This window comes from Delphinapterus leucas, chromosome 10 (genome assembly GCF_059928025.1).
Source record: "Delphinapterus leucas isolate spDelLeu-1000000601 "Yukka" chromosome 10, BTC_Dleu_Yukka2, whole genome shotgun sequence".
Classification (NCBI taxonomy): Eukaryota; Metazoa; Chordata; class Mammalia; order Artiodactyla; family Monodontidae; genus Delphinapterus; species Delphinapterus leucas.
The window spans coordinates 7,439,882-7,511,970 of NC_143138.1; the positions used below are offsets into that span (position 1 = coordinate 7,439,882).

General features: G+C 40.4%; 1 long non-coding RNA gene across 4 annotated transcripts; it reads left to right on the forward strand.

Annotated features, from left to right (window-relative positions):
• The first annotated feature begins 9,350 nt into the window (after nt 1-9,350).
• On the forward strand, nt 9,351-36,848 carry LOC149748128 (uncharacterized). Of its 4 annotated transcripts, none has more exons than XR_016394533.1 (4): nt 9,351-17,403; nt 21,060-27,051; nt 27,674-28,032; nt 31,012-36,056. It is a non-coding gene; the product is annotated as an uncharacterized LOC149748128 (long non-coding RNA). The 4 variants fall into 4 exon arrangements; XR_016394532.1 differs by having other exon boundaries at nt 9,351-12,551; XR_016394534.1 differs by having other exon boundaries at nt 9,353-21,241; nt 26,918-27,051; nt 31,012-36,847.
• The last annotated feature ends 35,241 nt before the right edge of the window (nt 36,849-72,089 follow it).

The following is a 72,089-nucleotide window of genomic DNA, read 5'->3' on the forward strand; positions in this document are numbered from 1 at the left end:
TATTAATCATATTAGGTAATAGAATGGTGCTTATTTAAAAGAAGTAGAAGCCACCCTGTTAATCCAATATATTAATGATAAAGGGCATCTGAGTTAATTTATTGTAGAGGAGCAAAGTCATCCACAGGATACTTCATCATTGGGTCAATTTAAGAAAAATGTGGTGTAAGAAAAATATGTAGGTCATTTCCCATTGTATTCTTGATTTTCAGTATTCTGATTCAATATTAGAATGTGCCAAAACATCTTCAGGGCATATATACATTCCAATTATATGCAGGGAACTGCATGAACCTCCTCCCAAAGTATAAAAAGAGCTTCAGTCTTAACACAAATAAAAATGAAGTAGACTTAGATGAAACTGGTATATATTGATAGTTAATTGATAATTCCATTTGGTCTCGAAGGCTGCTAAGCATTCTTTTTCATACAAGACCCAAGAAATAAATGTTATGTCAATTTTTTTTTTTTACTATTTCAAACCTCATTCTCACCCAGGCAGTCCTTTAAAACTTCAGGCTTTCTTGAGAGTAGGTAACTTTAGAACAAATTAAACATGAAACATTTGGAAAATTGACTTACTGACATCTAAGAATAGCAAATTAATTTTCAAGAAGAAAAGATGCTTACTGAGATTGACCAAAGAAAGGGTAGAAAGCTAAAGTAAGAGAATGTCAGAAGTAGATTCTACTTTCAAACAATTTCAATTTCAATAAGGGCTCTATTCCAAGTATATTTCTAAAGGACAAAGCCAATTATAAACGTTTGCATGATTAACACTTATGGTATAAGGACATAAGCAATGAAAATAAAGTTAATTCCACCGTCCCTACCCCCCAAAAAGTAAGCTTAACTGAGTGCTCTACATATGAGAACATATGTTTTCAGAGCTTTGGTTTGTTTTTTGTTTTGAATTCAGGAGTACAAAATTCTTTCAGTGAATCACAAGTTGGACTATGTGTCATCCTCACCTATTTAGAATGTATTGTATTATCTATCACAAATAAATCCACTTGGATGTAAACAGGGCCAGGCGAAGTTCTACAGGCTTTCTTGCTCAGCTGAGGATCTTTGCTGATCTCTATCTAATAAAAATATATTTCTTCCTGATCTGTAAATTATTTCTAAAGAAGGAAATTTACTCCTCTTTCCATGCTTTTTAGCTGTACATGTTGCTGTCTATAGAGTAGAGCAGGGATCAGCAAACCTTTTCTATAAAGAGTCAGAGAGCAAATATTTTAGGAGTTTTGGACCATAGGGTCACCGTTGCGACTACTCAACTCTGCCAATTGTAGTGCAAAAGTAGCCGCAGACAATGCATAAATGGATGGGCATAACCATAGCCCAGCTAAACTTTATTCATAAAAACGTGCAACAGCCTCGATTTGGTCCATGAAACGTAGTTTGTTGAGTCCTATGAAGGAAAACTTGTATTAAAAGCATTCATTTACACACAGTGCTGTTATAATTACTTGAAACCACTCACTAAAACTACCAGTAAGAACAGAATTATACTGCTTTCATCATTTGTGATGAAGTCATATCAAACCTGAGTCTTCAAGCACATAAAAGACTCACCAGGCAAATGAATGTATTTAGAAACACCACATAAATCAACCCAATATCTGATGATCAACTGGACGCTTGACCTTACTTACTAAAACCCAACCTTGACATTAAAAATTTTTAGAGATGGCTTCCCTGGTGGCGCAGTGGTTGAGAGTCCGCCTGCCGATGCAGGGGACACGGGTTCGTGCCCCGGTCCGGGAGGATCCCACGTGCTAACTGGGGAAAAATATATCTGAGTCCTAACCCCGTGAATGTGACCTTCTCTGGAAACAGGGTCTTTGCAGGTGTAATTAAGTTAAGGATCTCAATATGAAAACATCTTGGATTTAGGGTAGGTCTTAAATCAAATGACTGCTGTCCTTATGTGAGAAAGGAGAGGAGATCTGAGACACAGAGGAAAAGACCATGTGAAGACAGAGGCAGAGATTGGAAGCATATGGCCACAAGCCAAGGGACAGCAGAGCCACCAGAAGCCGCAAGAGGCAAGGAAGGATTCTCCCCCAGCGTCTTGAGAGGGATGGTAGCCTACCTTATAGGTTTCAGACTTCTGGCCTCTAGAACAATAAAAGAATAACTTTTTGCTGTTGTAAGTCCCCCAGTTTGTGGTAGTTTGTTACGGCAGCACTAGGAAACTAATACACTCCCCAGAAAGTTAAGACCCAAAGTCACACCAGAAGCCCAATAAGTGTTACAAAAGTGTCCTAAGGACTTCCCCGGTGGTCCAGTGGTTAAGACTCTGCGCTTCCGCTGCAGGGGGACGCAAGTTCGATCCCTGGTCAGGGAAGTTCTGCGTGCTGCGTGGTACGGCCAAAAAAAAGTAACTTAGCAGCTCAGAGACAGAACAATGGCCTAGAAATTGGGTCTATTTACTCCAAGTTAAGTGCTCAATCTTCTACTATCCAATAATGTCATGTGCTGACTTCTGTGTGTTAGATCATGTAGAAAAGCTAAACAGTGTAAGTTATGATTCCTGTACTCAGAGCTCTAGCAATCCAGTCATGGATAAAATACAAAGATGTGTTCATTATTCAACAAGAAGTGTAGCAGTTACAAGCACAGACTCTGAATCCAGACTGCCTGGGTTCAAACACCAGCGCTGCCCCTTGCACACTGAGTTACTGAACCTGCTGGCACCTCAGGAGCCTGATCCGTGTATTTGGTTGGTCACAGTAGCTACTCAGAGGGTAGCTGTGAACATGAAGTGAGCTGACACGTGGCCATGACAGTAACTGGCCCAGAGTATAGTTACTATTTGCAAGGCTCTCTGTGTTTGGTGCTGAGGATCAAAACGATACAGATACAGTCCTTGACTTCAAAGAGCTTCCCTTGGGAAGTTCAGGCAAAATGTCATTTTTCCAGCAAGTAACTGATGTGCTATAAGAGTCAGGCAATTTTAAGGAAACAAATAGGAGAAGTAATAGAATAGGTCTACTCTTGGAAGCATATGCTCGTGGGATCAGTGAGGATGCCCTAAAGGAGTAGTTATTACTCCCAAATTTGGGATCGTATTTAGCCAAAACATTGTGAGTAATAAATACAAAAGAGTATACAATCCAATCTGAATTATAAATAATGGCCTATAAGTACTTGCAGGATTTCAGAGATGGACAGATTGGAACAAGCTTGGGATCATAAAATCCAAGGTTCAGAAGGCCTCTGAAAAGTTTTCTGGCCCAACTTCCAACCTGTGCTTAAATGGTTTCTATATCTCTCAAGCAGTCACATAGCTGAACTTAAATATTTCTATTGACAGGGATCTCACTACCATGCAAAAGAGTCTATTCCACTTTTAAGGATCTCTGGTTATTAGAAAGCTCTTATTTATATGAAGCTGAAACTCACCTGCCTGTACTTTTTACCCATTAGTTACCCACTAACCTATTAGTTTATTCATTAGTTCTCATTAAGTTCTTGGGGCAAACAGAACAAGTCTGTTTCCTCTTTTATATGACAACTTTCAACTATTGCAGGGATTAGCAAACCTTTTCTGTAAAAGTCCAGGGATTAAATATTTGAGGGTTTTTAGGCAACACTGTCTCTGTCAACTCAGCATAGATAATATGTGAATGTTTAGGGTAACTGTTCCAATAAAACTTTACTTGTGACGCTGAAATTTGAATTTCATGTTATCTTCTTCTGAGTTTTTTTTCAACCATTTAAAAAGTGGAAGGCCATTTTTAACCACAGACCATACAAAAACAGGTAGTGAACCAGATTCAGCCCCCGGGCTGTCCTTTGCCAGCCCCTGAACTATTTTGATAGGGGATTTCATACTTTCCCCCAGCTGAGCTTTTCCCTTTTCCAAATTAAATATTCCTCGGTATCTTATCTACTTCATGTAAAACATGGTAATACTTTTCATTATTCCAACCTAAAATTGCTTTTTTTTTTTTTGGTTTGGTTTTGTCTTTTTCTCTGTGTGTGGCCATTACTCACATGTATTGAATTATTTGCTTTGACCGTATTCTAATCCATTTAAGATTCATTATCTCTTTTAACCCTCAAGCCAATCCTTAAAAGGAAGTATTATTAATTCATTTCTTACCTTGTTCTAGAAGCTAATATTATCCCTGTTTTATAAATGAGACAACTAAGGCTCAGAGGAGACAAGTGACTTGTCCCAAATCACTTGGTTAGAAAGTGACAAGAAGGATTTGAAGATGGATCTTCTAACTACTAGTTCAGACCACTTCACACCACACCATGTCCTCTGCAGCTAGAGGTCTTGTAACCCTGTAGAAAGGGAATGAGGTTGATCCAACGTGATTCATGGTTGGTGAGCCCATGAGGTTTCTAAAGATCACCACTTCTCTTTATATATTTTGAACCATCTTTTCAATAGAGAGATCTAGCATCTTACCCAGAATTAGAATCAAGGTCTTCAGTTTGTAGGTTGCAGAATCATACTCTTGCCTCTCCTGAGAGCTCTCAACATCTTGAAAAAACGGTAATCTGAGCTAAATCAGGATTTAAAGAGAAAAAAAAGGATGTTGGTAGAAGGCAGGATGGGATTAACAAAGCAGCTTGTCTGCTATGTGCCAAACCCTATGTAAGCAAACTAGCCACTGATTGGTTTCAGGCAGTGAAATCAAGCACTGATTTAATGAGAAAAAAAATGAATCTGTTTAGTTAACATACTCAATGCTGTTCCCCCAGCTCAAATCCAGACATGGAAATTTATTTCACCTGTATTCCAAAAGTAAGACAAAACACTTAGAAAGAGGGGTGGGTAAGCACCAACCTCCAGTAGTTTTGAAGACAGGGGGCTGGTTCTCACTTACTAGCATCATCTTGGTACAACTAAGGTATAATTCCAAGCTTTAGAAAGTGAATTGTTTTTCTTACAACTGAGAAACTATCTTTGGAAGCAATCATAAAGGAGATGTTTCAGAAATGTTTTGCACAACTGCACCTTTGAAAGAATAACAGTATATCCTCCTCTTCACAAAGTGATCACTGTGTAGGAAAGAACTTCATTCAGATACAAAGTTCTGAGGGACTTGTATGAAAATCAGTACTGTTACTTGACAGTCTTTGCAATATCTTATCAAGGATACTTTCCATCCCCTTTTTAAGCAGATTTCAACTCTAAACAAAAATTTTAAGGTGAGCTACTGTCTTGATGACCCAATGAGTTTTAAAAGATTATCTTGGCCCTTTTCTGTTTTAATATTGTTTTTAACACTGTTGGCATTTCCTTTCAGGAGTTAAAAGGCCACCTTTCAATGTGGGATTCAAGTACTAATCAAAAATACTTTGCGGTTTAATAGAGCCTACCAAGAACTCTGCTTTTTCTAAATTGATACTTTATGATTTAGGGATGGCTGCCTTCACTGATGTTGTCCATTTTCCAACAGAAAGCTCTCTCTAAGGAGACCTGCTGGAGGAGCATTGGTTTATATCCACTGGCCTGGTTCACGTAAATGCCAATCTACGCTTTGTATGCCTGAACAATATGCCTGAACCTGGTGTCCGACTGGTCCCAGCTCTGTTCATAAACACCAAGTCTGAACCCCCCAAACCCTGGCAAATAATGTTCTGGCACCCAACTCTCATGGCTTGATTTATAATAACACAGCCCAGTCAACACAGTTGTAAAAAAGTTTTTTAAAAATGTGATGGTCTTAGTGTACTTCCTCTTTATAGAAAGAATCAATATACTCTGTCTACAAGGTTTTAACAGAATATGAAATGTTGCAAATTTTAAATGCCACACTAAGGGCCTACATACTTTGAATCTCTTCTGTCAATCCTATGAAGACACTGCCCCTTCCATCATAATACATGTTACATTGTCTCATGATCAACTTTTCACCTACTTGTATTATTTATTACTGGCCTCTCTCAGCAAGAGTAAAAGCTCCAGGAAGGCAGGAATTTTTTTTTCTTTTGTTCACTGATGTATCCTAGACACCTGAAACAGTTTCTGGTATGTACTAGGCACTTAATATGTATTTATTTAATAGATGGACGGAAGGAAGGATAAACAGATGGATGGAACAATATCTTCTAGTAGATTGTCAACATCTAGTAGTATAACTATGAAAAGTAATACATGCACACTCTTAAATAAAATTCAAACAAACAACCTGTAAAAACATTATGACACTAATTAGGGAGATGTGGACACTGGGTATTTCATATTAATAAATCATTGTTTATTTGTTGAGGTATGAAATGTATTATAGTTATGGTTTACATGTTGAAATACTTAAAAATATAATGATGGCTAGGATTTGTTTCAGAAGAATCTGGAGGAGAAGCAGGGCAGTGAGGGGAGATATATACAAAACAAGATTGGCCATGAGGTGATCATTATTTTGGGGTGATGGATATATGGAAGTTTATACTACTGTATTTGCATTTGCATATATTTGAATTTTTTCAGAGTAAAAAGTTAAATATTCAAGCCATAAAAAAATGGCAAACGGGTAAAAGTAAGACTCCCTCCCGTCTCTGAACACCAAGCTCATTTTCGCTTAAAAGGAAAAGCAAAACCACTAAGCATCTAAAATATACCAGGCACTATTCCAGTTAATGGAGATACAGCTGTTAAGAAGCATTTGCATGCTAGTGAGAAAAACAGACAATAAATAAGTTAGAAAATAAATAAATACATGAGACAATTTCAGAGAGTGACAGGTGCTGTTAGAAAGCAAAACCAGCTCTTCTCCCCAAAATCAACGAGTGTTCCCAGATATTCCAGGCATTTACCAGCACACACTCAAGTGTGCGTATATGCATGTGTGTGCATCGTGCACTCTTTTACTGTACACACCCTTTTTTACCCAGGAGCATCCATGTCATTCTGTACTTTGCTTCTTCCCCTGAACAATACATCCTAAAGGTCTATGTCCAGACTGGGACCTCTTGAGAGCAAGGACCTTCTAGAATTTACTTTGCATCCCCAGGTTGTGACACAGCACCTGGCAGCTGTCAGACCTTCAGCAAGTGTTTCATGCATTGAAGACTTAAAATTCTTCAATTTCTTTAAAACCATCAAAAGTGGTTGAACACTGGGCACACCAGCTTCTCATCCTTTCTGCACTTTTGTCTCTCTTACTCCAAAGGTAGATCTCGGGGGGCGGTTTGCAGAGCTGCATGGTGCCCGGCACGTGGAGGGCCTTTAACAAATGTTTACCAGAGGAATTTGGAAAGGGATGAGAATCACAGAAAGGCAAAGCCTGTCAGACAAACTTCTCATTAACGACAGCTGTGCACCTGGTGGCCCCGCCGGGAAGTAAATGATGCCGAGTCGCTGGTGTGGACAGGTGCTCTGAAACAGAAAAGCTAGGCTTACTGTGCCTACCCATGGCCTGGACTGGTTTTGGTCTGGGTTGTTGGGGGGGGCAGAGAGGGCGTTGGGGTGTTTTTTTGTTTCTTTAACCTGCTCAAACTGTTTTAAACTCCAGAGGCTTTCAATAATATGTTTGTTCCAAGAATCACCTTTAATCCTCACCAGACCTCGTAGGGCTGCTCATGAAATCAGTGGGAGGCCATTTACATTGCTGTGTCTTTCCTGAAGGGCTTGGGTCTTGTAGGGTCCAATGTGCTGTGTTAATTTTGAAGAATGTGTTATTAGCAGTCTTACCGATTCTGTCGTTATTTCGCTGGATGGCGTTAACAGCAGAAAAGCTGCATGAGTGCAGTGGCCACCAGATAATGTGGGCCTTGAATTTTACTTCATTTTTAATGGCTTGAGAGAGGTTAGATATGTCCTGAAAAAAATAACTGAGTTACTGATTGGATTTTTAAAAATTGGAGTGAAAAGGAAAAACAAGCTACTGTAAATTGGAATTTATTTACATAGCTCTAGCATTACTCAAAGTTGAGTTAACGCCCTGTATGTGTACACAGAGCAGAGGGATGTGATGATATTCTTACCAATAATGCATCAAGATCATTACATTAAGCTTCCCTGGCAGATTACACTATTTGAAAGATGGGGAGACCAGTCCAAAAATAGACCTAGAGACCCCTTCTTCAACCTGAGATCTTGTTGAATTCTCCCTTTTAAAAGTCACTTAAAGGACCCACTTGAAGCAACAGGAGGGTTTAGATTGGGTAGGAGCTCAGACCTTTCCATGAATGCTATGTGTGCTGAGTGAGTTGAATATGTTGGAGTGTGTATAAATGTAAAGAAGAAAAGAAGCTAGAGAAAGTATGCAAGTTTGAAATTGGACAGGAAGATACCAAATAAATGTTAGACACCAAAATTACCATAGAAACCAAGACTGGCTGAAGTACTCAAGGCTCACACAGGCAGCTCGCCGTTGTCTATAACAAAATACTGACTGGGGGACTTAAACAACAGACGGTTACTTTCTCACAGTTCTAGAGGCTGGAAGTCGATCAAGGTGCCAACATGGTCAGTTCTGGTGAGAGCCCTCTTCCTGTTTTGCCGATGGCCGAGTTCTCCCTGTTTCCCCTGGTGACTTTTCCCCTGTGTGTGTGTGTGTGTGTGTGTGTGTGCCGGGGGGCATCTTTGTCTCTTCTTTTAAGGGCACTAATCCTATCATGGAGACCCTACTCTGATGACCTCATCTGAACCTAATCACCTCCCAAAGGCCCCACTGCTGAATACCATCATATTGGGAGTCAGGGCTGCAACATATGAATTTTGGGGAGATACAAACATTCAGTTCACAGCCACACCCAAAGCAATTTTAGCACTTTATAACTGTATTTTATTTGGTTATTATGAAGATATCTATATTTATAGAAGTCCTCTAATTTAAAAACATGACACAAATGAACCTTTTTACAAAACAGAAACAGACTTACAGATATTGAAAATAAACTTGTGGTTATGAAACGGGCAACGTGGAGGGGAAGGGATAAATCAGGAGCCTGGGATTAATATATACACACTACTATACATAAGAAAGATAACTAATAAGGACCTACTGTAGAGCACAGGGAACTCTTCTCAGTATCCTGTGATAACCTATATGAGAAAACAATCTGAAAAAGAATGACTATATGTATATGTATAACAATTACTTTGCTGTACACCTGAAACTAACACAACATTGTAAATCAACTATACTCCAATAAATTTTTTAAAAAATAAATTGTCAGGGCTTCCCTGGTGGTGCAGTGGTTGAGAGTCCGCCTGCCGATGCAGGGGACGCGTGTTCGTGCCCCGGTCCGGGAAGATCCCACGTGCCGCGGAGCAGCTGGGCCCGTAAGCCATGGCCGCTGAGCCTGCGCATCCAGAGCCTGTGCTCCGCAACGGGAGAGGCCACAGCAGTGAGAGGCCCACGTACCACAAAAAAAAAAAAAAAAAAAAAAAGTGTCACTAAATTAATAGTAAAAAAATAAAGAATAAAACATTTAAGAAAAACTAAAGAAGTCCTTTTACAGGCTTGCTTTAGGATGATCATTCTTTTGACATTCAAGAAATATTTATCATCATTTACTCTGTGCCAGGTGCAGTTGTGGGCCTCGGGAGATAAAAAAAGGGATAAAAATAGTTGCGGTCCCCTGTCCTCATGGGGCTCACAGTTTAATGAGAGAAGGAGAAAGACAATGAAGCAGTAAACAAACAAATAAATAAACAAGTAAATGAAATAAATTGGTTGCCGCTTGTGATTCTGCTTTGAAGGACAGAAAAGGGTACAGTCCTAGAAAAAGGGGGGGGGATTCAAGGGATCCACTTTAGGTGAGGAGTTTAGGGAAGGAGACTTTGAGGCGGTAACATTTAAGCTTAGACTTGAAAGATAAGGAAGAGCGTTCCAGCAGACGGAACAGCGGATGTGAAGCCCTCCAGGTAGAAGACAGTTTGGCCTGTTGTAGGAACCCAGTGAGGTCCTCGTGTCTAGAACTCAGTGAGTGAGGGGGAGAGTGGCGCAGTATGAAGTTGAGGTGGCTGACAGAGCAAGATCCCATGGGGCCTTGCAAGCCAACGTAAGGCATTATTTTATTCTAAGGATGATGGAAGTCATCATAGGTGTCTAAGCCAGAAAAGAGGTGGTTTGCTTTGTGTGACTTGTACTCTCTTAGCTCAGGTGAAGCAGTCAGTAGATGGAAATACAGGAGGCAGGAGGAGACAGAGACAAGAGTCATGGGTGATGGAGAGAGAAGCGCCTTGGATATATTTGGTCCACAAGGATTCTTGCAGCCTTAGTGGTCATAGAAAACTCTTTGTAGATCTAGTGGTGCTTGACAACCATTGTTCAGGTGATGAAGGGACTACGCATTCAGCAGACATTCGTTGGACATCCACCCAGGTGGGCCATATGGCGGCCACACGAAGATGAATAAGACCAAGAGCCCTCGGGCTAGTCAAGGACGCCGGCAAAGACGCAGAAGACATTCAGAGAACCTGTTAAATGCTCTGAGAGGGTTCATCCCGCAGGAGGAGGGCGCAGAAGGTTGAGCCTCTTCTCTGGGCAGGTAGCAGGGAAAGTCTTGTACACGAAAGAGATGGCGCCTGAGCAGACTGCTTGAGGAACAAGGAGGACATGCCCCAAGTGGAGAGACAATGCAGGCAGCAGAGACGTGGGAGCAGGGCCTGTGTGGGCCACCACGCTGGTGAATGTGGCCAGAGCACTGGGTCCCTGTGTGGAGGGGCAGTGAAGGATCTATGTGCCACTAAGAGGTGAGGGAAACACTAAGACGGATGTCTTTAGAAAGAAGTGGGAAGAACGGTTTGCGAAGAGAATAAAGACAGAGGTAGACTCTGATTCAACAGCCCAGGCAACAATAATAAGTCAATCTGAGGCAAGATGATGATATTCATAAGACTGCGTTAAAGCCTTTTATTGTATTCCCTAGACCACCAGGCACGACACCCAACACGTGGTATTTTAAAAATTATTGTTAAACTGTATCAAGTAAATATAACTGTATACGCTAATACACAAAATGTCCAGTTCTACATTCAGCAAAAGATAGCATACCTCCACAGAGCGGCAAAGAGCTAGATGTTATTTTTACATATTTATAAGGTCCAAACAGGTTAATGTATATTCTTGACATCACAGATTTATTTCTATGTTAATTCACTTTCAGAAAGCATGTATAACCATAATATACATGGTGAGAAAGTAATTTTATTCATATGTTTGGACATAAAAAATATCATTATGCAGTCTAATAATCCCAGTTGACAGTCAGAATCATTTTTTTAAAAAAGAAAACATATATTAAGAAAGAATTCAAGAAAAGCAACAACCAAGCCCTGATCTGGCTCCTCTGTTTTGCCGGGTGGCACTGATTTATACCAGCAAGTACAGTCATTTGCGAGTTCATTTCATGATCAATGCCTGGCCGAGTTTGCCTTTATACATTATGAAAAGTCATCTCAACATTTGCATTTGTGTAAGCAGGTCTGCTAAAGAACTCTGCCTATGCTTTGCAGGCAACTGGGGAAGCAGTTCATCTTTTTTTTTCTTTCCCTGTTTTATTTACATACTGAATTTTTTTTTACCCTGTGATGACTGCACAGGTATTGATCTCTGGAGAGACACCGAAGTTCTACTATACACCATTTCAAAAGCTTAAATGAGGTTGTTTTAGATGTCAGTGCAAATCTTTTCCAAAAACAAGAAAGGACAATTTTATTCTGTTTGGATAACCTTGACATTTTTCCGAAGAGATTTAACCTAGAAGATGTGAAGGTCAATCAGGAAATGCGGTCCTCCCTATCTTCGCCAAGATTGGGGCCCCAAGCTCAGGCCACTTCCAGCCAGCCAGCTGTGGGTAAATCCTCAGCTCCAGACGAGCTGAGCACCCACACTTCCCTCCACCCACGCTGGACAGAGAGAGAAAATGGCTCCATTCTTTAGGACCACAGATCACTGAGAGAGCTGCGTAAGATGGCTTTTTTTCTTCCTTTTTTCGCCCTCGCTTCTCTTTACACCCGCAGTTTAGACGAATGACACATCGCTGGCTTTCCACGCAGCCTCTCAGGGGCCCCTCCTTCTGGATAAGCCTCAGCCTCCTGGCTGGCCTGCCGGGGAAACTGGTTCGACACACCCAGGGGAAAAATGACAGCTTTTCACAGCAAGCTGCTCGGCTCATAAATAGCACCGGGAAGCGTCCTCACAGGTCCCGACCTGCCTCTTTCAAAACGTCAGTGCAGCCAGCCTGGTAGACATCTTCAGGGAACAGCAGCAACTCTTTACAGAACTTTCTGGGAAGTGTTTACAAACGAAACAGATCGCAGCTGACATCCTACCATTCTGAGGCCTGCAAGTGAATGACAGCCCACCTCCCTGCTGAAGGCTGGGGGGTTCTTTCTTCTTTCTGAATGACCCTGGGAGGCAGGGAAAGGGAGGGAAGGACAGAGCTAAACAGGAGGGAAGTTAGCTTCGTAAAGAATGAGGTGTCCAAAACCCTGGCAAAAGGCCTATTTTTTTATGCCTTCAGGTAAGAAAGCCAAGTGCTTTTACTGGAACTTGCTCTACATTTCACACCCCTTTTTGCAAATTTCTGCTATATATGCTGAGCTGAGTGATCTGGACAGGAGTGACAAAGTAAGTACACACTAGATATAATTTATTTATAAGCGCTGGAAGAAGTTAAATTCATTCAGGGTTTATTTAACTGCGGTGGTAATCACGGAAAGCTCACGGCATTCCAGCAAAACACCCCCAAATGCACATTTAAATTCTTATAAGGCCATATTTAAACCTGGAAGATACAAGTGACTTGCTAATCGCATCATTATATGAGCTTTAAAAACTAATTTTTTTCAATTTTTGAATTTTATTTTATTTATTTTTTATACAGCAGGTTCTTATTAGTCACCCATTTTGTACACATCAGTGTATACAAGTCAATCCCAATCGCCCGATTCATCACACCACCACCCACCCCCCGCCACTTTCCCCCCTTGGTGTCCATATGTTTCTTCTCTACATCCGTGTCTCAATTTCTGCCCTGCAAACCGGTTCATCTGTACCATTTTTCTAGGTTCCACATATATGCGTTAACATACGATATTTGTTTTTCTCTTTCTGACGTACTTCACTCTGTATGACAGCCTCTAGATTCATCCACGTCTCTACAAATGACCCAATTTCGTTCCTTTTCATGGCTGAATAATATTCCATTGTATATATGTACCACTTCTTCTTTATCCATTTGCCTGTCGATGGGCATTTAGGTTGCTTCCATGACCTGGCTATTGTAAATGGTGCTGCAATGAATATTGGGGTGCATGTGTCTTTTTGAATTATGATTTTCTCTGGGTATATGCCCAGTAGTGGGATTGCTGGGTCATATGGTAATTCTATTTTTAGTTTTTTAAGGAACCTCCATACTGTTCTCCATAGTGGCTGTATCAATTTACATGCCCACCAACAGTGCAAGAGGGTTCCCTTTTCTCCACACCCTCTCCAGCATTTGTTGTTTGTAGATTTTCTGATGATGCCCATTCTAACTGGTGTGAGGTGATACCTCATTGTAGTTTTGATTTGCATTTCTCTAATAATTAGTGATGTTGAGCAGCTTTTCATGTGCCTCTTGGGCATCTGTATATCTTCTTTGGAGAAATGTCTATTTAGGTCTTCTGCCCATTTTTGGATTGGGCTGTTCGTTTTTTTAATATTGAACTGCATGAGCTCTTTCTATATTTTGGAGATTAATCCTTTGTCTACTGATTCATTTGCAAATATTTTCTCCCATTCTGAGGGTTGTCTTTTCATCTTGTTTGTAGTTTCCTTTGCTGTGCAAAAGCTTTTAAGTTTCATTAGGTCCCATTTGTTTATTTTTGTTTTTATTTCCATTACTCTAGAGGGTGGATCAAAAAAAAATCTTGCTGTGATTTATGTCAAAGAGTGTTCTTCCTATGTTTTCCTCTAAGGGTTTTATAGTGTCCAGTCTTACATTTACGTCTCTAATCCATTTTGAGTTTATTCTTGTGTATGGTGTTAGAGAGTGTTCTAATTTCATTCTTTTACATGTAGCTGTCCAGTTTTCCCAGCAGCACTTATTGAAGAGACTGTCTTTTCTCCATTGTATATCCTTGCCTCCTTTGTCGTAGATTAGTTGACCATAGGTGCGTGAGTTTACCTCTGGGCTTTCTGTCCTATTCCATTGATCTATATTTCTGTTTTTGTGTCAGTACCATATTGTCTTGATTACCATAGGTTTGTAGTATAGTCTGAAGTCAGGGAGTCTGATCCCTCCAGCTCTGTTTTTTTTTCCTCAAGACTGTTTTGGCTATATGGGGTCTCTTGTGGCTCCATACAAATTTTAAGATTTTTTGTTTTACTTCTGTAAAAAAATGCCACTGGTAATTTGATAGAGACTGCACTGAATCTGTATATTCCTTTGGGTAGTACAGTCATTTTCACAATAGTGATTCTTCCAATATAAGAGCATGGTATATCTCTCCATCTGTTTGTGTCATCTTTGATTTCTTTCATCAGTGTCTTATAGTTTTCTGAGTACAGGTCTTTTACCTCCTTAGGTAGGTTTATTTCTAGGTTTATTCCTTCCTCTGAAATTTTTTGGAAGAGTTTGAGAAGGATGGTGTTAGCTCTTCTCTAAATGTTTGATAGAATTCACCTGTGAAGCCATCTGGTCCTGGACTTTCGTTTGTTGGAAGATTTTTAATCACAGTCTCAATTTCATTACTTGTGATTGGTCTGTTCATATTTTCTGTTTCTTCCTGGTTCAGTCTTGGAAGGTTATAACTTTCTAAGAATTTCTCCATTTCTTCCAGGTTGTCCATTTTATTGGCATAGAGCTGCTTGTAGTATTCTCTTATGATGCTTTGTATTTCTGCAGTGTCCGTTGTAACTTCTCCTTTTTCATTTCTAATTTTATTGACTTGAGTCCTCTCCCTCTTTTTCTTGATAAGTCTGGCTAAAGGTTTATCCATTTTGTTTATCTTCTCAAAGAACCAGCTGTTAGTTTTATTGATCTTTGCTATTGTTTTCTTTGTTTCTATTTCATTTATTTCTGCTCTGGTCTTTATGATTTCTTCTACTAACTTTGGGTTTTTTTTTGTTCTTCTTTCTCTAGTTCCTTTAGATGGAAGGTTACATTGTTTATTTGAGATTTTTCTTGTTTCTTGCGGTAGGCTTGTATTGCTATAAACTTCCCTCTTAGAACTGCTTTTACTGCATCCCATAGTTTTTGGATCATCGTGTGTTCATTGTCATTTGTCTCTAGATATTTTTTTATTTCCTCTTTGATTTCTTCCATGATCTCTTGGTTATTTAGTAATGTATTGTTTAGCCTCCATGTGTTTGGTTTTTTATGGTTTTTTTTCCAGTAATTGATTTCTAATCTCACAGCATTGTGGTTGGAAAAGATGCTTGATATGATTTCAATTTTCTCAAATTTACCAAGGCTTCACTTGTGACCCAAGGTGTGATCTATCCTGGAGAATGTTCCATATGCACTTGAGAAAAGTGTAATCTGCTGTTTTTAGATGGAATGTCCTATAAATATCAATTAAATCTATCTGGTCTATTGTGTCATTTAAATGTTGTGTTTCCTTATTAATTTTCTGTCTGGAAGATCTGTCCATTGGTGTAAGTGAGGTATTAAAGTCCCCCACTATTATTGTGTTACTGTCAATTTCCTCTTTTATAGCTGTTAGCAGTTGCCTTATGTATTGAGGTGTTCTGATGTTGGGTGCATAAAGATTTATAATTGTTATATTTTCTTCTTGGGTTGATCCCTTGATCATTATGTACTGTCCTTCCTTGTCTCTTGTAACATTCTTTATTTTAAAGTCTATTTTATCTGATGAGTATTGCTACTCCAGCTTTCTTATGATTTCCATTTGCATGGAATGTCTTTTTCCATCCCCTCACTTTCAGTCTGTATGTGTCCCTAGGTCTGAAGTAGGTCTCTTGTAGACAGCATATATATGGGTCTTCTTTTTGCATCCATTCAGTGAGCCTGTGTCTTTTGGCTGGAGCATTTAATCCATTCACATTTAAGGTAATTATCAATATGTATGTCCCTATTACCATTTTCTTAATTGTTATGGGTTTGTTTTTATAGGTCCTTTTCTTCTCTTGTGTTTCCCACTTAGAGAAGTTCCATTAGCATTTGTTGTAGAGCTGGTTTGGTGGTGCTGAATTCTCTTAGCTTTTGTTTTGCTTGTCTGTAAAGCTTTAGATTTCTCCATGGAATCTGAATGAGATCCTTGCTGGGTAGAGGAATCTTGGTGTTAGGTTCTTCCCTTTCATCACTTTAAGTATATCATGCCACTCCCTTCTGGCTTGTAGAGTTTCTGCTGAGAAATCAGCTGTTAACCTTATGGGAGTTCCTTTGTATGTTATTTGTCATTTTTCCCTTGTTGCTTTCAATAATTTTTCTTTTTCGTTAATTTTTGTCAATTTGATTACTGTGTCTCGGCATGTTTCTCCTTGGGTTTATCCTGCCTGGGACTCTCTGTGCTTCCTGGACTTGGGTGGGTATTTCCTTTCCCATGTTAGGGAAGTTTTTGACTATAATCTCTTCAAATATTTTCTCGGGTCCTTTCTCTCTCTCTTCTCCTTCTGGGACCCCTGTAATGCGAATGTTGTTGCATTTAATGTTGTCCCAGAGGTCTCTTAGGCTGTCTTCATTTCTTTCCATTCTTTTTTCTTTATTCTGTTCCACGACAGTGAATTCCACCATTCTGTCTTGCAGGTCACTTATCTGTTCTTCTCCTTCAGTTATTCTGCTATTGATTCCTTCTAGTGTTTATTTCATTTCAGTTATTGTATTGTTCATCTCTGTTCGTTTGTTCTTTAATGCTTCTAGGTGTTTGTTCTTTAATTCTTCTACGTCTTTGTTAAACATTTCTTGCATCTTCTTGATCTTTGCCTCCATTCTTTTTCCGAGGTCCTGGATCATCTTCACTATCATTATTCTGAATTCTTTTTCTGGAAGGTTGCCTATCTCCACTTCATTTAGTTGTTTTTCTGAGGTTTTATCTTGTTCCTTCATCTGGTACAAAGTCCTCTGCCTTTTCATTTTGTCTATATTTCTGTGAATGTGGTTTTCGTTCCACAGGCTGCAGAATTGTAGTTCTTCTTGCTTCTGCTGTGGATGAGGCTATCTAAGAGGCTTGTGCAAGCTTCCTGATGGGAGGACTGGTCGTGGGTAGAACTGGGTGTTGCTCTGGTGGGCAGAGCTCAGTAAAACTTCAATCCACTTGTCTGCTGATGGGTGGGGCAGTGTTCCCTCCCTGCTGGTTGTTTGGCCTGAGGCAACCTAGCACTGAAGCCTACCCAGGTCTTTGGTGGGGCTAATGGCAGACTCTGGGAGGACTCACACCAAGGGGTACTTCCCAGAACTTCTGTTTCCAGTGTCCTTGTCCTCATGGTGAGGCACAGCCACCCCCTGCCTCTGCAGGAGACCCTCCAACACTAGCAAGTAAGTCTGGTTCAGTCTCCTATGGGGTCACTGCTCTTTCCCCTGGGTCCCGACGTGCACACTACTTTGTGTGTGCCCTCCAAGAGTGGAGTCTCTGTTTCCCCCAGTCCTGTCAAAGTCCTGCAATCAAATCCTGCTAGCCTTCAAAGTCTGATTCTCTAGGAATTCCTCCTCCCATTGCCAGACCTCCAGGTTGGGAAGCCTGACATGGGGCTCAGAACCTTCACTCCACTGGGTGGATTTCTGTGATATAAGTGTTCTCCAGTTTGAGTCACCCACCCAGCAGTTATGGGATTTGATTTTATTATGATTGCGCCCCTCTTACCGTCTCATTGTGGCTTCTCCTTTGTATTTGGATGTGGGGTATCTTTTTTGGTGAGTTCCAGTATCTTCCTGTTGATGATTGTTCAGTAGTTAGTTGTGATTCTGGTGCTCTCGAAAGAGGGAGTGAGCTCACGTCCTTCTACTCCGCCATCTTGAACCAATCTCCCCAAAACTAATATATTATTATTTCCATGTCAGACTATGAGAGAAATAGTGAATGTTAAAATTAAATGCATGATGCTGTGTTTTTAGATGGAATGCTATCAGGAAAATAAGGGGGACATTTCAGGTTAAGTGTGGGGAAGGAAGGAAAGAAAAGGGGGAAAAATAGATTCTCATTTTGAGATTGCAATTTCATTTCAATTTAATAAGATTTTAAGTTTGGTTTGTTTGGCAAGTCCAATAGTATAGCAATAGGGACTAAAGGTCTTTGGATATGTCATTGCATAAGAGGACTTATTAAAGGTTAGACTTTTTTTTTTTTTTTTTTTTTTTGTGGTACGTGGGCCTCTCACTGTTGTGGCCTCTCCCGTTGCGGAGCACAGGCTCCGGACACACAGGCTCAGCGGCCATGGCTCACGGGCCCAGTCGCTCCGCGCATGTGGGATCCTCCCGGACTGGGGCACGAACCCGTGTACCCTGCATCGGCAGGCGGACTCTCAACCACTGCACCACCAGAGAAGCCCTAGACCTCTTTTATGTATTATTTTTAATACACATTTCATGGCATTTACTGCAGAAGTCTCCTTGGGGAAATTAACAATGGAACAATTTCTATATTTAAGAACCATAATTTCCCATGTATGCTGAATTAACCTATTGTATATCACCTTAATACTGGGTACAGGGCTTCCCTGGTGGCACAGTGGTTGAGAGTCCGCCTGCCGATTCAGGGGACACGGGTTCGTGCCCTGGTCCGGGAAGATCCCACATGCCGTGGAGCGGCTGGGCCCGTGAGCCATGGCCACTGAGCCTGCGGGTCCAGAGCCTGTGCTCCGCAACGGGAGAGGCCACAACAGTGAGAGGCCTGCGTACCACAAAAAAAAAAAAAATAAATACTGGGTGCAAGGAAGGAAATTTCATTAAACCAGTTATTGTGCCTTTTTGTTTTTCTCTACTCCACTCAGTAGATAGTCTTGAAAAACTCTGCCATAGCCTTAACTTTATCTCAAATACATGAAGTGATTACGTGTTTTTGGTATTTTATATTTTTTGTTAATAAATAACTTTCCTATAAGAAACTATCAACAGCAGTTAGAAATGAGATAATTATAAACAAATTCTGTTTTACTATCTCTGTATAAACGTACAAGCATGAATATGAGGACATCTAAAAATGCAGAAATATTAAGTTATATATTCCATGTATCAATATATAAAAACATAGCTGGAAGGAAATTTTTTTTCAAAATCAGGAAATAGTTCCTTATCTACTAGGTTAAAATCCTAAATCCTCCAACAAATGTATAGTTCCATATTTTTTTTAGTATTTCATCACATAAAATATGTAAATAGCTATTCACATTATTGTAGTGACTTGCACGTACAGTGGGGGTCAGATGGGAAAGAAAGTAGCATTCTTATTTGTAAAGCAATGAAAACACAGGATAAATCTGGAATTAAAGCTGGCCTTTGAAACAAATTAAATATATGTTAAAGCATTTCTTCATGTCTAACTGTTGCACAAACTGAGTTTTTTATATAGGTTAACACTTAATGCTACTTTCTATGCACTCTCTTACTGAAGGGTTGGCCTTAAATTCATTTTCCCCCTTGGATCAGTATTCTTGACACCTATGGAAAAGAACATGCTGGCTCCTCTAGAAAGTAGATAAAGTCAGAATTCAGGAAGAAATAAACATGATACTCCAATGGGAAATGTATAAAACCATCCTAGTCAGTCAGCTGGGCTTTGAATGAAAAGTAAGTAAATCAATACCTCCCAGAAAAATCCATGCCGCTTCTTACACAAAACCCAAACTACTACCAGGACTTTGCGTTAGTTCAGTGTAGACATTCTGCCAGACATAACTTATTTGATAAAGCTTCTGGCTTTTCATCTTCAGCCTGGTTTGCTATATTAATTCAAGGGTCTCAGGAATATGAGAAACAATGGCAATAATTCAAAATTTTTCATTATCTGTTCTTGGATGTGTCTTCATTTGTCATAACTGTTGGGCTATAATAAAGGAGCTTCTTCTGTCTTTTCATATAAATTTGGGTTTATTCTTTCCTGGTACTGATTTCAGTCCTGTGCCACCCTGACCCAGGGGAAAGGCGTGGGCTCCTTCTTCCCCAGGTACCTGCAGGTTGATGTAATTACCACTCCCAGCACCAACCCTGCCTTTGTCTCTAGTCCTTCTAGCCTTAGGAAGCTTCCTTTTATTTCAACTAGAATCATGTAATTAGTGAAAGGGTCGGGCAGAGCCAGACTTTTCCAAATTGAAAGTGATCACAAGATCATTAAAATCCAAGGGCCAGGATTATTAAAAGCATGGTTTATAATGGAAGCCATTCCTGTAGAAGGAACAAATACCCTGTAGTAAATCAACAGCAGATTACCTATAAATACTTATTCCCAGAATTTTGCATCTGGATGGGGTGTTCTCCTTCCCTCATCCTATTTTGTGGGTATTTACCCATCTTCTTCCTAAAGGCGGGAGATTTACCAATTAGGTTAAAAAGGCTACAATCTTATCAGTCTTGCTAAGGCTCTGTTAGCATAATAATGTTAGCAGAGTTTTTATAAGAGCTGGTCAACATTAGCAAGAGAAAGGGCTGTTTGTCTTGTAGATGTTTCATTCAAAGGGCCGGGAATGGTCACCCACCCTCCTCTGCCCACTACTCACAATCCCACAATCCCTCAAGGGAGCAAAGGTTCATAGAGGGGAGAGTGAGAGACAAAGTGGGAAAGATCCAGGTGAGGGAAGGCACCGGTCAGTCGTGCTCTGCCTGCACCAGGAAGAGGATGCCTTCTGAAAGGGTGGGAGGGAGTAAAGGACTTTCCCGGGACTAAGTACCTGGGGGAAATGGAGGTTTCATATCATTTCTGTGAGGGGGGTTGAAAACAGCCCCTCACAGAGACTCAGGTCTAAGAAGTGGAGGACAAAAAAAATGGTTATAAGATAATGGCTATAATTCCCTGTGCTATATAAAATATATTCTTGTTGATTATCTATTTTATACATATTAGATTACATCTCTTAATCCCATTAGGGGATGGGATCCTGCCCCTCCCCCTCCCCTTCCCCACTGTTAATCACTAGTTTGTTTTCTATATCTGTCAGTCTGTTTCGGTTTTGCTATATATGAATGTTTGTATTACTTTTCAGATTCTACATATAAATGATATTATACAGAAAAAAAAAAAAAGTGGAGGACAAGTGACTGAAAAGGCAACCAGGCAGCAGCAAAGCCCCAGCTGAAGTCATCTGTGCAGGACCGGGCCAGCAGCGCGAATTGGCCCCGGAGCCAGTTGGTAGGGACCGGCAAAAGGTCCTGGTAAAACCTCCATGTAAATCCCGATGGGGTGGGCGTGAGGGGATGATAAACTAGTCCTAAAGCTCACCCTTCCTCAGCCCTTTTACTGTTGCAGGTTAGGATTAAGCAACAAGGAATGGCTGAAACTGTTTCATCATTCCTGCAGAGTGAGAACCTGTGTTCTTCAAATCTACTCAGCCATACACAGGCAGGATTTGTGTAAGCACAGCTCACTGGCCTTGCATTTCCCACACCTAAAGGAAGTGAATGACTGTACTGAATTCTATTTTTTTCCCTTGTTTGTTGCTTCATTACATGGAGTTTGGATCAAAGCCTACATTTAATATAAATAAAAGTTGATCTGCTAAAATTTTATGAAAAAGTTCATTAAATCCCAGAAAGGTAGCCGTTCCTACAACCTGAAAATGTTTCATTTTTCTGATAGACTCCCAGCAGCACTTTGTTTGCATTAGAATTAAATGTCTGCCACATTGGAAACTGTAAAACTCAATCTCAGAAGGTTTTTTTATAAATTTAATATAAGATTTTAAGCAGCTCTTCTCAACTACTCGCTCTAGCAAAAAACAAGTCTTTTCTACATAAAAATATGGTGAATTTATAAGCCAGTTACTTCCCACAAATTTGGGGAGGCAAGGAGGAGGAAAGAGAGACAGCCCAGGATAACCTTGCTTTCCGGATGCAACTCCAGAGATTCACCAAGTCCTAGAATAAGGTGGTTTGTGAGAGAAAAGAATCAGAGGTGACAGAGTTTTTACCAAGCTCTAATCGTGGCAATGAGCCCAGCACACCCCTATGTATCTTAAGTGAGAATGAAGCAAGATAGACCATCACAGCCCTCCCTGGGAAGGGGTCTCCCTGGGATGGGAATCAAGAAGATCATGATCACCAGGTCTTTCACTTATGGAGAGCTGGCCACATGCCAGGCCTTGCTAAACACTTCCTCAGAGATTAACTAACTCTCAAGACCCATACGAGACACAGGTCAGATTCTACCTCACAAGCGCCAGAAGCCAGAACGGAGTGGAGAAGGGTTTATCCCTTCCAGCTCCCCAGTGTGAAGTAGATCCCAGTCATTCTCAGTTCCATTGCCCTGTTTTATTATTTCTTTCATTACATCTATCTCTATCTGAAATTATTTAATGTATTTGTTTGCTTCTGGGCTCCCAGGCGATGCTTAATAAATATGTATCGAGTGAATGAATGAACTTGCCAAAGGTCCCACAGCTGTTGGTACCCAGGCTAAAATTTGAACTCTGGTGTATCCAAATCCAAAGATAACTCCATATTTAAAGGTTTTGTTTGTTTGTTTGTTTTTTAATTTAAAAAGAACTACTTAGATACTTACTAATGAAATGATACGATGTCTGGGAGATGCTTCAAAATAATACAGGAGGTGGAGGTTGCATGTAACTGAAACAAAACTGACCTTGTGTTGATAGTTGTTGGACCTGGGTGATGAATAGGTACAGGTTTACTGCAGTGTTCTCTCTGCCTTAGTAGAGGCTTGAAATTTTCCATTATAAGATGTTTAATTCAAAGAGAACTTCAACACTCATTTCATATTTCTGTTCTTTCTTCTCCTACCTCAGTCTTTGCTGTTACCAGTCTAAATTTCATTCTCCTTCTCATCCTATGCTATCTAAACAATTTCCATTTCCCTTACTGCCTTTTTCCCCCATTTCTTTGACTTATGTACAGTAGACAAAAAATTTTATTTTCCCCTGGACACTTCTGCATACAAAATATTGCCATATCCTCAATTCTGGCCATTAATTAAAAAGCAGGAATTTCATTCCAAAATTGTATATGTGCAAATTAGCAAATTTATGTACAACTCTAATATAATCATTAAATAATGATTTCACATAAAATTTAAAATTCATGTATGCAAAAAAATTGCAACACAGGACATCTGACTCATTGTTATTTAAACTACTAAGTATAACTTATATCATTTTTTACTAAATGTTCTCCTGAGTTAAGCAAGCAAGCAGTAACACCTACTCAAAGAAATTATAGGAAATACGACTAGCTTTAAACACCAAATAAAAGAGAAATGTATTTATTTATTTATGCTTTTATTCTTCTGTTCCCATCTTCTTTCTACCACCCTGACTGTGGCAAACTTTATTGTTTTCTCAATCTATTTCCATTCTCTGGTGCTTCCTTGTCAGCCGAACCCAAATGTTGTTGGAGCAGTGATGTGTCTAGCCCCAGGTGAGATGTTCACTCTCTCCTCCACTCTCACATCTAAAATAGCCTTGTAAAGCCATTGACCAATGAGATATACATGAAAGTCCACTCACGTGCTAGGAAAATTTTAGCATTTGTTAGAGGGGACAGAAGTAGTTGGCTTGTCCTCCCACACTGTGCACACACACACGCGCACACACACATCTTCCCTCCTTGAATGTAGATGTGATGACCGGAGCTACAGCAACCACTGTGCAACTATGAGGATGGCATCCAACAAACATAGGATGATAGGGTGGAAGGAGGTAAAAAACCTGTGCATCTAATGTCATCACAGAGCATCTTAGTCAATGCCAGCAACCATCTACCTTTGGACATCTGCTTGTATTTTTTAAGCCAGGTCTTTCAATAGTTGTAGCCAAATACATTCCTAACTGATATAGTCATCCTTGCTGAAAATCTTCAACAGCAGATTAATATTAATAAATTTCATAAAGAAAATGAGAATTTAAAATAAGGAAGATCCTAAAATAGATGCTACTTACAGACATACAAGATCATGATTTTGCTCAGATCATAGGGTTTACTCAGTGGCTTCAGTTAACACCTCAGGCTTGAGGTTCTGTGGGTATTTAAAAATAAATACACAGGCTTCCATTCACTCAAAGGACTGTCTCATTCAGAATCCAGTTTAGGTTACTAATCTAAACAGTGGATGATATGAGGCACTGTGTATTGTGCCATAAGTAAAATTACTTATTGTGGAAAAAAAAAATGTAGCACAACGTTTCCACTGTCCACTCCCTGTCTCTTCATATCTCTTATCAGTTTTATGACAATCAAAAAGAGTTCCAGGTTCATGATCTTTTCCCCTCTTGGAGTATCTTTTTTTTTTTTTCTATCTTCTCACCCTGACTTCCACTCACTAACACACCATCTCCAATTCCTAATTCCTTCCCCCCCCAACCCGGAAATAATTGTTGGACTTTATGGCCATCCTATAGCAATTATTAGACCCTTTCGTTTGCCCAGCAAAAATTCATTGAGCACCTACTATGTGCCACATGCAGTGTGAGGGGCTGGGAGTATACTGGTGAATCTAGTGGTCTAGAGAAACTCAGATTCTCTCTTAAATGTCGTCTCAGTATAACTGTTCATGCACTGCATCTTATTTTTATGTGGTTGAAACTAATGTATATGAAGAAAGCACAATTTCTTAAATACTTTAAAGCTTAATATTCCTGACTTGCTATTTCAAATGAGCAATTTGCTAGGGACCTTTAGATGCTTTAATAGGGTGACAAGACTACTTGGGCAAGAATAAAAATGGTTTTGTATGTTTTAAAAAGTACTGAAAAGAAAAATGTATGTTTGAGCATTTGGGTTTCCTCAGAGGTTATCAGCCACTTAGAAAAATTGCCAGGTCTAGGCAATAAACACACTCACACATACCTATATGTGTTTTTTAAATATAGAATGTTAGACTTCAAGCAACCTTAGAGATTTGATGTATTGGGAAACTGGGTCCTAAAAAGGTTCAGTGACGTGCTCAAAATTAAAGAGCTAGTAGGTGCTTAAGATCCAATTATTTCACTCAGAAAGGAGGTTTACTACAGCAGAAGTTAATTAAATTAGATAGTATAGTAGAACAAGAGTCCTCAAATCATGGCTGGAAATCTGACTCTGACCCTCTGTTGAAAACAGACAATTATAGAGAAAGGAAATAGAACTCAATCTACTATGAAAGGCAGAGGGGCAGGTGCAGTAGTCGGTATGAACCATGAGAAGAATGGCGATGGAGAGCTGCTCCAAGTTACTGACTTCATGGTTTCAGCATTTAAAGAAGTAGATTTAATATTTTTTCTGGTAAGGGAAGGTGCTTTGTTTTAAAAGCTTACTGAGGATGGGGGAGACGGAATTCTGCCACAAATGTGGCTGAATAGTCTTTGAATCCGGGAAGCAAATCCAGCTGATTTGTAACTTTAATGTAAGAAAATGTCAGAAGCTTGATGGGGAAAGTGAGTTATAAGAGTTGAGACTAACGAGAGGTTACAAGTTTGTTCCTAGGTGGCTTTTTTTTTTTTTTTAAATCATTCTCCATGTGATTATCGCTGCTTTGCAACATAAGCATGATGACTGTGAGGGACCATCCATGGAGGGTCTCAAGATGGACATTCCTAGATCTTATGGAGTCTGTGTATTTTGAGGAGAGAGGGTTCATCATTTCATCAGATTCTCAGAGAAGTCTCTGACTCTGAAAAGACCAAGGATTCTATTAATAAACTTTGTGACTCCAAACATGGATTGAAACATGGTCAGTGCATAAACGAGGCCAATGCACATGAGGGCTTCTCTCAGCTTCTCCTCGCTCAAGGTGACCAATAATTTATGCCAAGCAAGTAGAAAAGAAATGCACATTTCACTGATTTTATTACCTGTCCCTAAGGGTAGGGCAAAAAGGTGAAAAAATTAAGTTGTCAACAGGTACAATTTTGTACTTACTTGTGAGACAGTGAAAGTGTAGACAAAATGTAGTGTAGAAAGTGTCGATAAAATCACTATTTTGTCCATTATCAGCAACTTCCTCTTCGCAGTACTATTCCTCAGCCTGGTCCCAGTTGCCCAAGGTAATGTGAGAAAGCGTGTGGAAACCGTGATTAATGGTTCTTACTTATCTCCTGTTAAAATGCCTAGCAGCCTTTGAATATAGGTGCTTGACGACTTTAAATTTATTAATTTATTTTTCTTAGAATCAGTGTATCCTGATGCTAACTTGCTTTAGCACTTTGCAAAAATTCTATAAAACTAATTTATGAAGTAAGTTTTCTGGGTCTGCATGACCTGGACATTTCTCTATAAAAGATTCAACTTTTTTAATGTATTTATTTTATTTATTTATGTTTGGCTGCATCGGGTCTTCGCCACTGCATGTGGGCTTTCTCTAGTTGCGGTGAGCAGGGACCACTCTTCACTGCGGTGTGCGGGCTTCTCATTCTGGTAGCTTTTCTTGTTGCGGAGCACGGGTTCTAGGCACGTGGGCTCAGTAGTTGTGGCTCGCGGGCTCTAGAGCGCAGGCTCAGTAATTGTGGCTCAAGGGCCCAGTTGCTCCACGGCATGTGGGATCTTCCCAGACCAGGGCTCGAACTCGTGTCCCCTGCATTGGCAGGTGGATTCTTAACCACTGGGCCACCAGGGAAGTCCCTCAACTTTTTTTTTTCTTAACTCAGTGCTTTTGTTTTTCCATGTATATGAATCCTTTCCCAAATTGGCAATTTTCTTCTACCTCCTTCATTTCAATATTGTGCTTTTTAACTGTGCCATGGGATTGTTTAGCATTATGCCGTCCGCGGTTCACAGGAAAAGAATATATTTGATTTTAAACAGGATGAAAATGACATCTTTCACACTTCTGTTTAGTTTGTGAGAAGGCGAATATACAAATACAATGAACGCTAAATAAAATTAATCAACTCAACATCTATTGTGTGCCCACAAGGTACCAGGAACTGTGGATAATAACAATAATATTGAGAAGAACAAGTGTTTATCAGTTGCTGTTCTCTGCCAGGCTCCGCAACGTGTACTTTACATCGACTCTGATTCAATCCTCAGCACCACGCTACGAGGGAGGTATTATTTTTAAGCCTCATTTTACAGGTGGGAAAACTGATAGAGCTGGGACTTGGCTCAGGGAACTCTACCTAAAACCTGTGTGTTTAAACACCTGACCTTCACTGTCTTGTGCTGGGTACAGAACAGAAAACAGACAAATGGAGCTAAATAAAACCCCCAAAAAACAGTTTTTTATTTAAATTTTCTAGAAAGTAGCCCAGTATCATGAAGACAATTTTAAGACATATTACCGCTGCACGTCTCATATTTTTTAAATTAATATGACATAGAAAGAAAGCAAATGATAAGCCTTAAAACTTTTTTTCTATATGTTACACGTCATACTACACTCAACTCCTTATTTATTAAATCAAGCTTTAAAATAATACCTGGAATCTTGTTAATCACTCATAAATTCCTGTGCTGGGGTGTCCATATTCTTACATACCCTTTCTTAATAGTGAGAAGGCAAGACATCTAGGTAATGCATCTTCCAAGCCAAATGACCATTGAGGGCAGCAAAGAATTGAGAATATGAAAATTCATAGGGGAGATCTTTAAGAAAGAAGCACAACCACTAGAGGAAAAAAAAGAAAAGCAATCGAACAAAAAATAACGTGTTTCCCTTCCTCCCCTCCAGCCACTCTCTGTTTTTCCCACGAGATGTGGATGGTGGGCATCTCTCCTTGGTCTGTGGCATTGATGCAGCTCTCCACTTCTGAACTCTGGCTGAGTGCCACGTGGAAGAGCCAGGACACCTCACCAAGGGAAAGGCTTGCCAGGTCTCCTGACTGATAAGAGGAAAGTAAACAACATCCATTTCGAAAGGAAGCTTTGCTGTGACAAGGTTTTGGCCCACGTTCACTAAACAATGATGCTTAAAGAGTCAAAAAAATTTTTGCATGAATTTTCATTTCTCCTGGATTTTCCAAATATGTCCTCGGAGGTTCATCCACTACCCGTGCTGACAAGAACCAACCACGTGCCCAGTGGGTGGAGGTGAGTTCGTAGGGCAGAAAGGAGGGCCTTGGGTTCACAGATACCTTCCTCTCTGCCACCATCCAGGAATTCATACCAGATGAAAGACCATTCCTATGTCCTAAAGCTTTCTATCTTTGGGGGTCTTCAGGGTACATTCAAATATCCCCAAAGACACACTGAGCCCTAGAATATAGTCATGAAAATTGTTTATCCAAGAGTCTGGTTACTAGAGAAAATCACAAAGTTGTTTACAAAGGACTTTTGTCAGTGATGACTCAATTTATTAATCGTGACGTCATAACAATTTTTAAAACATTTGTTGTAAATGTGAGGCAATGTGTGAAGTTGCCTGGCTGAAAATTACAGTTGGCGGCGTCAATACAGACTCACCCAGACCACCACAGACATGGTAACATGGATTATAAAGGATATCTCACAACTGAATCCATCAGGGGTTTCATCTGAAAAAAAATCTCACACATTTCATGGAACAGAGATTATTACTTCTGAGGAGATTCTATTCAAAAGGAACAGGCTAAAGAGACATTTGGAAAGGAAAGTGTAGCAAGAATACGAAAGTAACATTGATGGACATTTTCTCAAAAGCTACCTCGTTATTTTTTTTTTTTTACCTCGTTATTTTTATGTATCATTTGGGATCCTTTTACAACTCAAAATGTTTTAGGCAAAAAAAAAAGGGAATGCGTTGGCATACATAACTGTAAAACCCAGGGAGTATGGAAGTCCAGAAAACTTCAGGTATGACTAGGTCTAGGCACTCAAATGATTCTATCAGGAACCTCTCTATTACTCTCAGCTCATTTGTCCTTCTTTGGCTCTATTCTCAGGCAGGTCTCTCTCTAATCATACTAAAGACAGCTTCCAGCTAGTCTCCTACCAGTTTAACAACAACTACAGAAATAGGATGCCTCTCTCACAGTGATACAAGAAAATAGGGGCTGGATCTCATTGGCCTATTTTGGGTCATGTGACCAGCCCAAAGCCAATCACTGTGGACCATTATGAGACTTTGTTCTCATCGGCTGGGTGTGGGTATCTGAGGACCCAAGCAATGGGATCAGCCTCACTTTCACCTGTGTAGTAGTTCTCTGTCATAACTAAGTACCACAGACTGGATGGTTTAAACAACACAAATTTATTTCTCACAGTCCTGGAGGCTGAGAAGTTCAAGGCCAAGGAGTCAGCAGGTTGGTTTCTTTTGAGACCTCTCTCCTTGGCTTGTAGATGGCCGTCTCCTTCCAGTGCTTTTATATGATCTTCTGTGTGTGTGTCTGTGTCCTAATCTCCTCTTCTCATGAAGACACCAGTCATATAAGGGCCACCCATTTGACCTCATATTCTCTTAATCACCTCTTTAAAGGCCCTATCTCCAAACATAGTCACATTCTGGGGTACTAAGAATTAGGATTTCAACATACGAATTGGCTGGGGGTGGGAGCACACTTCAGCCTTATAAATTTAATTTTCTAAGAAAATTTTGAGGCTGTTATCAGAAGAAAGGGAAATCAGTGCTGTGCAGGCACCAACAACCTGCCTGCTAAACTCTTCCAGTCTCTGCAGACCCTGTCCGAGCAAAGCCTGCCATGAATTTGCTACAACTCGATTTGAGAAGCCAGTATTTCCAGTCCTTTGGGAATGCCTCCACTTGGAAGGTTACCACCCTGGTTAATAGTACTGGAAAAGAATTGTAACGCTTTCAAGCCATGTTCCCTAAGTGTGTTCTGTTAAATGCTGGATGACTGGGGATTTAGATAGATGTTATTTGGGGGAAAGAAACTTTTGTTTTAGAAATTCCCAAACTCAAATTAGACAAGTTTCTAGACCACAGAACTTTCCAGAGCCTTTCAATATGTTAATAACTATTGTGAATCCCCATGAATGAGTATGTTGTCTGCAACATTCATCATTCTTCCAAACACACATTAGGGAATGCTTCCTTCTAAAATTGCCAGCCACAGAGTTGGACTTAAAAACTAAGTTTTGGGCTTCCCTGGTGGCACAGTGGTTGAGAGTCCACCTGCCGATGCAGGGGACACGGGTTCGTGCCCCGGTCCGGGAAGATCCCACATGCCGCGGAGCGGCTGGGCCCATGAGCCATGGCCGCTGAGCCTGTGCGTCCGGAGCCTGTGCTCCGCAACGGGAGAGGCCACGACAGTGAGAGGCCCGCGTACCAAAAAAAAAACAAAAAAAACACTAAGTTTTGAGTTAGGGGTAGAGATAAGGCAAGGGAATGTCTGGACATCTGAAAATGGACTTTTGCCAGTTCTAGAGAGCTTCAGCCTCGTCTGGCTCGCTAACCAACTCAACTTCAGCTGACAGGTAGTGGGAAGTTTAGAGCTGAAAGAAAGCCACTGAGGCTGGCTGCAGCGAGGAAAAGTAATCAGGGCAGAGGGGAAGGAAGAGAAGCTATCGTCCAAGTCGCCAAATTCAAGAGCTGTAGCAAGATCAAGCATGAACTGGGTGGCTTAATTTATAAGGAGCCAAGCTATCTGGTCGTGGTTGGTGGGGAGAGGCCCACAGTAAGATTTCCTTAACATTGTTTGAGTGTCTGGGTCATGAACCAGGGAGATTCATCTTAGCTGATGGGATGGATATTGGAATCTGGGACTATTCCAGAGCGGGGATAACACACTGGCCTAGGCAAGGGGCGAAGATCCAAGTTCCGTTTCCAGAACCAGGGTGGGAGCCGGGAGCCAGGGAATCTAGGTAGAAAGCAGTGACACAACCTGACCATGCTCAGTAGAAGTCTAACTTGGGGTGACATGGGACTGATATTCACATAGTTTTCAAGATTCCAGATCCATCCAAGGGAGCAGCAGATTTGGGGCAAATTTACTAGCAGGGAAAGACTACCCAGTGCCATCAGACTACCGAGCTGTCTGTTTCTCTCACCTTCTCAGCTTTAACAGCTGTAACTGTCCCCCTTTTCATGTTTTACCTGGGTAAATCCAGTTGATTTTTTATTTATTTATTCAGGTGCATCAAATCTTAGTTGCGGCACACGGGATATTTCGTTTCGGTGGGCAGGCTCTCAAGTTGCGGCACACGGGCTCAAGAGCGCATGGGCTTAGTATCCCCGGCATGTGGGATCTTAGTTCCCCCACCAGGGATCGAACTCACGTCCCCTGCATTGGAAGGCGGATTCTTAACCACTGGACCACCAAGGAAGTCCCCAGTTGATTATTTAAGATCCAGCTCAGGCAAGACCTCCTCGGAGAAGACATTCCTGCCCTCCATCACCTCCCTCTATCACCTCCCAGGCTGGGTTAGGTGCGCTTCCTTCACATTCCATGGAACCTTGGTATAACACTCCAGCCCTGGACCATGCCGGACCCAGAGACATGTGTGTGTCTATCTTCCACTGGGATGTGGTAGCAGCACCATAAATGTCTGTAGAACTCGACTGACCTGCGACAGTGAGGTACACACAGAGTTAATTGACTATCGCATCCACTCAGAATTAAGCTTAGCTTGTTACATTTACTTTCTACTTGTAAATGTTGAAAGGATACCCCTTCACATATAATTCTCCTGCCATCTGACCTCTAAATAAAATTGAGCACACAGTGTCAAGGGGGCTAAGGCATCTTTCTGACACATGGTAATTACCTTTAAAAGTATACCTCCCAACGAATCCCCTAAAAAACAGCACAGCTCAGATTCTGGCAGCATTCATAAATCACCAGCTCTGGACCCTCAGAAGTTTAGGAAGTTAGCAAGGATACTTGACAGAATTACTGCTTTTATTAATGCCTTGGGCTTGGATTATTTATTTAAGATTACTAGGATCAGAAAACATGCGCTCCAATCAAGCCTTCACCTAAATCACAAGGAATGAGAGGTACAAAGCCCCCTCGAGATAGCAACGTCTCGCTATTTTCTGCTGTTGGGAAGAAGTTCTCCAAGGGATATGGGAGGTGGTTAAACTCCAGGGAGAAGGAGGGTGATTAAAAGTATCTTTTCCATTCCAAGCACTGGAAATATTAAACACGTGTTTTGCAGTTCAACTGTTTTAGAAAATTTTCCAATGTGACCTTTATAAATATTTGTATATCCCTCCCACCCCAAGCAGTAACTGGTTGCTGGATGGAAGCCCCTGGGGAGAGCTAATGAGGAAGTGCTTCCAGTGCATGAACTATGCCCTGAGAGCAAGAGTGACCCTGTAAGGAAGTGTGTTACCTCTTCCAGGTCACGAGGCTTCCAATTAGACTCCAATTACTAGAACACGAAATTATTCCATGTGACCTGAAAAGAAAATATAGCTTTTCAAAGTTGGAGAGGCCCTCGGAACCTCAGTGGGAAAGGGCTTCAGAAATGGCCTAGTGCAAAGTCCGTTGTATAAAAGAAGGACAGGAGGCAGAGGGCTGAGGAAAGCAGCCCAACTCCACCTCCAGCCAGGTGAGTCACTATTGACTATGTCTTTCAAGACCTCACAAGTTTGGTTGGCTTTCCTTTTGCCTCTCCCTCTGTCCTCCACTCTGGGTTCTCTTCCTCTGTCTAAAAAAATTGGGGTGTTGTGCAGTATCTGTCTCCTTTCTCTCTCTCCTACCACCACCCTGTCCCCCAACAAATCAAACCACCACCACTTTCCACCTGTGCCTTCAGATATGCCTTTCTTCTGCCTGCAATGCTCTTCTTTCCCTGGGAAGCCTGACAAACTTCTTCTCGGCTTTAAAGCCCAGCTACAGATGCGCCTGGCTTTCCCTGGCAGACTAGCTGTTACCGTCCTTGTGTTACCATAGCCATGACCTCTATACATTGTAGCACAGTGCTTAGGGCGTTGATCCTTACCTGTCTCCTGGACTACACAGTGGCCACACGACACATCCTCAGTCACTTGCCAATCTCCTGCACTCCCTCACTTCAGTTTCCGCTTCAACTCTCCTCTGAGAAAACCCAAATCCATATTTCCCAGGCCACTCTCAGCTAAATGTTCCACCAGCATCACAAACCCAACATTCCCATGACAGTAGCCGTAGTTTCCCTTGCCCAACCATCCACCAGCCCCAAATCTGCCCCTCACCTGCGCATCTCTGTGAATGCCATTACTATCCTGTCGGTGACCCAGATTAAACACCCAAGGTTCTCAAAAATAAATAAATAAAATAAGAAAAGTAAAATTTAAAAAAAGCCTCAAGGTTCTCATCGACGCCTCCTCTGACCTTCCTCTGAATAACCACCACCCCTTTTCATTCCAATTAGACCACATCTCTAGCAGCCATCACCTCCTCCCTGTATTGGGACCACAGCCTGAATCCAAGCGCTCATCACCTCCCATGTGATCGTGTTCGGGACCTTCCGCTCTGTTCTCAGTCCCTGTTGTTGCTCCTCCGAGCCCCCCAACAGGCTGCTGCTACAGGAATTATCCCCAAGGGCAGCTCAGTTCAGAGCATTCTCTTGCTCACACTTGCAGTGGTTCTTCTTTGTCTGGTGACCAAACAGATATTGCCAGTCTTTAGCATTTCATTCAAGAGCCTCTACAGTTCAGCTGTCACTGCATTTCCATTCTTACCTCCAACTATTCCAGTTACTCATCTTAACTCCAACCACAAGTCCTCCTCCCTGGGTTTTCCTACTACGTTTCCTTCTGTCAAAATTCCAGAAACAGTACAGATTAAAACCAGATCAATAAAAGAGTATTTAGTAAGAGTTTGTCGTGCCTATAAGGACAGTTTGCAAACTGACAGCTTTCAGATTCAAAACTGATCATGAAGCTCAGAGGAATGGTTACAGCCTGGCACATAAAGTGAAAATGAGGAAGTTGTTCAACCTTCACAATGATTGGTTATTCAAATGGGAATTTCTAGAAGGTAGGAGATTGGTTAGAAGTGAGTACCTCATTGCGTTTTAGAAAGATGACAAATTTCTTTTATGATTTACAAGAAATAATTTAAATTCAATCTTACTTACGTTCATGAAAAAAGCTAGACTTAGTATTGCTTACGTGGCTTCAATGGTTTTGTCTGCACAGGTGACTTTCAAGTTTGGTCTCTATTTTGCATTTATAGAGCACTGGATCAAGAAGAAATTGAATGGTTTGGAAAGGGTCCAAGCTCTCTTTCTTAGAAATGGAAGGTCCTAGTCCAGGAACTCCAAGTTAGGAGCTGTGGACCTTCTTATGCCTTTGAAGTCTTACCAGATGCATTTTCAGTCAATTATAAATGCTCCATTTCCCCTCTAATTTGTCATATTTTCCAGCAGGAAAAGAGAAGGGTAGTCTCTTCCCCAGTTTCCCATTCAGAAGGTCCACGCATCAGTCTCACCTTATTAAACCAAAAGCTTTAATATGTGAGAAATATCACATACAACATCAACATAGCCCCAAAGGGGTCGAGAGCCTTGAACTAGTCCACTGAGAAATACTATGGCAATTTTCTCTGAAATTGCTAAACTCATATCATTGGCCAAACTGACTGGACAATTTTATCATATAACCATTTAAGTCCATCAAATAACTGATTTAAACCACTAAGTTCACTTGCCCAAATTGGATGATTATTTTCATATCATATGGACAAAAACTATACCACTCAAAGCCAAAGGCAACAGAATGGTGATGATAAAAAAATAAATATAACTGAGCCTGCGCGTCTGGAGCCTGTGCTCCGCAACAAGAGAGGCCGCGACAGTGAGAGGCCCGCGCACCGCTATGAAGAGTGGCCGCCGCTTGCCACAACTAGAGAAAGTCCTCGCACAGAAACGAAGACCCAACACAGCCAAAAATAAATAAATAAATAAATGTTTAAAAAGTAGATAAATAAATAAAATTGTGTTCCATAACGTCTATGAATGTATGAGATCGAGGATTTACCTTACGCAACAAAGCTCTCAGTTTACAGATAATAAAACTATTACTGGAAGTCAATATCTTTCTTACAATCATGAAGCAATTCTTTCGAAAAACTGGTATAAACAGTTCCCTATTTTATTGTCTGTACAGGTAATTCGACTTTATCAGAAGTTCCTTTTAGTGATCCTCGCTGTTACTCTAAAACGTTACTTCGAGCTACGACTCATAAATTCATCTGAAAAGGATCATATTAATGCTGCCCTCAAAGGACTTCCAGTTAAACAGTTAAACAGTTTGGTAACTAGACTGGGGGAAGATTGGGAGGTAGCATCATGGCAGTTTGAGGGTAAACCCTAGAAGCGTGACTCAGAAGTCCATATATATGGAGCAACTGAAGTAAAAAATTGGATGGTGCTAAACTCCATTGGCTAAGTCAGACACCATGGGCCAAAAAGCTCTTTATAAGTTGTTTTTGGTGTAAATGTGGTGCTTTCCCAAGGGTCTAGGAGCAGGAAAACACGGAAATTCTCCATTTGTGGGTTTGCAGTTATTACTTAATTTGCACATGCAAATGTAGGTTTGGTAGTGTATAGAAAGAAACAAACAAAAAGAGACCAGCAAAGATGATGTTAAAACTTCCTCCTTAATATCCACCTACTTTGTTTAAATTTTTAATTGGGTGAATGAAAATAATATTGTCTAATCATACCCAGGAAAACTGGTGTGGAATAGAAACAGAATTAAGTATGGTGTAAAATTCAGAAGGTCTATAGTCTGATAAAAGGCAAAACAAAGCTAAGGATCATGTGCTTCTTTTTAGGGTGACAAAAACAAATTAAAAAGATGAAAATGATTTCTGGAAGGTGAGATTTTAGATTTGGTCCAATCTCTAGACTTAAATAATCTTCCTACTTATAGTGCACATCTGTGCCCATAGTATGTATTATGCCTGTTTTCTTATTTAAAATCTAAACTTAAAGGCAATCTCCCCAAGGACATACTAGGTTAAAAATCATTTTAAGGACCCCTAAAAGATTTATCTTAAAGACTCTGAGACATATCTACATCCCTGGTGGCTAAATAAGGCAGAGGTCTGACCTTAAAAAAACCTAACCCAAAAGAACAAAAGCATTGTTACGCCAAGAGAAATATATTTTGTAACAACATAACAGCAAAAGAGCGACTGAAACTTCTTAATAGCGATAGTTATGCCCATATGTGTTTATCAGGACTGAATCTAGACCCTTCATTTCATTACCTTCAATGTGCAGGGCAATGTACAAATCCAGGTGCCATAGAGATACAGAAAGAGTTTCCATTTTTGCTCACTCCTTTATCCTAAAATATAATGCAGGCAACTACTTTCAAAATGTATTAGGATTTCTATCGAGAGGGTTTTCAAAGCAGCCTGTCATCCATTTGTATTTTAATTTTTTAAAAATGTGAGATGACTATGCTATTCCTGGAATCTTGTATGGCTGAGTGGAGAATATGGCCTTTCCCTCTTTTCCTCAAGTCTCTACAGGGTGCAAGCTCCAATCTCAATGAGGCAGTTGTACCAAGTGAACCTCTTACTTTGGGCTGGAGCTTCAAATAACCAGGGGTCCATAAGCACGGCCAAAACACCTGCTGATGCCTTATGTCATATGAGTTAGTTGAGATTTCAAGACTACAAGGGCCCATTAGATTTCCCATGAATAGGAGAAGAACTTTCCATCAACTAGGGATCCTGAAGAGTAACCTGGTCCCTACATCATAACCAGAAGGAAGAGAGACCCACTCTGTCCAAGTATCCTTGGGAAGCTGTGGCAATCACCGCAGAGCACAAAACTCTAAATATAAATTAACAAATACCATGACAACATCTGAGTCTAGTCTTTCGATAGATGCATTAATTCCCTAGACAACATTTCCAAACAGGTGGTCTGGAGTTAAGTTCAGCATTTCCAATAATGATTTACCAAAAAAATGATTTTTAATTTTCAGAAGAAGAATTACAGTACCTTCCATTTATAATACACTTTAGAGGAAACCCTTCTCAAAGTGTCTTCTATGGACCCCCAGCGAGTCCCTGAAGCTTCTTCAAGGGGTATTGGGGTTCAAAACCACTCTCATAATAAAAGATGTTGTTTTCCCATTTCACTTGTTGACATTTGCACCGATGGTGCAAACATTATGGGTAAAACTGTTGACCATTTAGCACGGACCCAGGAATAGCACCAAACTGAACTAGGAATCATCGGTTTCTTCCTACCCGTGACTCACAGGAAAAAAAAAAAGCTAGTTTTACTTAATGGCCTTGATGAAGCAATAAGAACGAACTTACACCTGAACTCTTGCACACACATTTTTAAAATATTCTGTTTGATAAAATGGGAGGTGCTCATAAAGTACTCCTGCTGCATGCCTTGAGGAAAAGCACTTGTGCTGTCATCTGAGTTACAAGCTGAAATAGTGGCTATCTTCATGGAACGCTATTTTTACTTAGAAGAATGACTGACAGGCTCACTTTGGCTATTCAGCTTTGACTACTTGGCAGAAATATTTCAAAAATCAACTAAGCGAGTCTATTAGTTCAAGGTAAATGCCAGTTCAAGGTAAATGCCAAAGATAAAATTCAAGAGAATCGAGGGCTGTGCTAAGGAGATTGTATTTTGGAATAAACTGTGATGCCCTTGCTAGTGGAGACCATGAATTCCAATTATAAATCTGCCACCAGAAGCTCCCTTCGCAAGTGGAGGCTTGCCCAAAGCACATGGATTAACCCAGGACATTTTGCGCTCAGCTCTGCTGTTGGCAAAACATTTCCCCTGCTCCAGGTGACATGAGCTACGAGTCTCCAATTTCCTAGACCTATTCAGATACCCATTTGGTGTTGCCAAGGATGCATTCAACACAGCTCAGCAGAACCTTCCCTTCTCCCAGCCAGTGAGGCCCAACAGTGCGGTCCTGTCTACAGCTGAAAGGGGCCCTGGCTCACTGAAAAAAAAAAAAAAAAACAGGAGACTCTGTACCCCGTTTTTATTACCATCTCATTATATGGTTATAACCACCCTGACCACCACCAAAGGCTCGGGGCTGAGAGTGCAGAAACTTCCCCAACTTTCTTTGGATTGATTTTCCCCGGGGGACCTGTCATTCTACACCACCAACATTAAAGCTGATTCCTAAATGTTGGCTTCAACGAGCAAGAAATAAAGGCAGAAGAGAGATCAGGAGGAGAGAAAAATCTCTTTAATCAAAAAATTACATAAGCCAGAGAAGAACAGCAGGTTTTGTTTTGCTCGTGTCTTCTTGGTTTTTAGGTGTTTGTTTCATTTTATCTTGTTTGGTTTTAATGTTCTGGATACTAAAGAAAAAAGAAACAGAAAATGACATAAGCCAGAGAACAGTTTAGAGATTCCTCACGAATAGGGACTGAACAGTCACTGATTGGGAAATCTAAGACAATTTAATAATAATAACCCAAGGGTCTAGACGATCACTGTCCTGTAGAAACATTATGGAAGCCACATACATAATTTTAACTTTCCCAGGAGCCACTTTTTTTAAAGAGGAGAGTGAAATAGATAAAATTAATTTTAATAATACATTTTATTTAACCCAACATATCAAATGTATTATCTCAATAAATAATCAATGTAAAATATTAATGAGTTTACATTATTTTTTCACACAACGTATTAGTCTGCTCAGGCTGCCATAACAAAATGCCACAGACTGGGTGGCTTAAACAACAGAAGTTTATTTTCTCATAGTTCTGGAGGCTTGAAGTCCAAGATGAGGGTGCAGCATGGTAGGGTTCTGGTGAGAGCCCCCTTCCTGGCTTGCAGACGGCCACCTCACTGAGTCCTCTCACGGCCAAGTGAGAAAGCAAGCTTCCTGGTCATCAGGCTTCCACACTGTGACCTCATTTAACCTTAATTACTTCCTTACTCCAAATGCGATCCCATTTGCAGTTAGGACTTCAACATATGAATTTGGGGGTGGGAGGACACCATTCCATCCATAGCTTACTAAGTCTTCAAAATCTGGTGTGTACTGTATACTTCCTGCAATCTCAGTTCAGCCTAACCACATTTCAAGGGTCCATCAGCCACGTGAGGATACTGGCTTCTGTACTGGACAGCACAGAGGCCAGTAAATGGCTGTTGGCTTTAAAAGTCAGAGCGACACTCCCATCGAGAGCTCCAGAGCTTCATCTTTGGGTGAAAGGCGGTTATTCCAGGAAGAAGCCTGGCCATTGGCCGACACAGCCCCAGCCAGAAGGCAAGGTTCACTTGGGGGCCGGAGGGGAAACTCACCTCACGCAGCTCAAGGGATATTATTAGTCTTGAGAACCCAACTGTCAGAGTCTGCAGTTTGGTGATGACATTGAGGGTTCCCCATTCAGCCAAAGCCTAATGGAATCTTTCCTCAGCTAGGAAAACAGTGGCAAGATTCCTGGCGATGGCTCTCATGCAAGACATGTTCACACTCTCCTACCTCCCTGCTCAGCTGCAAGCTCCCCAGGACTCTGTGTCCGTGGACTTGGGGGATGGAAAGATTTCTCTGGTGACAGGTGGGGGAACTGGTATGCTTGGTGTTCTTGATCTGCAAACATAAACAATATAGCAAGCACACCAAATCCAGCCATGTGACGTTCTGTTCTACCAAAACTGTCGGCAAACTGAAAACAAACAAACAAAAAGGTGATGAAATAAGGAAACAATTACTTAAGAAACAAAATTCCCTTGATTTCCACAGGGTAACAGCAAACAATGAAGCAATCAATCCATCACTAACCTTCAGCAGAATAAATTAATGTCCTTTTTAGTATAAAACTACACCTGAAACAAGAACAGGTTATACGAACGGATAGCATGTATAACTGACCGATAGCAAAAATGCAAAAATAACCAAGAAAAAGTTTTAATTCAGTAAGAAAATTGTTGTGGCTCGTTGAGCAGCTGACACAGTCTGTAAAGTGTTTTCCATTTGCTTGGTAATTTTTAATCCTACACCTGACGTTTATGGGCATTCTTTCCCTGTGGTTGTAGTAACTCCCAGAGACTCAGCAGGGCTGGTAGTGGCCTGAGGCAAAATTGTGACTGTGTGTGACTGCAGCTCCCCTCTCTCATGCCTTTCCAGGTCCCCACTGCTCTCCAGGCTCCTGGTCTGCCCCATCCAGGAAGGACAACCCATCAGGCACATTTGCATTGGTACTCAAATTGAGGTAGGAGATAGATGGGCCCCTGGGCTGGACAGCTGGTGTTTGTCAAGTGAAGTAAAATTGAAGCTTTGTTCTCACCCAGACACTCCAAGGACAAAGCTAGGAAGGCTCCTCGGGGCTCAAAAAGGGAGGGGGCACCACCCCATAATAAGTGTGGACATGCACCCATAGGCCTCTGCGGTGGGATCCATCTTAGCAAAAAGTTGTGCATGCATGTTGGGGAGGGTCCTGGGACCCGTCGGGTGTGAAAAAAGAAACAAGATGATTGGCCCAATGTAAACAAAGACCCGGAAGGACTGCCTTATATAAGTGATTTAAATCCCCTCTTTACTGCGCTTCTCATTCAGGACGCCTGCGCTTCTCTCTGGGTGTGTATTTCTGCCTTGCTTCTGACTTAAATAAATAAGCCGTTTCTCTGTGTGTTCTCCCATACATTGTGCTGTGTCTCTAATAACAAACTTTGTACCTGTTTTGCAGTTTTTGCCTCCCTGAAATATTTTTCACTTTCAAACGGGGTAAGGACCAGGGAACTTTGCTTCTAGCCTCTAGTCCCTGGTGGGCTAACAGCTAGGTTCAATCCCTGGGCAGGGAAATAAGATCCTGCTTCGAGACCACTGTCCCTCCGAGAACAGAACATTAGCAACTGCAGTACTACCTGTTATTTTGCTGTCCTGTATCCCTTTGTCCAATAACATCCCTGCTTTTCTCTAGTGCCCCATCGCTTTCTCACTCTCTGCCTGTGGTTCAGATGGAGTTGACGCTACCCCCCAGAATCCAGGATTGACTTGTGACTTAGCGCCCTAGCAGCACATTGTATCCGTGGGCCTCAGTGACTGGCTGAGGAATGGGCACGTGGCCAAGTCAGCCAGACCAGCATGTCCCTCCAGGACTTCACCAAGAGCTACTGTTGGAGAAGGAAAGCACTGCTGTCCTTCTACTAGGGCTGCTGAGATGATCACCTTTCCACCATTTGGGGATAAGTCTGCCCGAATGAAAGGAGAAGAGAGACAGATTCAGGAAAGGGAGGGATGTGTCCTCTTGACATCATTTTAGCACCTGGTTCCAGTGATCCAGGGTTTTGATTAAGATAGTTTGGACTAGGTTTCCTGTCACTTGCAACCAGGAGTCTTAACAAATGGAATATCATACTAACGTAGCCCTTTAAGAACAGATCCAGCACCACCACCAGAAGAGGATAGTGCTTAAGCAAAGGAGAAAGACACCAGTGAATAAGTTTCAGGCACCTCGAGCAAATTAGTGAAGCCAATAGTTATAGGCAGGAAGTTTTCCCATCATCCATACACATTCTAAACATATCACATAAGTAACAGCCTACACGGTTTCAGGGTAAAGCCAATTTTGTTGTTTTGCCTTCTCAGTCTGCTGAGTTTTCATTTAGTAATTTAATCCCAGAGTAGAAACTATCTCAATATGTCAGATGCTTTTCATTAAAACAAGGCTAGGGCTGAGCTCTCATAACTATGAGATGAAACAGCCATTCCTTACTTGACTAAGGAATGAGAACATACTTTTTTTTCAAAAACAGTTGCATTTTACCCGTGGATCACAGCCGTCGCCCCTAAAGGAGACAAAAAACGCAACTGTCCATCTGCCCTTACTATTACCACCATTCATAAGTCATGCTGTAACTTCCTATTACCACCATTCATAAGTCATGCTGTAACTTCCTATTACCACCACTAACACCATGACCAAACAACATTACTCTCTGCCTCCTCTGGTTCCTCCTTGGTCGCCAGAATTCTCTCTATACTCTCAACTCTTAGGCATCTAGGATAATGAGAATGGGAACTTCTAGCATATTTGAAGGGGGCTAGAGCAGGATTCTTTTTTAGTTCTTAATGGAAGAGCATAAACTCAGAGACAGACAACAGAATTTAAGACTTATATTGTGTTTTCATTGAAAGCGGGGATATCATCTACTCAACAGACATTAGTTTAGTACCTGCTAGATGTCAGATATTAGAACGAAGTAAAGCCCTCGAGCTACCAACCCCTGCCCATAAGCATCTTTCAGGAATCCCACCCCCACTGACCCTCCCTCCATCACATGACTCCAACTATCCTTCTCTGGGAATTTCAAAGAGACCTGAAAGGAATCCTGGAGGCACCTGAGAGCTTAGGGCTCCTCCGGTGATATCTATGAAATACCCGCTGGATGCAAGGCATTTTGTGCCCTACTTGTAGGCAAACTTCAGTTCCTTAGTAATTCCCACAAGATTGGGGACTCTGTCTCCAAATGTAAGGAGAACCCTGGTTTCCTTACACTTAGTTCCTTCTCTTGTCCCTCTCACAATGAGTGCAGTCAAACCTATCGCCCAGACTGTCGAGTGGAGGTGCGGGGACAGCAGTTATCCACACTAAAGCCATGGTCTCCTGGCTAATTTTAAAGAGTTTGGCATGATGGATCTTAAAGGCAAGATAACGGTTTTTAAAACCTATGATAAACCTATCTGTGGAGCCCCTAAAGACAGCATGGATCAGTTTGCCTCAAAGTTAGCAGATTTTTCCATTAGTGTTATTATGTAAAATGTGTTCATGGGTCGCAAAAATGGGAGACAGGTATTTCGTTGTATTTTTAATAAAAACATACAGTAACACAAGTAAATAAATGTGATAACACCATAAGCCCGTGAGCAGTTAGTGATCACCTTGGCCTTCTCCCTTGGAAGGCACCTACCGTCTCCTCTGCTCTGTTTTCGTATGGGGTCCCTTCCTCTCCCACCATATCAGTCACACCTCTGGATGGATGACCCTTCAATCCTCCAAACTCCAGCCCTACATTTTCAGCTGCCCACTGGGCAGCTCTGCTTAGTTGTCCTGCCTATACCCCAAACTTGTCATAGCCAAGAGGAAAGTCATTATCTTCCCATGTAAATCTGATCCCCCTCTTATATTCCCCTGCTCCGTTAATGTCATCAACATACATCGCATTACCTGAGTTGATGTCACATTAACCCCCCTACCCCCTCAAGTACCCACTACATTGAATCAGCCATCAAGTTGAGTTGCTTCTACCTTTGAAGTCCACTTGGGGTCTATTTCCTCCTTCTTTTGTTTTTCTCAAGACCCCCACCTCCCTCCTCTACAACTGAATTATCCTCCCAAGTATTAAAATTAATCTTCTCGGTGACAGCCTCTCTTTCATCCAATTATCCTTAGGCCAAAGTCACCTTTCTATAATATTTATCTACTCATTTTATTTTCCTGCTCCAAGCCTTTTGGTGGAATCAGAATATTTAAAGTTCTTAGCATCGCTATCTCTTCTGGGAAGCCTTCCTAGGTAGCCTCTCCCTCCAAGCACAAGATTAATACGTCTTTGGTGGATCTAATATTTGATATGTTAATCTTCAATGATAGCTATCTTTGTGCCCATATTCTCTTCACCTTGAAATTAGAGGCTTAGTCTGATGCATCTTTGAATCCAAAATGCTTGGCAGAGAAACAAACAAAAGCATTAAACGATCCATATAGAATCCCTTGACATCCACAAACTGTCCCCAACCTGACTTTCCACCCTTCACCTCCCTCTGTTCCAGTAACATAAGGTGGCTTAGCCAGGCTCTTTGGGGGGCTTACTGAGGCCAGCATACATAATTGAGTTTTAGGGTATGAATATGTGATGCAACAAGAAAGAAAAATATCCCATGGAAATCAAAGAATAGGAGCCATGGCCCCATCAAGTCCTCCAGAGAATGGAGCTAGAAAGTGACTCTGGATCTAAAGCAGATGCAGACTTCAGCATCAATCTAAATGATGCTAACTCTAGAGTCCTACAAGTCATGTGGCCCAACTTCCTACTGGGGATCTGTTATTGGTTCCACCTGGCTTCCTCACCCTCTGCATAGTTTTTCCTGCTACATAGTTTCTGCTTCTTTGTAACTTCAGCTTCTTCATAATATTACTGACTTACTCATAACGCCCTCTTCTACTCATGGTTTCTTCTGGTGTATACCTCCTCTCATTTTCACTTCCCAAACCTCACTGCCAGATTCTTTATTCCACCATGTAATTTCCCAAGATCGAGACCCTAATCAACCCAGCTCTTTCCTGTTCATGCAGAGTTTTTCAGACCAGGACATAGGACAGCTGTGGATCAGCCACCCCTCTCTGGTCCCACCAGCCTAGACGGTAGGGGCAGGGTCACGTGACAAAACACATGCCTGCCTAGGTCTTCCCATCATTGTGAGTGAGATGCTCACCCTTCACTGAGGCTGGGGTTATGTCAGACACTCTCTATTTATGCAAAATGCCCAACAATATCATGCACCCCAAACACTACACCTACCCACTGACTCAAATTATTCCCCCAGTCAGAAAAGTCTTTCAATTTATCTTCTTCATTAAAATGTCATCCTTTGTAAGATCCACATCAAATACTACTACCCTATGAAAACTTTCCCAGAGTTCCTAATTGGTATCAAACTCTCCTTTTTCTGCAATTTCAAAACACTTAGTGCCTTGGTGATTTTATCTTAGCATTTATCACACTCTGTCCTAGATGGTAATTGTTCACATATATTTTATTGTCTATCTGGATTGTAGATTTCTTAAAGGGCAGGCCCATTGCATTCATATTTTGTTTCCTACATTACACCTAAGACAGAGTTCTGAAAACAGTAATACTCAATAAAATGTACCAAATTGAATTTTTAATGGGTATTAAATTCTAAGGACAATCTAGAGATGACAGCTGCCCTGCAATATAATCAGCTATTGTCCCTGAATTCTTTTCACTAAGTACAATTTGTCCCTAAAATATATCCTATTTCTATTATAGTGTGTGTTGCACTGCAGATTTCAAGTCATTCTGCTTCCTCCAGACCACAGTCAATTCCGGCTCAGATCCCTCCGGCTACTTTCATCCTGAGACCCAGGTATAGAGGCCTCGTTCTCTGAGCCTCAATTTCAGTTGCAACAACCCACTGGTAAGATCTCCAGGGCCTAGAGATCAGCTCATAGCTGCAGCCTCTATAAGTGCTTCTATTGCAGCAAACCTTGCTGAGACTCTGCTTCCTAAATTCAAAGTTTAGATTCGTTTAGAATTCCAAAATCTTGTAAATGTGATTTGCCACAGACGCAAACTTGAAAATCAAATGGACTTTGGCCCTTTCATGAAAGCCTGAAAGGGGCTTAATTTAGCTCAAAACTAATAAATCGTCCTGTTTCTTGTATGATGAGTAACATCCAGCAATTTGCATGACTAATTAAACAATCTGGAATTTGCTTTGAAGGCTAAGCCATTCTTCATAATTTTAAATTGCTAACTGTCTGAGCTGGAAATAATACTCCCAATTGTTAAGAAACTTTAAAAGAGCCTCAACCATTAGATAGAGCTTTCATAAAACAATTTAAGCATTTGCCAATTTCCTACATCTAGAAATACCCAGAATTCTTGATAATTCAAGAAACTATTATCTAATTTGTGGATTTCCTGGTCTTCAGCTTCCTATTCTTTCTTGGGACTTGCTTTCACTCTCTGTGACCCCCTCAGGCAAGGACTGATTGGGAACAGAGAGTGAAGGTGAAAAGTTAAATAAAATTTTAAAACACACTATGTTATAGTCATCTGGTTCATCACGGAAGTTCACTCTTCCTTGGCCCTTTTTCACTAATAAAGCATATTCCACATCACATTTCATGCTGTGATCACACTGTCCTGATGGGCACATGATGTTCTCGGCCGACTCAACCAAGTTCTGTTTCAGTAACTCTGTTCCCAAAGTGCAAATCAAGCATTTTGTCTTTTTTGTTTTTTCCTAAATAAAGTTGGGTGGGAAAGAGGTCTGAACCCAAAGGCTAATAAAGAGCTATCAAGAACTCAGGCTCTAGTTTTCCAGGTCGTTTTTACCTTGGAAAACAGATCCATCATTTTTAAAAGATGAAGTCCAATTGTTGGCAAAGCAAAGCTGCAGTAGGAGAACTCAAGGATAAGGTCAGATACCTACCTGGAGATTTCTACTTGAGGGTTACTTTCTGAGATGGGCAACCTCAGCAGTTCTCAAGCACTGTGGCCTCAGTATCCTTTCACACTCTTAAAATTTATTAAAGATCCCAAAGAGCTTTTGTTTACAGAGTTTATTCCTATCAATATTTATCATATTAGAAATTTTAAAAGAAGATTCAAATTTTTATTTATTAAATCACTTAAAATAACTATAATAAATCCATTGCATACTAGCAAGTATAACATAAATTTTATTAAAAAATTAATTCTTTGTTCCAAAATCAAAGAAAGTTTACCATGAAGAACATCTTTGTTCTACAGTTTTTGAAAATCTATTTAATATCTGGCTTGATAGAAGACAGCTGGATTCTCATATCTGCTCTGCATTTAATTTGTTGTGCTGGATTATTTGGGTTGAAATAGCTGAGGAGAATCCAGCTTTCAACTGGAAGAGAAAGGACCTAGAAGATGCCCTAAAAGGCACACTTTGAGAACCACTTGGCCCAATGATACATCTAAAGCTGTAATACATCTCTCATTGTATAATTCAGATCCAGGCTTTCATGCTCTTACTTCTGCAAAGTATCCCTGATGGGCTATGGAACAGGCAGTCTTGAATTTGAATGTGATTTCTATCACTTCTGTCTACAGACTCTTGGATATGATACTTCATCTCATCTATTAGTAGAGTGGTTGGAAGGATTTCAAAATGCCTGATTTATAGTTGATATAGTAAGCACTTTATAAATACTCATTTTCTACCTTTTTCCCTTTCCTTCTGTGATGGTTCACTTTATGTGTTAACTTGACTGGGCCACAGGGTGCCCAGATATCTGGTTAAACAGTATTTCTGGCTGTGTCTGTGAGGGTGTTTCCAGAAACGAGATTAGCATTGGAATTGGTGGACTGAGTAAAGGATATGGCCCTCCCCAGTCTGGGTGGGCCTCAACCTGCACTGGAATTTATACCACCAGATTTCCTAGGTCTCCAGCTAGCAAACAGCAGATCATGGCAATTCTCATCTTCTGTAATCACATGAGCCAATTCCTTATGATAAATCTCACTCTAGGAGATATATATATCTAAACAGAATCAATGGAATATATATGCGTATATTCCATTGGTATATGGAATATATATATATATATATATATATATATATATATATTCCTTTGGTTCTGTTTCTTTGGAGAATCCTGACTAATTCTCTTTGCCTTTTTTTTTCCCTCTGCTAATGTTCTGGTCACTAACAAAACATGGCCCTTGTCATGGGCATTAGCTTTACAGCAGACATTGGGCATCATTGCCCAATATCCCTGCCCCTTCCTTCTGGTTACAGAGCGCCACCTTGGTGGTTTGGGTGGCATTGTCTCCAGGGGTGGGCTCAGTTCCAGCAGCTGACCACGTAGACTTACTTCAGTCAAAATAGGCCATCTGCCCAGCAAAATGATTCGTTCAAGGATAACATGAACCCAGCAGAAGAAAAGTCTTCACTCTTCCTCTGCACTCGCTAGTATGAGGATTGAGGCATAGGTTTCTGCCACCATGTTACTCCCATGAAAGGAGCCTGACTGTGCAGGTGGCTGGCACCCACAGAAAGCACAGCCAAGGCAGGAATCTTCTGTATGTTACTTGAGTTCTAAAGCAAGCTACACCCCAAGTCACAACCTGCATGGGCTTCCAGTTCCATGAGCCAGCACATTATCTTTCTGTTGAGGCTAGTTTGACTTGGATTGTCTATGGCTTTCACCATGCAGAGTCCTAACTTTTCAATACAAAATCTTTTCTGAGTTGTTTCAGTAGGATCTCCTAAACTCGGTATTTCAGTGAACAAACTTGGGCTAAGGCTGCTGTAACCATCCAGCCACTACTGACACCCACACATGGAAAAGACTATGAGATGAGATAGGGAAATCCCATCTTAATGACATTGTCTGAGCTGATAAAAACCCATCTTGGTCTGCTGTCCTGCATTCTTCAATTATGTGAGCCAATAAATTACCTTTATTCATTAGCTGATTTGGGTTTGGTTTTCTGTCACTCATAACCGAAAGATTCCTAATGAAGGCACTGGGAATGGTGGGCACTCTCACATAAGGTGGTGAATGATTTGCACAATCATTAATGCCCCCAGCACCATGTAAAAATACCCCTGAAATATTGTCTTAAAAATCTTAATTTTTTAAAGGGTTGATAAATTTAATTTCCTTAAAATAAAAAAACTTCTTTTCATGAATGGCTGTCATAAAGAAAATAAAATGACAAGTCTTCCCAGAGCAAATTTGAATTGGATGGAGAAGATTAGACTTGCTGTGCTGAGTACTACTTGCTAATTACCAGGCCTTGGCTGGCTTTTGAGAGGTATTAACCTTAGGATACTTTGAAAGGAGGCCAGAAGTGGGTAACTCCATGACACGGTGAGAAGACATGGCCATCAGAAGGGGAAGAAATCTGGGGAAGTGAAAACTATGTTTAAAGGAGATTCAAAGGAAGTCTTTAGTGCCTGAGGAGAGATAAAGAAATGAGGGTATCCATGACATTGAGTAAATAATGATTTATAATCGTAGTCTCTGGGAACAGTGGAAACCGTGGAAGATGTGGCTAGTCTATAACCTTCAGGGAACTTTCTGTATCTTATTAATCTTTGTACTTCATGGAACAGAGTATTAGCTTAATAAATTTTTATTTCATAAGTAAAAAAAAAAATCTTAATTTTTGACTTTAGCTTGGGTGGTTTATCTAAGGAAAAGCTGTAAAAACAAATGTGTGTTCAGTGTGGCTTTGTACAAAACCTACTGCCTTTATTTCCACATTTGTCTTGGTTATTGTCATCCGACATCCCAGGCATGGAGCCTGACGATTTTGCAGACTCTAATATGTATGTGGATATACCTTGTCCCCTTTCCAATTTTCTAGCAAATCCCCTAAGAATTTTTTTTTCAAATGACTGGTATTTCTTGAGTGAAATTTGTTCTCTCAGCCTCACTGTAAAGCAGCAATGCAGTTAGAAAATTCTAATGCACGGAAAGTATCTTTGAAACTTGTAATCTACGAGGAGAAAATATCTGACCACATTTCAGCTAAGCTACTCCCATGAGCCAGCATCAGCTAAATGCAGAGAATTGCCACTTTACATTTCCAATTTAAACTATTCTGCTTGGTCCTCTGCTTTCAGTACATTCCCCCAAAATAAAGAAGAACACTTCCCAGTTTTGCTCTGGAGTGGGCAGCCTACTGGCTCTAACACAAACCTGGTCTTTGGAAAGGGAAGTAGAGGTAGCCATAGTAATAGAGAACTGAGCCACGGAGATCACTCAGGACTGAACTGGACATTGCATCTGAATTATCCGACTTGGCAATCACCACAAATCACACTCACAGGAGAATTGTCAGTTTCCTGTTTCCTTTTGCACTTTGCTCTGTGGAGCCACCACTCCACAAGGAAACTGATACTCTCTCTCCATCCCTGCCACACCACCCTCCTGCCAAGCAGGGAAAGATACAGCTTTTATAGGTCCTGAAGGATATACCATGTGGGGTATCTCTTTCAGAACACAAAATTAAAAATAAAATTTTAGAAGTGATTTGTGCAAGTGAAGAATCCTGGAGCTTAAATTTCATTAGCTTCATGGAAAATCCTACACTGCCCCCACTGAAGAACAGGGGGCATCTCAAGGGGGCATAGAGTACCTTGCACTTGTACTTAGTAAATGTGGTTTTTTTGTTTTGTTTTGTTTTTGCGGTACGCGGGCCTCATCACTGTTGTGGCCTCTCCCGTTGCGGAGCACAGGGGCCGGACGCGCAGGCTCAGCGGACATGGCTCACGGGCCCAGCCGCTCCGCGGCATGTGGGATCTTCCCGGACCAGGGCACGAACCCGCGTCCCCTGCATCGGCAGGCGGACTCTCAACCACTGCGCCACCAGGGAAGCCCCGGTAAATGCGTTTTGATTGCCAAGAAATAGAGCTTTTTCTACATTCCTATGAGTTTCTTTATGCTTTATCTTGATTTTTTCACAGAAGATTCCTCTTCTCTTAGGAACAACAGTTAGGAAATCCTCAAAACCTGCAGCAAAACTCAAGAGAACTCTAGGATGTTCTATCAACAACTAGATTGTCACACTCTCTTGTTTCCTAGATAAAGAGGCCAAAGGCCCGTTAGCAGGAAAGTCAGCAGTGGAACTCACTACCTTTTACTGCAGAGATCACCCACACACCTCCACGGCTTCTGTCTCTCTCAAGGCCCAGACCTGTCTCTGAAGAGAAAGTCCTTCATACACATGTTAAGGAAATGGTTTCCTCAAATCTCCCCTTTAGGGAGAAATAAGAGTATTTAGAATTATTGTACTCAGTTTGAATCTCAGCTTAGCCATTTGCTAGCAAACCTTAGGATTCGTTACTTAATCATACTGACCTTTCTGTGTCTTCATCTGTGAAAGAAAAATGACACACCTGCTGGACAAGGTTGCAGTTTGGGATGTAAAATATTCCCTGAACTACTTCCAGTTGAAAACGCAGACCATGTAAATGGATCTGCTTCGGGTTCCTCCCAAGTTCCTCCTGAAGAAAAGCACAGAGGTATAAAAAGGAACCCAGCATAAAGTGGAGAGAATAGGAGGACAGCCACCACCAAAGAAGGATTTCAACCAATTTCAACAAAGCTCTGGAACCTGGAAAGTGGGTAAGAATAGGCAGACAAAAGAAAGAGGTGCAGGAAGCCACTATCTCTAAGGGAGGAGAAAAGGATTAGGATGCAGTTTGCCCAGTAGAACATCAAGCCCCAGAGAGGGCTCTGGGCTCAGAGTCAGCAGATTCTACCCGGGAGATGGTGAGAAGCAGGAGATTAATAGGATATCTCTGAACTGCACACACACCAGCCCAAATTCCCATCCTCACCTCCTATTCCCACCCTCAAATTTAGGCAGCAGATCATCCTTAGGGTGAAATACCTTCAACACTGCTGCGAAGCCAGAGGAAATTACTTGAGGAAAGTTAATGTTTCCACAGTGCAGATTGGCTGGCTCCCCTAAGTAAGACCTTTCCATGAAGTGAGGTTAGTCAATTTTCCAATGCAAAGCCTACACACACACACACACACACACACACACACCCCAGTGGAGGAAGTCCAGACCAACCACCCAAGGCTTCTTTCTCACATGCAAACATACAACCAAAGACAACCAGGTCTAGAAAGAGTACACACCAGCACGAAAGGAAAAGACCAAGATAGCTAAGGAAAATAACACAGAGAAAACAGAAAATTTCAAAAGCAGAAGAAGCGCTTTTAAAAATCCAATTATTATAAAGAGAGATCTAAGAAGCTATTACATCTAGAAAATAATGATGAGAAACTATGAAAAAGAAACCATCAGAGAAACAAGAAATAGATTTGGAAGGATTAAAAGTGTAATTGCTTAGACTAAAAAGAAATGTAAGTTTTCCAAAATAAAGTTGGGCAACTCCGACAGAATGTACACATGATAAAACAAATAAAGAGACTAGAAAAGTAATCCAGGAGATCTAACATCTAAGAGAGAGAAGTCTCAAAATACTGCCAGCAGGAGAACAGAAACCAGAAATATTTTAATAGGTCATATCAGGGAGAAGAGTAAAGAATGGAAATAAAGGAGCTGCCACATGGAGCGTCTCGGTGCCGTTGAACTCTAAGATACAGTTTGCATTGTTACCATGTACACATATTATTTAGACCCTAGAATGCAGTGCATTCCCAGTAAGTGAAAGGTCTTATGTTACTTGTACATTTCCGCTCTGGACGTGTGTGGGACCACAGTGTCTTTGTAAGGCATTAGCATTCCCATAATCTTCATCAGGCTCAAAGTCTCTCCCAAATAATCATACACGATTTCTACGTGACAGCGACTTCAAGTCATGCCCTCAACTTCACTCTCCCTTTTCTAATTAGATTGCCATCCTATGCCGCTCACATAGACATTCTAGAGTCACCTGTGCTCTAGCCTCTCCTTGATCCAGTTGTTTAAGGGACACATGTTAACCTATATGAGCCTCTGCTCAAACTCAACCATGTAAAACAGTGTACCTAACCTCTGTTCAATTTCCCTCCATCCACCCAGATTCAGTAGACAAATCTCCCTTAATAACAAGCCAGCTAAGTTTATCAAGGGCTTAATTATAACAATAGTTACCTCTGTTAAAGACTTGTTTTATGCTACACACTTTCCATGTATTTGCTCTAATCACTGCAGCCCTGAAGATAGATATTATTATCCCCAATTTAAAAACAATAAAACTGAGGCATATGGGAGTTAAATAATTTGTCCAAGAGGAAAAAGTAAATAGAGGGGCAAGAATTTTTGCTCAAGGTTATCTGACTTCAAAGCCTATGTTTTTTTACACTCACCACCGCCCTGCCCTCATAACTTACAGTTGCATTATATTTTATAAATACATTTATGTATTATCCCAGTATTATTTCATTAAAGCATGACTCTCATACACATTTTATTCCCATTTTACAGGTAAGAACACTGAGACCCATGGAAGTTAATAAATTGCCCTTGACCACATGATGCTTTCAGTGTTCACTGACCCTTAATAACACAAGCACCGATTTTTATGCCACTTTTCTGCTTAATTTTTATCATTCAACAAACACTGTACCTTTATGAAATATAAAGTATCACTACGACTGAGGCTTTTCATTTATTTCTGTTGCCAGTTGTTTCACAGCAAACTCTTCATTACATCACTGGACATCATCCTTGATCTGGCCACAACACACACCATTTAACCCTGCCAGGTGGGTCTCCCGACAACGCACACACACTTGCTATGCTTGTCCCCAAATTTAATACTTTGCCTAGCATCTACTCCCTCCTGAAACACCTGGTTTCTTCCTCTGTAGCTACCCAGATTGTCCCCATTACTGCACTGTACATCTCAAATTCACCATGAGCATCTATCTCACCTGTCCCTTATAGCCCATAATATTTATGTTCACTTCCTCTGTATATTCGGCATTATCATATTCAACTGGACACTCTTCTTATGTTGTTGGGTTTTTTTTATCCCCTGTGAAGGCTTTGTGTCTACACACCTCTATAACTGCTTTGAAGTCAAGGAGGGAAACACGTTATTCTTTATACCTTCCTCCCACTCAGCACTTTGGACCTAGAAGGTGCACATTTCCTAGTAAAGGCTCAATATACACTTGAGGAACTGAATTCATAGCTTTGGAGCTGTTTGTCCCCAAGTCAAGCATCTCTATTCCCCTGCTGTTCAAAGTCTCTTGGAAGCTTGCCAGGTCCTCATGACTTTTCTTTGAGTCACTTGCTTATCTCCCCCACATTTTCCAGGCTTATTTTTTCCACTGACTTGATGTTCTGATGTGCCCCATGCATATTCCTCATTTGTCTTTACTTTCTGCTCTTTCACAAAGCAAAATGTGAAATGATCCATGCTTTCATTGGCACAGTTCAGTCTTGGGCTTTTTTTCCCCCCTAACTAAACCATTCATGTGGAGGAAGCTTTTGATCCAGGGTTCAGATAGTCAGTCACGTTTTACATAACCAGAAACCATGCTAGGTGGTTATGTAAACTCTGGTTTTGACTTGAATAGCCAGACAAGAGTCTTTACAATTTAGGTTAAAGCATGTTGTCAGCTCCCATTCACTTCTGATGGTCTAAATGTCAAAGTTATCCCACAATAGCACCGTCAAAGAGATGCATGAGTGTGTCAGGGAGGAATATTTGAGGACAAAAAAAGCATATTTTCTACACCACTTTTTTGGTAATGTGCTGTTATTATCATATAAAACGCCTAAGAAGAGATCAGTTTGCTTATATAGTTTAGTAAACAATTGCTAGAAAAGAGATAACGTAGACAAAGCAGCCAGTTACAAAGCAAGGTACGAGGTCAACATTCAGTAAAAGTGTCTTCGGGTTTGTATGAAAATGTCCAGGTGAGCAGCCACGTCTTTAAACACTGATGAAGTAAGTAATTTTTTGTTGTTTAGATGACCTTTCGTTTTGGCAAGGACTGTTTCCTATACACACTTTCACTATCGCTTAGCAGAGAAAACCCTGAACATTTCTGGAAGGGAATTGATAGCTAGAGGGAGAAGCACAGAGACAACAAGTAGAGAAACTGGGGAACCAAAAGACAGGCCGAATGCACACAAAAATGTCAGTGGACACTTGGAGTTTCAAACCCAAATCTCCCGTCTTTAGTTTCTGAGTTGTTCAGCTCTTCCTGTCATCAGGACTTTGCTGTTTAATTCTTCTTTTGGCTTCTCTAAAAAACTCAATGCACGTATTGGCTCACTCAACCTCTTGTGTTATGATGTGATTTCTTCTGTGTTATGATTCTTACTCATCTTGCAGGATTTAAGCTGTGTTAAGACATGTTAAGTAGTCAATGCGAATTTCCATAGTAGCTGTTTTGAAACGTCCGCTGTAGAACTGTAAATGTCTTAAGAGTGATGAACTAAGAATGTCAAGACCCCCTCCCCTGGGGTAGCCATTACTCCTTAAAAACAGACCACTGAGAATTCCCTGGCAGTCCAGTGGTTAGGACTCAGCACTCTCAGTGCTGGGGCCCCAGGTTCAATCCCTGGTCTGGGAACTAAGATCCCACAAGCCGCATGGTGCGGCTGAAAAAGAAGAGAGAGACTACTAAGCCCAGTGACTTAAAAGCTCTTCTCTGGAGGACCCAACTCCACACTGCTGAGAGCCGTTCCAGATGGACGCTGCCAAGAAGCCCAGTCAGAGCAGAAGGCGACTTCCCACTCACCACTGGTCGGGAGACCTATTGCCAGACCGGGGACCACTGCTCCTACTGAGATGCCTTCTTCCTGGACTCCTTGGAGTGAAACAGCTGGAACAGCTGGCCCCTATATTTTCTGTAGGACCATCTAAGCATCTCATGTGTCAGTTTCGTGCCCTGAAGCTTAACCGTTTGGTCAAGCCATCATGAAGGAGCCGTGAGCCATGGCCGCTGAGCCTGCACGTCCGGAGCCTGTGCTCCGCAACGGGTGAGGCCACAACAGTGAGAGGCCCGCGTACCACCAAAAAAAAAAAAAAATTGACTAGTTAGTTAACGCATTCTAGTACCTGCTCTGTGCCTGAGATTGTTCTTAACGTTTATATGATTAAATCATTTATCTTCGTAAAAATCTACTAGGTGGATGTACTATTATTATCTCATTTTAAAGATGAGGAAACCAAGGCACAGAGAGGTTCAAACTTGCTCAAGGTTGAACAGTAAGTGTCGGGTCCAGGACTGACACCCGGAAGCCATTTCTCAATTAGTAACCTACATTCTCTCTCTCACTGCAAAATAGCCTCATTGTAAAAACTCAGAAAACATAGGTAAACATAATGAAAAAATTTAGAAACACTCATAATAATCAGAGAAAACCATTATTTCCTTTCAGTCATTTTGGTATGCATATACAAACTCCTATTATATAGCTGTCTCATGGTACGTGGTACAACATTATAGTGTGAGAATTCTTCCATTCTCTTCCACAAATTACTTCATGTTCTGCATGATATTATAGAATATAGATGCATAATGGCCGTTTAGTCTGCCTCTGCTCTTTTTTTTTTTTTTTTGCGGTACGCGGGCCTCTCACTGTTGTGGCCTCTCCCGTTGCGGAGCACAGGCTCCGGACGCGCAGGCTCAGCGGCCACGGCTCACGGGCCCAGCCGCTCCGCGGCATGTGGGATCTTCCCAGACCGGGGCACGAACCCGCGTCCCCTGCATCGGCAGGCAGACTCTTAACCACTGCGCCACCAGGGAAGCCCCTGCCTCTGCTTTTAATTACTTTATTCATTAACACATTAAACATCTTTATACATAAGTTTCTGTCTGAGCTTCTGTTTTCGGAGAACAGAACTTTCTGGTTTTAGGGACACATACCTTAAAGAAAAACAGTATACAGTTTAAATTTTTTGACATATATTTTCAAAGTGTTTTCCAGAAACTGTTTTATCAGTTTATTTTCTTAGTACTATACCAATATCATTTTTTGAAACTTTTTATAATAGGGTAAAAAATGGTTTCTTGTTGCCATTTTACATGTCAGTTTTTGTTCATTAATATGAACATTTATCATTTATCTAATGGCCGCTTACATTTCTTCCTTTGTGCAATCACTCATTTGTGTCCTTCACTCATTTTTTAGTTAGTGTTTCACTTTCAATTATATGAGCTCTTTACATATGAAGGATAGTATTCCATGTACATTTCCTTTTCATTACCTATATTTTTAAAACTTTGATTTACTTTATCTAAGTATTATTTATAAACATAAAAATTTGGAAACATGCTAACTATAATATGGAACTATTAAGTACATTATATTTATCTGATGGGATATCATTCATTGAAGAAAATTTTTCTGAAATTATTTCAATAATATGGGAAAATGTTTATTTCATGGTGTTATCAGAAGAGACAATAAAAAATTGGATGTTCAGGATCAGTATAATTAAAAACAAAAAATATAAAAAATAATAAGATAGTATATAATTAAAAGATTGGAAGAAAATAAACTGTAAACAGTGTTTTTTTTTTTTAGTATAAGGTTTTGGTTGACTTTTTTTCCTTTTTTTTTTTTTTTTTGGCAGGGGGTAGTATTTTCCAAGCTTTCAATGGTTAGAATTCACTATATTTTACAAGAAAAGAAGCAATAAACTTGAAAAAAGGAGAAGAGAGAAGCTGCTCTAAAAGAACAACAAAAAAAAAGGAAAATAAAAACTAATCTTCCCCAGAGCATTTCACACTGCAATGAGCTGGACAAGAGCTTCTCTAGGAGAGCGCTTCTCAAACTTGAATCTTGCTCCTGGAAGTAGCGAGGCTCCAGCACAAGCAAGTTCTGGAGTTGAGGGCAGGGACACAAGACAGTCTTCCCTCCCTGGCTGTTTCCGGTCCTGACCAAGGGCAAGCTAGACCCCATGTTCTCCCAGCCCAGAGGGCTGCCTTGACCCCAGAGCACAGCAGTGATGGGGTTGCATTCCAGGACTCAGGGACTCTCAGCTGGTCCCCAGGTGAGGCTTGTTGGACCAGCCACCAAAGAACAAAGTTTTGAGCCCCACCTCCTGGGCCTGGAGGGTGTGGTTGACCAGCTGTTCTGTGCAGAACCACACCTTCACCAGCTGTTATCCATCCAGCTGCAAAAAAGAGAGAAAGATCAAGGGAGGCTGCACCCTTAACTGCACCCTGGAGGACCACTTACATCCCTTCAGCTTAGTTTTCTGCTTCTCTTTTCACCAGGTGGTATTTTACCTTCTCAGGGTGTTATACCACTTTGTGACCAGAGTACTATAGACTTTTAGTTCTGACTGCAATCATACTTTTTTTTATTATTATTATTTACTGCTGAACTCAAAGCATTTCTCCCCAAATCATGATGTTCCTCGGAGGGATAAAAGTTAAGGACAGGAATTTGAATACCTGCATTTCAGGTGATGGCCCTGATTCTCAGCTCTGGCTTAACATTGGAATCACCAGAGGAACTTTCCAAACTATTAATGCATCACGGGTTTAAAAGAACACGGGTGATTTTAATTGCCACCAACGTTGAGAATCTCTAGGTAAAAGTGATGAGTTAAAGCAATTTAGCTGGAGACAGCTAGGACCCACATGAAAGGTCTGAGGAAGAGACCTGGTGCCTCTTACAGAGCTGGAACATTTGTAATTGTATAATTCTATTCATTTACTTTACAGATGAGGAAAAGGGGTGAGCATGTAAGAGATGGGCAAAGGTTCTGCAATACCCAAGGCCACACAACCAGCAAAGGCCAGAGCTGGGTCCCAGGTACCAGCTTTCCAGAGCTGGTCCAGGCTGCATCCCTGTTTTCAAAGACAGCAAAGAGAGAGTTAAAATATCTTACCCAAATGGCCCCTCACTAATACAGGATGAAGCACATATAGATTGAATAATATAATGGGAGCCTAAAGCTGTAAGCCACAGCCCTAATGTCCTTGCTATTAATAGAATACTGTTTACATTGGAGTGAAAGAGCTTTTTAATGGAATTGGTGTATGTGCAGAATAGTGTCGCATCAGTAGGAGATTGAGAAAATATTAGGGGGCAATTTGCTGCTACTCTCATTATTAATTTGTAATGGGTCTTTAATACAGCAACAAAGGAAAACATCTTTGACTACCTGTTAAGCCAATGGAAATAATGAGAGAAAATCAGTGTGACCAGCATTTGAGAGACAATTACTAGAGATGGATTTAGTAGTGAAAATTCTATCAGAAAAAAACTCAGACGAAAACTCTATCTTTAACAAAGCCTGTGGCCTAATGTTAAAAGTATTATTAGACAAAGAGGAAAGTTATAATGACACATAAAGTAAATATGTGAGAAGTTTATCAGTTAATGAGCAGAATACAATCAGCATAGTGATTTAAAGTTTAATTGGTAATTTATTTACAATTTTATAAATTGAAAAGGAAACAGAATCAATACGCTGCGTAAGAAGAAACAAGAATGAAGAATTTGGTGATTTAGACGTATATTTACATGGGAAAATGTCTCAGATCTTCTGGGATGATAAAATATGTGTTGAAAGAAACATAAAAGGAAGATGATGGGAAATTTAATAAGCCCAAATTATGGAATGTGTTTCTTTCCATAGCACAATTTGGTTGATTACATCCAATAGATAAAGAAAGATAAAGAAATGCAATAGAAAAAGAAGAGAAAGTTTAATCTTCTTGCTGAAAAATATGTTGTAAACAAGCAGTAACATTTATACTTACATGGTGGTTCTTCTCTGCACGTATTCATATTTTGTTAACATAAAAGATCAGACACATAAAGCTAAGGACACAAACAGATACAATTAGAGTGGGAACTGGAATTGGAGGTGGGTGGGCAGGGAAGAACCGTGGCATTTGGGCGCGTTCAATTTTCTGTTCATAAACCTATAGTTAAGTGACAGGTTCAGAGAACAAAACTCTTGTTCTGCAGCTGGAGACAAGTTGAGCAGGTTTCTGGACCAAACAGGGAACTCACGGAAATGCCAATCTATCCGCAGTCAACTATTAGTAAAAATAGTGTAGATGACAGATCTGGAAGGACCCACTGAAAGCCTAGTTGAAATATTTAGTTGCAAAAGAACACCAACAGAATAATACAGCTGGGGAGAAATAAACTCCAGTCATTCCCCCGACAGTCCCAGAGCAGACGTCAGAAATGATCCTGATCTGAACCAAGGGCACGTGTTGATTGGCCATTGGGGTCTTCCTTCCCTGCCGTGTTTGCCGCAAAATAGAGCTTTCCCACAGCTGTTTGGACCAGCTTGTGACACATTGTTGTGTCTGTTAAATATAATTAAGAACTGCTTGCTCTAGGAGAAATGAAAGATTTGATTAAGGGGGAGTATTTCTTCTTTCTTCTTTCTTCTTTTTGTTCAGACTTATCCAAAAATTTTCAACTGTTTTTTAAATCATGTCACGTCTGGGACAGTTTTTGCTTTATGTTGTAGACAACGAAATGCAAAAGACACATATTTATGGCGTGTGAGGAGTGCGTGCGTGTGTGTGTGTGTGTGTGTGTCTGTGTGTGCGTGCGTGTGATGAGATGGAATAAAGGGGGCAGGAGAGGGGAAGTCTTCCCAAACTGGTTTATTTTGGACCCCCAAAAACAAAAAGAACGCATAAAACTAAAACTGACTGAAGCAGCTTATGAAGAGCTCAGAGCAAACGCCAAGAAGTGTGTTCCCCAGGCTCTGAATGGCATTTGCACTCTGCAGCTATAATTTCTTTGTTAACAAGTCAACCCTCCCAGTTCTGTCTGTGGCTTGTGATGTGTCACTATTATATACCACTATGGAACGGCCGCGGAGGGTGGGCTGGGGAAGGAGGATACATGACACCAGCCATCAATCTTTTACAAACCACAAGTTCTAAAAGAGCACCGGATTTATGAGCAAACCAGTCTGGAGAGTCCCAGCCAGGGGGTGCAAAGACCGAGGGTTTGGGGTGACTGTGAACATTGTTACAACCAAAGACGGAGGAGACAAAAGAACATGACAAAATGGGCCTTCCTTGTAGACTAAGCATTCTGATTGTTGTCTAACAGGATTTCAGGAGCGTTTTTAGCTTTTTTCCTTTTAAAAAAATTAGATAAATATAAATAAAAATTAGATAAAAATAGATAAATATGCCAATAAATGTGACACATACTTGGAGTATGCCTATAGTTAACGAATATCCCAATAAGGACATTTGTATTGATTCAGTTCTTGGTGGGGTTTAGTGTGTATCTGATGCATCTCTTCTGTGGGGCATGCAGGGCCTTGAATATAGTAGGCGTTCAGTAAATGTGAGGGTATCAAATTGGTGGTCTTCTACATAACTGAGGTTTTTCTTTAAACCATCTCTAATCCTTTTCCTCTGTTGTTCCATCAATTATCAAATGCTCTTGGTACATCCCCCAAATGTTTTTTCATTCTTTGTTTTAAATTTCTATACCCTTGACATTTATTTATTTCTTCCAACTTTACTGAGATATCATTGACATACAGCACTGTGTAAGTTTAAGGTGTACAGCACGATGATTTGACTTACATACATCATGAAATGATTATCACAATAAGTTTAGTGAACATCCATCATGTCATATAGATACAACATTAAAGAAATAGAAAAAAACTATTTTTTCCTTGTGATGAGAACTCAGGATTTACATGCCTAACTTTCATAAATAACGTACAGCAGTCACTTATATTTACCACGTTGTACATTATACCTCTAGTGCTTATTTACCTTATAGCTGCGAGTTTGTACCTGTTGACCGCCTTCAGCCGGTTTCCCCTCCCTCCGCCCCACCCCAGTGTTATAAAATCAGTATTTCCTTTTCCATTCCCAACAATTACCACGTGATGCCTCAAATATTATAATACCTACCTAGCCAGTCTCCCAGCTTCCAGTTTATCAGATTACTCTTCCTAAATATTCCCAAGCTCAAAACGCTTTCAGTCACACTCTGGTACCTTTGGGACAAAGCTCGAATGCCTCTGCTGACGCTCTGGACCCGTCTCACCTGTCACGAGAGGCACAATCTCATCTCGCCGTGCCTCTCCAAGTTTCCAACAAACCTGAAGAGGAAGACTTTGCTTCCTCTCTGGTCTGCAGCAACCTGTGCATTTTTCTACCACCCTAACTTGCCTTAGCTATTCACCCGCTCTGCCCCACCTAGGACAGGTCTCAGACTCCCCCCTTTTCATCCTTCCATCTTCCCATGCTTCAGGGTCAAGTCTCACCTTTTCCACGGAACCTGCCATCTTCTCTTTCTCCTGATGCAGACTCTCAGAATTCCAACTGTTCATTACTGTCTGTTTCACTATCACCACCCATTCCAGGCCATTAGGGTAATCTCCTCACCCAAGTATTGCCATGTCCTCTTGAGCAGCTCTCCATTCATTAAATCATAAGCCACGCTTTCATCCAACAATCATCTATTGACTACCTATTGTGTGCGAGGCACCGTGCGAGGACCCTTACAGAGTAAGATAAATTAGAAAGAGTCTGTTTTCAAGACTTTCAATCAAAGGGAAAGAAATTATAATGCACTATGCTAGCTCAATAAAGCATGTTTAGATGCATATACATATGATCTTTCTTATTGTTAGGCTCATAAATTCTTTTTGTTTTTAAGATTTTAGTTAGTTAGTTAGTTAGTTGCACCGGGTCTTAGTTTTGGCGGGCGGGCTCCTTACTTGCAGCATGTGAGCTCCTTAGATATAAATTCTTTAGGCGAGAAACTATACCGCGTACTTCCTTTGTGAGTCCTAGTAAGCGTGTTGAGCATAATATCTAGATTTTGAAACATACTTGCTAAATGTTATTGAATGTTTCAATAACAGTTTATGGCTCAAAATTATCTAGATAACTGTCTCAGCATCCTTTCATTCTGCCAGGAAAAAAAAATTCACATCTAAAATAAGACTTACACCCACAGAATATATCTGAAAGGATCCACAAGGAACTAGTTGCTTCAGGAAAGGAGCAGTAATTGGCTAAAGAATGAGGCATGAAGAACATTTGCCCATGGACACATTTTTGTACTTTTGAATTTTGTACCATGTGAGTTATTGAAAATTCAATTAAATGATACATTCTATTCCATACAGTTTCAATGAATCAACAGTTTCAATGAATCAACAGGGACAACACTCAAGAAGGCACATCTTCCTGTATCCATGGCCCCCTTGAGGATGGTTGGTAAAACAATAACTTAGAAACTGTTTACGATCGATGGGAAAAATTATGGGAAGAATGTAGTTGGATGCGTAATGCACAGTGGCGTTTCAAAACTAATTCCTAACTCTCTCTTCCTTCTGAATGGATCTGCTTCTAGCTTGGATTTAACTGTGACCACAGAATAAAAGAAAAATAAAACCTCAGGCTTGACCCCAGCTGTCTCTGGTTCTAGTAGCCCTAATGCTTTTTGCCCACTCTGACAATGACCAACAGTAGAGTCTGTGGGGTGTTCTGGAAGCCTGCTGGCCCCTGTCTTGCCCCTGTCTGAAATGGAGCTCAGCACAGTATGGCCCCACTCGATACCACTTCACTCTTGTACGCCCCTAGGGATTTACTCACCTTTCATCCCATGAGAAGGGGCTGCTTTTAGGGATCTGGCCATGATATTAAAGAAAGTCAGCTGACAAGCATTTAGTTAAATGACAGAATACTGATAACCTCCTTTTCTACCTCTCTGCTCAACATATGGTCATCTTACTTTTTCAAGAAATAGAAACATTTTAAATGGGTGCCCTTTGTGTAAAATATAATATGATGGAAAGTTTTTACAGAATGCCCCGTTTACAGCACCATGTGCCTGGATGACATTGAACGCAGCATCCTAGTCTTAGAGTTGTTCATTAAAGTTAAGAACTATCGAAACTCTACTGACCATCTATTAGCTGTCTGTTTCTCTTTTTTTTTTTTCCTTTGTAAAAATCACAGTCAACCCACTTGTGATCATGTTCCCAATGGCATGCCTGGAAACTATTAAAAACAGATGTCCAGACCCACCTCCAGACAGCTGGGGACAGAACCATTCAGGTTGTGTCAGAAATATTTCCCTGTGCTTGGAGGATAAGCTCCCTTCAGGTGCCATTTTTGGTTTTCTTATAATACCAAATATATAACCTCCAAAGCATAAACTAAAGGCAGCTTATGCTTGTATTTGCTTTGGCATAGTTTTGTTTTGTAGTTTGCTTTAACTGATTCTGAAACGTGTACCCTTATCTTGAGCCGTCGTGTCCTTCATAAAGATCACAGTGAGAGCACACATTTATACACTGAAACTAGAGATTTGTCTTGTGTACATTATCCACCCTGGAAATGCCAGATCCTACTTTGCTGCATCCCGTAAATACTCTATTATTACGGAAAGAAAGAGGGGAAGAAGGATAACTATATTTAAAGCAAGTTTTACTTGCCTTCACTGTCATTGTGAATTTGGTATTTGGTTACCGTTGTTTTTCTTTCAATTTGGTTACTGTTCCTCTGGTATTTGCAGTTTCTAAAATTATTTGAACCAAAGCAACATGGGTCCCAACTTTTTTTTTGGTCATAAGGAAAGTGGGTTTGATTTTACTCATACTAGCAGTACACAAGAGTAGACTTTCTGCATGAATAAAGGGTAATAATTAGAGAATTCCAAAGAATTGACGTCTAAAGAAATATTTAAAACTGAGTGAAATATGGCACTATTTACTCCTACATCATTAAATTTTGAGAACTGTTGCCATGCTGAGAGTTGCTTTCCCAACTACAGGGTTGGGGAAGGATTCTAACTCATCCCATTTTGGAAGGAATGGGATTTACCTGCAAGCGTTGAGATCTCCAGAGCAAGTATATAAACGAAAGATGGAATGAATAGCTTTCTCTTCTGCTTCTCCTCTCCTCCACCCCGCTCCACCCAGTCCCTCACCCCCCAGACCCCACATGCTATGAATTCTTCTGTCTGTTCCTCTCGGGCTGTAGATCTGGGAAGGAGGGAGCTAGAGGAAGCCCATAGTGGGAAGGGGTTTCGAGCCTCCAGAGTGTGTGTCGGGCTTATTGGGAACCATGGCTTTGTCCGGACGATACTGAAGGTCTCAGCCAACAGACAGCCTAGTGTAGCCAGGAGGCCTGCTTTCAAGGGGTTAACTTCACAGTAACTCTCTACGTGGCCACTACAGACCCATAGCACGGTATAAAAAGGGGCTTTCTTCTTCTTCTCTCTAGGCTCAGGAAGTTACATATTTAGTAGCTTTATGACAATTAAGCAGAAAACCAAATCATCAGCTCCAAAGAAATAGAAATGGACATATATGCTGTTTACCTCTATATCACTGTTTTCCTGCTTCCAGGAGCTCCACTAAACTTTAGAAAAATCTTTGTCAATTTTTAAAGTATACAGATAATTATTAATTATGGTCTTCATATTTTTATGGTATTTCCAGATTTTTCTTTACTAAGATTAAGACAATGTTCACACACTTTGGCATAAATAATCATGGATGGATAAGGAAAAACTATCAGGTTATTTCATTAAAAAAAAAAAAAGAATGATGGGAATTCCCTGGCAGCCCAGTGGTTAGGACTCTGTGTTTTCACTGCTGAGGACCCAGGTTCAATCCCTGGTGGGGGAACTAAGATTCTGCAAGGTGTGGTACAGCCAAAAAAAGAAGAAAAAAAAAAAGAATGATAATTTATAATTATAAATAAACATTTATTTTGAGACCATACAAAAAGAGACAGCAGCTAAAGAAATAAATTGTCTCTCGGACGGCAGGATGAGAATACAAATTATTTTTATGAGAATTTTTTTTAAATAAAGCTGTTTGGAGTCTTATGGATATAAATATTTTTAAGCTACTATGATTCACAGAGGACTCACTTCTCTTTTAAAAAATATTTACTTATTTATTTTATTATTTACTTAGGCTGTGAGGGGGTTTTAGTTGCAGCATTCGGGATCTAGTTCCCTGACCAGGGATCAAACCCAGGCCCCCTGCATTGGAAACGTGGAGTCTTACCCACTGGACCATCAGGGAAGTCCCAGGACTCACTTCTTCTCCACAATTGCCTTTTGTGTTTTCCTACCCATGCTCCCAAACACTCCTAAGTCAGAAGCATCCACTGGCTCCTGGAATATTAAGATGATATCAAAAAGCAAAAAGAAAGAACCAAATCACACTCAGATTTGAAGGTCAAAATTGACCTATGAGATTCATAACATACATAATAGTCCTACATACCAGAGGTTTTGATTTCAAGAGTTGGGTTTTTGAGTTTCAATAGACTAAGCCTATTAAATCACACAAAGTTTATGACATAAACAATAGATTGGAAAGAGTACAGCAGAAAACAAAATCACAGCTCCACTAAGGTAGGAACTTAGGAAAGGGGAGCAATGAAGTCTGACGAGGATGCAGGTTTGCAAGAACATTCTCTGCACCCGGTCCAAACCCTGGAGGCAAACTCTGGAGAGAGGGGAAATGATAGAAATTCCAGGATTGGTCGATGAGAGCAGGGGAGACTGGGACTCCGAAGAGAAGCCTGGGAAGTTGAGAAACTTCTGGGAGAAGTCACCTCTTTGCTGGTGTGGCAGCTAAAGAGGTGACCAGGTGGTAGGTCTGCGGTAGCCGGGAGTCTCAGCCCCAGAGGGGCGTGGGAGAGCTTCTAAAAACTTTCCATTCCCCTCTCACTTCCAAAAAGGGAGCAAAGGGCTGAGAAAGCCAGGGAGCCAGAAGGAGCTTCAAAATCAAAATGGGTTCAACTTGAGGAATGTGTGGACCAACAGCCAAAGACAATAGTCTGACTATTCTCAACTCAAGGCTGCATCAGTGAACAAATGATTAGCATAAAGGACCAGATGCCCCTCCCCTCCAATTCACTGATGATACACAGCCTGGCCTACATTTCAGATACAGCCCCAGGGAGAATTTACCCCTAGGTGACTACATTTTCGTGCCAGTCATTAAGTGGAATAAGGACTCAATTTAGAAATTAAGTGGAGTTTTTGTTTTTGTTTTTTGCGTTACGTGGGCCTCTCACTGCTGTGGCCTCTCCCGTTGCGGAGCACAGGCTCCGGACGCGCAGGCTCAGCGGCCATGGCTCACGGGCCCAGCCGCTCCGCGGCATGCGGGATCTTCCCGGACCGGGGCACGAACCCGTGTCCCCTGCATCGGCAGGCGCACTCAACCACTGCGCCACCAGGGAAGCCCAAGTTTTTTTTTTAAGTTATACTTTTTTATACAAACTTAAGTGCACTTAAGTTTGTGGATAGTGAAAATTACATAGTTGCTACACTATACTGACAGGAAAATAATAATACCTAATGGCCACATAATAAAGAATGTTTAAAAATCTTAATATCCTGATGAGCCAGGATGGGTCATCCCTGGTAGGTCACTTCTGGGGTTGTTTAGGAAATAAGCTTGATAAAATTTAAATAAGGATATAAACACCCAAAGAAGTAATTGCCTTATTCCTTTTTTTTTTTTTTCAAATGGTCGTGTGGTCTTTGCTAATAGGAGCTGATTCTGGTCTGACCACCACAAATGAAATAAAAAAATCAGAAGTGTAGGAAGTAGAAGAAATGAAAAACAATAAGATCATGGTGTAACCAGGGGAGGAAAAAAGTGATACCTTTCTACAGCTTAGAACATCATGAGGATTGAACGCCTCCTCAGTAACCCTGAGGACTTGATAATAGTAAGCACTTGATAAATTTTTTTTAATATGTACCTACATCTTTAAGGTGTATTCCAAATCACCGCTAATTCTCCTCTTTCTTCTTCTCCTTCTTCCATGCAAAGAAAGAAATATTTGAGCCCTTTTAATTGTCAACTCATGTTCTATTTTCTGAATTTTTCTATCTTCCTCCAGGGCCTGATTATTTCGTTTATTCATCCATTTACTTAACAACTATGTATTAAATGCCTGGTAAATGACAAGCACTGCCCTGGGTTCTGAGAATACATCAATGACCCAGAAAGACAAGATTCCCTGCCTGAGGAAGCTTCCATTCTAATGGAAGTGCCAGACTTTACACAAAATAAATATGTTAGAAGATGGGGGCTATGGAGAAAAATAAAGTAGGGAAGAGAGTAGAGAGTGTTGGAGGGAGAAGCCATTCTCTGAAATACAGTGGCCCAAAAATACATCAGTGAGACTGTGACATTGCAGTAGATTCCTGATGCACTGAGACCGCAACATGGCAGTAGACACCTGAAGGAGGCGAGGAGTGAACTCTGCAGAGGCCGGGGGAAGACCGCTCCTGGTGGAGGAAACACTGAGTGTAAAAGCCCAGAAGGAACGTGCCTGCTATGTTCATGGAAAGGCTGAGACACCAGTGTGGCTGGAAGCAGAGGAGGTGCTGGGAACAGCCGTGGGAAATGAGGTCAGAGCAGTAATGGGAACCAGATTGTAAGGCCTCTAGACCACTGGGAAGACTTTGGTTTTTACTCTGAAGGACTGCAAGCAAAGGGGTGACACGACCTGAATTACATCTTAACAGGACCACCCTGGCTGCTCGGTTGAGAATAGACTGAAGGGGGCCAATGACAGAGACAGGCAGAGCCTTTAGGATTATTGAAAGAATTCAGACAAGAGATGATAGTGGCATGGATTAGACTGATAGCCATGGAGGTAATAGGAAATGATCAGATTCTAGATATATTTTGAAGACAAAACTGACAAGATTTTTTTACGGATTCAATGTGGGGTGGAAAACAGGGAGTCAATGATTCCTCTGAATTAGAAGAACTAAAAGGATATGGATGCTGTTAATTATAAGCAGGAACATTGTACAAGAAATCAGTCTAAGGGCAAAGATCTGACACTCGGTTTGAGATATCTATTGGGCATCCAAGTGGAAAAGTCAAGTAGGCAGTGGGATATAGACCTAGGCTGGAGATATAAAGGGAGGCTGATCAGTATATTAATGGACTTAGACCTATGAGGCTAGATGAGGTAATCAAAGGAGCACACTTAGATAGAAAAGAATTCTAAGACCAGCCTTAGGGAACTCCAAAGAATAAAGAAGATGAGAAGGAACAAGCAATGTGGCTTCATTTGAGGTAGGAGTAAAACTGGAAGAACGGATAATCCTAGAAACGCCGGAGGGAAACTGGTCACTTAAGGAATAACGTTGATTTTAGCTGCTGGCTGTCTTTGGAGCATCTAGTGCTCTTGGTTGGCCTTGAGCTTTCATTTGAGGAGCCACAGAGGTGTGAGGAACAACAGATAGAACATAGGACCTGCCTAAGCAGGTGAAACTGATAGGAGAACTCTGCATAAAAATGGTGGTCCAAAAAAATCCTCCAGCCAAGAAGTTATTTTACAAGGGTCATAGGTTGACAGTGTCCCCTGGTTTCTGACAGAAGCGACTTCCTCTCTGAAGAAATGCTACTTCATCCAGATTGCTTTAAATTTTCATAGATAGAATTCCACTGAACATGATCTTACATTCAGAAATCATTGAAAACATGAGAAAACAAGAAACCCTGAGCAAAAGTGCATGCAAGTGGCAGACAGACCTGGAAAGACTTCAGTTGTCGATATAATTGGAAAATATATATATTTAGAGAAATGTTTGGTGGTTTACAAATGTTTCATTATATGTTTAAAAAAATAGAAATGAGCATTGAAATTATGATTAAAACAAAAACTATAAAATGACCAAGCAGTTTTGAAAAAGCACTAAACAGAATTTGTAGAAATGAAAGTGACAATAATTGAAATTTTAAAAATACAATAGATGGATTAAATAGATTAGACACACCAGCAAAGTGGATTCAAGATAGAGTTAAAATTATTACCTAGGCTCAAAACAGAAAGACATCTAGCTGGAGGTGGGTAAAGTGACGAGAATATGGGCTGGAGAACGTCTAATGCACATCTAATCTGAGCTCCACAAAAGTATAAGAGAATGAGGGAGAAGCCATATTTGGACACAAAATCGCTGAAAATTTTCCAGATCTGATGGACAACAAGACTCAGATTCAGGAATTAAAATGAATTCTAAGTAGAATAAATAAAAAGAAATCTGCTGCTGTCCCAGTACAGTAAAACCACAGAATAACAAAGCAAAAGAGAAGATCTCAGAAGAAGCCAAAGAGAGAAAAGAATGTGTACATTAAAAAGAACAATTACTGCACAGACAATATACAATGGAAGCTGGAAAACAGTAGACTAGTGTCTAAGTGCTAAGAAAAAGAAAATAATAATAACTGCCAATCTAAAGTTGTAAAGCCTCTGTACATTATATTTAGAGCCAAGCCAAAATACAGGTGTTTCTGGACAAAAAAAGAAGGAAAAAAGAGAAGAAATTTTATAATCAAAAACTGTTTACTAAAGGAAATAAATCAATACACTACAGAAGAACTTCAGAAGGAAAAAGAATATACAAAATAAAGATGAGACAGAGAAAGTCATGCTGAGCAAAGAAAGTGGTTAACATTTAATGAAATCAAAACAAACATTGACTGTATGAAGCAAAAAGGGTCTCATTTGTAAATATCTAATTTGTAACATTAAAAATAAAGAATTAAAATAGCACATGGGTGGGAAGACGGGGATCAGATTACTCGCACTATTGACAAGGAGGGTAAAAATACTGATTAATTTATGAAAGTATAATTTATTACTTTCAAACTAGTAGAGGGAAAACAATAGAATGTGAAAAACAAATCAATCCCGAAGAAGGCAAGAGATGGAAAAAGAAACATGGAAATGTATGGCCAATAGAAAACATAAAGTAGCAGAAATAAATCCCAACACATTCAAAGTGTGACAACCTGGATAAAAATATAAACCTAGCTTTTAGCTGTTGATAAGAGATATATTTAAAGCATAAGGACACAAAAAGTTTGAAAGTAAAAAGATGGGAAACACACCAGGAAAATACTAACCAAAAGAAAACGTAGCTAGCTATATTAATATAGAACCGCAGCAATAAAAATACTTTAAGGAAATGTATTCGTAAAGATAACAGGTCATTCTATATTGATAAACACTTCAATTCACACACAAAAGTATATATAATAATTTTAAACTTTTACATACTTAATAACAGACCCTAAAAATATAGTTACCATTAAAGAAGAAAAAGTATTAATGAAACTATAAGGACAAATTTACAAATCAACCAACTTTGCAGAATATTTTAACACAACCCTATTAATAATTGTTAGATGAAGCAAATATAAACAACAACAAAAAGTAAAAATATAAGAGCTTTTCACAATCCAATTAACAAGTTCAGATTTATGAACTATCCCCAAATTGAATATATATTCATTTTAAGATAACCAGGATGTATTTGGAATGAACAATGTGCTAGACATAAAACAAGTCTTAACCCATTTCAAAGAAGGTATCATATGGTCAAGTTCTTTCGTAACAATATTAGGTTAAAAATTAATAACAAACAGAAAGCTAAGCAAAAAACGTTGATTTGGAAATTTAAGTCATGCTCCCAAACAACTTGTGAGTAAAAAAACAAAAAAGAAATTATAATGAAAATTAAAAGAAAGCTAAACTGGACAGATAATGAAAATACACATATTAAAACATGGAATGCAACTGAAATGTTACTTAGAGTAACGTTTTTAGCTTTAATCGCTTATATTTAAAATAAGGCTGAAAATACACAAAGCATCCATCTTAAGAAGTCAGATAAAAAACAAGAAAAGCAAAGTAAAGAAAGCAGAAGGAAAGCAAAATAAAAAGAGCAGAAATCAAAAAGAAAAGGACAAACACTAGAAATCAATAAAGCCAAAAGTTGGTCTTGGATAAGACTAGTTAAATTGACAACCTCTTGTAAGATTAATCAAGAGAAAAGAGAAAATATATAATGAAGCGTTATTGGGGTGAATATACAGATACTACAAAAATCCAAAAAGGTAAGATTATGAACAACAAGCCAATAAATTTCCAAAAATTAGGTGAACTGGAGACATTCACAGAAAGAAATCTAACTCATGAAAACTAACTTGGAAAGAACTAGGAAAGCCAAATTATTTCTCTGACCATTAATGTAATCTAAATTTTCTCACAAAAACAACTTGGTCAAGGCAAGTTCAGCAAACTTTTAAAGAACTTATTCCAATCTTATCCAAACTGCTAGAAAAGAGAAAAAAATAGGAACACGATGCATTTCATTTTGTGATGGATGCTTGCTTCAATACCAACAATATCAACCTATAAGAAAGGAGTGTTACAGGCAACTCTCACCCATGAACATAGATGCAAAACCTAAACAAGATATATACATTACATACATTGTATGTAAGGTATACATACAATGTAATACAATGTAATACAATGTATGTATGTACATAATTCCAGGTATATACATATACCTGGAATGCAAAATTGGTTTCTTGTTAGAATATTTATTAATTTAAGACTCCACTTTAAAAGATTATAAGAAAGAAGCTTTTTCTTGCTTTGAAATTTGCTTTTCTCAACATTTATATGGGAAAAGAACATTCTAAAAAAAAAAACATTTAGCAAACTAAAACTTGACAGGAACATCTTTAAGCTCATAAGGAGACTTTAACCAAACTAATATAAATATCATACCTAACAGTGAAATGTTGAAAACATTGGCTTTAAAATCAGAACAAAAGACACCCATGACCTCTTTTACTCCCCACTGTACTGGAGTGCCTAACCAGTACAGCAAGAAAGTAAAACAAGAAAAGATTCAAAAGGAATATGATAAATTGGAAAAAATATCACTATTTTTCTTCATAAACCCCATAAGATCCCCATGTGAATTACTGGCATTAACATTTAGCCAAGTTGCTGAATACCACGTAACTAAAAAGGTTCACTGCGTTTCTGTGTACTAGCAGCAAATAATTAGGAAATCCAATTTTTAACTGATATTTTTTATAACAGCAAAAATGATGGGGAATGAAAGAAGTTGAGTCAAGGCTCTGAACATCTCAAAGAAGACTTTTTTAATTTAATTTTTATTTTATATTGGAGTATAGTTGATTTACAACGCTGTGTTAGTTTCAGGTGTACAGCAAAGTGATTCAGTTATACATATACATATATCCATTCTTTTTCAGATTC